This window comes from Coregonus lavaretus, assembly GCF_964263955.1.
Source record: "Coregonus lavaretus genome assembly, chromosome: 31".
In the NCBI taxonomy this organism is placed as follows: Eukaryota; Metazoa; Chordata; class Actinopteri; order Salmoniformes; family Salmonidae; genus Coregonus; species Coregonus lavaretus.
The window spans coordinates 1,545,337-1,611,905 of record NC_140018.1 but is presented as its reverse complement, the minus strand read 5'-3'; the positions used below and the strand labels follow the sequence as shown (position 1 = coordinate 1,611,905).

Genomic DNA, 66,569 nt, shown 5'->3' with positions numbered 1-66,569 from the left:
GAGAGAGAGAGAGAGAGGGAGAGAGAGAGAGAGAGAGAGAGAGAGAGAGAGGGAGAGAGAGAGAGAAGTAGAGAGAGAGAGAGAGAGAGAGAGAGAGAGAGAGAGAGAGAGGGAGGGAGAGAGAGAGAGAGAGAGAGAGAGAGAGAGAGAGAGAGAGAGAGAGAGAGAGAGAGAGAGAGAGAGAGAGAGGGAGAGAGAGAGAGAGAGAGAAGCGCGCGAGAGAGAGAGAGATGTAGAGAAGAGAGAGAGAGAAGATAGAGAGAGAGAGAGAGAGAGAGAGAGAGAGAGAGAGAGAGAGAGAGAGAGAGAGAGAGAGAGAGAGAGAGAGAGAGAGAGAGAGATATAGAGAAAGAGAAAGAGAGAGAAAGGAAGAGGTAGAGAGAGCGAGAGAGCAGAAGGATGGAGAGGCAGAGAGAGGAGAGAGAGAGAGGAGAGAGGAGAGAGAGAGAGAGAGAGAGAGCGGGAGCGCCTGGATGTAATTCTGAGTGCAGTGATGACGGAGAGGGGGAGAGCTGAGTTCGTCTACCTGCCACAACAACAAGCATCTCGATTTGGATCCCATCTCCATTTTCACAGTAAGCCCCATCCTCCTCATTTGACATCTCTTAACTCCCAGGAGTCAGGGCATGGACATGGAATTCTTTAGAAATCCAATAAAAAAAATATTAAAAAATCCTCTGTGTCTGTATTTTCTGACTCAATCACAAAATGATACAGTTTGCTTATTATATCAAATAGACACACACTGAGAAACATCTCCTCAGGCCACAGTTGGTAATGCCTCATATATACAGTTGAAGTCGGAAGTTTACATCAGGGTTCTTCAATTCCGGTCCTGGAGGGCCGAAACACCTCTGTTTTTCATCCTCTCCTTCTAATCAGGGGCTAATTCAGACCTGGGACACCAGGTGAGTGCAATTAACTACCAGGTAGAAATAAAAAACAGAAGTGTTTCGGCCCTCCAGGACCGTAATTGAAGAACCCTGGTTTACATACACTTAGGTTGGAGTCATTAAAACTCGTTTTTCAACCACTCCACAAAATTCTTGTTAACAAACTATAGTTTTGGCAAGTCGGTTAGGACATCTACTTTGTGTATGACACAAATAATTTTTCCAACAATTGTTTACAGACAAATTATTTAACTTATGATTCACTGTATCACAATTCAAGTGGGTCAGAAGTTTACATACACTAAGTTGACTGTGCCTTTAAACAGCTTGGAAAATTCCAGAAAATGATGTCATGGCTTTAGAAGTTTCTGATAGGCTAATTGACATCATTTGAGTCAATTGGAGGTGTACCTGTGGATGTATTTCAAGGCCTACCTTCAAACTCAGTGCCTCTTTGCTTGACATCATGGGAAAATCAAAAGAAATCAGCCAAGACCTCAGAAAAAGAATTGTAGACCTCCACAAGTCTGGTTCATCCTTGGGAGCAATTTCCAAACGCCTGAAGCTACCACGTTCATCTGTACAAACAATAGTACGCAAGTATAAACACCAAGGGACCACGCAGCCGTCATACCGCTCAGGAAGGAGACGCATTCTGTCTCCTAGAGATTAACGTACTTTGGTTCAAAAAGTGCAAATCAATCACAGAACAACAGCAAAGGACCTTGTGAAGATGCTGGAGGAAACAGGTACAAAAGTATCTATAGCCACAGTAAAACAAGTCCTATATCGACATAACCTGAAAGGCCGCTCAGCAATGAAGAAGCCACTAGTCCAAAACCGCCATAAAAAAGCCAGACTGCGGTTTGCAACTGCACATGGGGACAAATATCGTACTTTTTGGAGAAATGTCCTCTGGTCTGATGAAACAAAAATATAACTGTTTGGCCATAATGACCATCGTTATGTTTGGAGGAAAAAGGGGGTGCTTGCAAGCCGAAGAACACCATCCCAACCGTGAAGCACGGGGGTGGCAGCATCATGCTGTGGGGGTGCTTTGCTCAAACTGGTGTGCCTGGCACCTACTACCATACCCCGTTCAAAGGCACTTAAATATTTTGTCTTACCCATTCACCATCTGAATGGCACACATACACAATCCATGTCTCAATTGTCTCAAGGCTTAAAAATCCTTCTTTAACCCATCTCCTCCCCTTCATCTACACTGATTGAAGTGGATTTAACATATGACATCAATAAAGGATCATAGCTTTCACCTGGATTCACCTGGTACACTCAGTGTATGTGAGAATGCTGTTCATTTACTACAGTTCAGCATTCTACACTATTGTTCCCTTCAAGCTCGACTTCAAGGTCTCTCCCTTACCGTTGGGCAGATGGTATCGGAGCATGAGGTGTGACACCAACAGGCTCAGAGGCAGTTTCTATCTACAAGCCATCAGACTGCTGAACACTTGAACTGGACTGACCACCTGCGCTGATTCTCTGCACCTTAGCACACATGCACTCACTCACTCACACACCCACACAGACATACATTCATGCTACACACACATCACAACTGCTGCTACCAGACTCTTGTTCTACTGCTCAGTTTATACACTTGCCCCCCATCTCCCCTCCCCCAATACACGTGTAAATATTGGACTATAGATTGTGCCTTCCTGTATTATAATAATAATAATAATAATAATAATAAGCCATTTAGCAGACGCTTTTATCCAAAGCGACTTACAGTCATGTGTGCATACATTTTTACGTATGGGTGGTCCCGGGGATCGAACCCACTACCCTGGCGTTACAAGCGCCGTGCTCTACCAATTGAGCTACAGAGGACCACGCTAAACTGCTATACTGATGCTAAACTGCTATACTGATGCTAAACTGCTATACTGATGCTAAACTGCTATACTCATGCTAAACTGCTATACTGATGCTAAACTGCTATACTGATGCTAAACTGCTATACTGATGCTAAACTGCTATACTGATGCTAAACTGCTATACTGATGCTAAACTGCTATACTGATGCTAAACTGCTATACTGATGCTAAACTGCTATACTGACGCTAAACTGCTATACTGATGCTAAACTGCTATACTGATGCTAAACTGCTATACTGATGCTAAACTGCTATACTGATGCTAAACTGCTATACTGACGCTAAACTGCTATACTGATGCTAAACTGCTATACTGATGCTAAACTGCTATACTGATGCTAAAATGTCTATTCTATTCTACTGCCATTTACTTTATGTTCATATTCTCATCTTTTATTTCTTATTGTTGTTGCATTGTCAAGAAGGAACCTGCCAGTAAGCATTTCGTTGGAAGATGTATACCCTCCGTATCCCATACATACGACTAATACAACTTGAAACGTGAGAGAAGTCATAATCCTCAACATCTGGCCTGGATTATGACGTTGGCCATGGAACCAGTGATTAGAGAGGTCATAACAGGTCATAACAGTTCATAACAAGGTCGTAACAGGTCGTAACAGGTCGTAACAGGTCATATCAGGTCGTAACAGGTCATAACAGGTCGTAACAGGTCATACCAGGTCGTAACAGATCGTGACAGGTCGTGACAGGTCGTAACAGGTCGTAACAGGTCATGACAGGTCATAACAGGTCATAACAGGTCCTAACAGGCCATTACAGGTCATAACAGGTCATAATAGGCCATAACAGGCCATAACAGGCCATAACAGGTCATAGCAGGTCAATTACCCTAATTATCGCTCCCAGGTGAAGACCAGGGCCATATAGTGTTTCTATAGCTTTATCTATGGCTCTATAGAGGCAGGTCAGTAGCTTTATCTATGGCTCTATAGAGGCAGGTCAGTAGCTTTATCTACGGCTCTATAGAGGCAGGTCAGTAGCTTTATCTATGGCTCTATAGAGGCAGGTCAGTAGCTTTATCTATGTCTCTATAGAGGCAGGTCAGTAGCTTTATCTATGGCTCTATAGAGGCAGGTCAGTAGCTTTATCTATGGCTCTATAGAGGCAGGTCAGTAGCTTTATCTATGGCTCTATAGAGGCAGGTCAGTAGCTTTATCTATGGCTCTATAGAGGCATGTCAGTAGCTTTATCTATGGCTCTATAGAGGCAGGTCAGTAGCTTTATCTATGGCTCTATAGAGGCAGGTCAGTAGCTTTATCTATGGCTCTATAGAGGCAGGTCAGTAGCTTTATCTATGGCTCTATAGAGGCAGGTCAGTAGCTTTATCTATGGCTCTATAGAGGCAGGTCAGTAGCTTTATCTATGGCTCTATAGAGGCAGGTCAGTAGCTTTATCTATGTCTCTATAGAGGCAGGTCAGTAGCTTTATCTATGGCTCTATAGAGGCAGGTCAGTAGCTTTATCTATGGCTCTATAGAAGCAGGTTAGTAGCTTTATCTATGGCTCAGGTGGAAATGAGAGGTCAGTTTCATGTACAGAGCATTTTGCCAGCAGAATCAAATCAAATCAAATGTTAATTGTCACATGCTTGGTAAACAACCGGTTTAGACTAACAGTGAAAAGCTTATTTACGGGCCCTTCCCAACAACGCAGAATACAATAAAACAATTTAAAAGTAATAACAGAAAGAAATGTGTAACACGAGGAATAAATACACAATGAGCAATGATAGCTTGGCTTTATACACGGGGTACCAGTACTGAGCCGATGTGCAGGGGTACGAGGTAATTAAGGTAGATATGTACTGTACATATAGGTAAGGGTAAAGTGACTAGGTAACAGGTTAGGTAATAGACAGTAGCAGCAGCATATGTGATGAGTTTGGAAGTGTGTGTGTGCGACAGTGTGCCTGTGTGTACGTGTTATGTGTGAGTGTGTGTGTGTGTGTGTGTGTATGTGTGTGTGTATGTATGTTGGAGTGTCAGTCTAGGTATGTGTGAGTGTGTGGGTAGTCCAGTGTGTGTGCATAGAGTCAAAGAAGAGTTAGTGCAAAAAGGGTGAATGCAGATAATCCGGGTGGCTTTTTGGTTAACTATTTAGCAGTCTTATGGCTTGTGGGTAGAAGCTGTTCATGAGCCTTTTTTAAGGATCGGGGTCAATTCCAGTCAATTCAGGAAGTACACTGAAATTCCCACTTTCTTCAATTATGACAATTTTGGAATTGGAATTGGAATTTGGTTTACTTTCTGAATAGTCTGGAATTGAAATAGAATTGACCCCAATCCCGATATCTTGTGGTAATAGATTTGATCTCATTCAGTGAGACTAACCTAGATAAATAGAGGTTAAATAACATCAAACATGCGGTTAATGGCACTTCAGAAAACTGGCAGGGAGAGTGACATATTCAGAGGGGTTGTTTGACGTACCAAGCGGGAGTAGTGCACTGAATAGGGTATAGGGTGCCATTTGAGAAGCAACCTGAGTGGAGTGTTGTGTTCTCTCGAGGGGATCTGGAAGGGGAGGTTTCCTTGGAAACCGAATAAGGTCCATCAAACCTAAATGGGTAATCCCTGAGCTGCTGCTGACAAGAAAATAATAGCTTTGGGGATCTTCAGAATACCCCAGTAACTGTGAATGTGATATGGCCTGTTACATAATGCTGTTGAGGTTTAAACACTTACTGTACTGTCTGGTTAGGTCTCTATCTATCTATCTATCTATCTATCTATCTATCTATCTATCTATCTATCTATCTATCTATCTATCTATCTATCTATCTATCTATCTATCTATCTATCTATCTATCTAGTTACCACAGTCACAAAGTCATAAACCATTTATCTATTAACCCTAACCTTAAACACACTGCTAACCTTATGCATAACTCGATCCTTGAATTAAGAAAAAAAAAGCAAATGTTTTTCATGAATTTTTAGGCTGTAGCCAATTTTGACTTTGTGGCTGTGGTAACTAGTGGAAACCCCAATCCACCAGACCAAACGCCAGTAGAAGCCTGGCTGTGGTAACTAGTGGAAACCCCAATCCACCAGACCAAACGTCAGTAGAAGCCTGGCTGTGGTAACTAGTGGAAACCCCAATCCACCAGACCAAACGTCAGTAGAAGCCTGGCTGTGGTAACTAGTGGAAACCCCAATCCACCAGACCAAACGCCAGTAGAAGCCTGGCTGTGGTAACTAGTGGAAACCCCAATCCACCAGACCAAACGCCAGTAGAAGCCTGGCTGTGGTAACTAGTGGAAACCCCAATCCACCAGACCAAACGCCAGTAGAAGCCTGGCTGTGGTAACTAGTGGAAACCCCAATCCACCAGACCAAACGTCAGTAGAAGCCTGGCTGTGGTAACTAGTGGAAACCCCAATCCACCAGACCAAACGCCAGTAGAAGCCTGGCTGTGGTAACTAGTGGAAACCCCAATCCACCAGACCAAACGCCAGTAGAAGCCTGGCTGTGGTAACTAGACCTCCTTAACAGCTGCGGCGCTATGGAGACATCCGAGACGTAGAGCGAGTCCTTTAGCCAGTAGCGCATGTTTGTTTCGGCTAGTAGCCATGGCTCGGTTCGCTGCCCTACTGCTTTTACCGGTTCTCATTGAATCGGTATTGTCAATTTCTTTCTTTTTACCGGTAAATTCAAGGAAATGTTTACGGGAAGAGATCCACAAAGACGTGCTAGTCACGGGGGAGTATGAAATCAGCGAGCAGTCCAACATAAAAACCAACCTGAAGGTGAGTTTGATGCTGCTGGCGTTACGGTACTGGCGGGTAAGCTAACCTAACTAGCTGTTAACAGCGAATGCCCAAACGCAGTTTACGTGGAAATGCTAACGTAGCGAGTTATCCATATAAATTGCTATCCATAACAGCTAACTAGCTAAACGTCTTGTTGACAGCTGCCGTTAGCGTCCTAGTTGCCGTTAGCGTCCTAGTTGCCGTTAGCGTCCTAGTTGCCGTTAGCGTCCTAGCTAACGTTAGCGTAGTTGGGCCTGTGACAGATCCTTCCTGGTTCTTGCGCTTTTAAATGGTTTTGATAGAAATAGCAGAATTGTACATTTTCTCAAACGAAGTGTGTATAGTATTAAATACGTAAAGGTATTTAAACTTGCAGATCATGGCTAGTGTGTCGCTAGCTAACTATTTTGTTATTTCAATGTTTAGTTTCAGTTGAGTTGGTGAAAACTCATTCAGGATGTTACACGTCAGTCTTAACTCCCCCATTCACTCTGTGAAACGTGTAGCTACTAGTTAGCTCATGAGGATGATGTCAACAATGTGGATGCAAGGTTATAATAAGACTTGACAACTCATACAAATCATAATCATACAAGTCTATAATTTGCCTACATTGACAAAGTTAGCTGATTTTGTGTGAGAGAGAGTTTACATTACACGCCACTGGGTAAACATTGCCCATTGCAACTGTCTAACACCAGCTGTCAATACACGTGTTGTATTTTCTGCCTTTATTTACATTTACATAATTTACAGTGAGGGAAGAAAGTATTTGATCCCCTGCTGATTTTGTACGTTTGCCCACTGACAAAGACATGATCAGTCTATAATTTTAATGGTAGGTTTATTTGAACAGTGAGAGACAGAATAACAACAAGAAAATCCAGAAAAACGCATGTCAAAATTTTTATAAATTGATTTGCATTTTAATGAGGGAAATAAGTATTTGACCCCTCTGCTAAACATGACTTAGTACTTGGTGGCAAAACCCTTGTTGGCAATCACAGAGGTCAGACGTTTCTTGTAGTTGGCCACCAGGTTTGCACACATCTCAGGAGGGATTTTGTCCCACTCCTCTTTGCAGATCTTCTCCAAGTCATTAAGGTTTTGAGGCTGACGTTTGGCAACTCGAACCTTCAGCTCCCTCCACAGATTTTCTATGGGATTAAGGTCTGGAGACTGGCTAGGCCACTCCAGGACCTTAATGTGCTTCTTCTTGAGCCACTCCTTTGTTGCCTTGGCCGTGTGTTTTGGGTCATTGTCATGCTGGAATACCCATCCACGACTCATTTTCAATGCCCTGGCTGAGGGTAGGAGGTTCTCACCCAAGATTTGACGGTACATGGCCCCGTCCATCATCCCTTTGATGCGGTGAAGTTGTCCTGTCCCCTTAGCAGAAAAACACCCCCAAAGCATAATGTTTCCACCTCCATGTTTGACGGTGGGGATGGTGTTCTTGGGGTCATAGGCACCATTCCTCCTCCTCCAAACACGGCGAGTTGAGTTGATGCCAAAGAGCTCCATTTTGGTCTCATCTGACCACAACACTTTCACCCAGTTCTCCTCTGAATAATTCAGATGTTCATTGGCAAACTTCAGACGGGCCTGTATATGTGCTTTCTTGAGCAGGGGGACCTTGCGTGCGCTGCAGGATTTCAGTCCTTCACGGCGTAGTGTGTTACCAATTGTTTTCTTGGTGACTATGTTCCCAGCTGCCTTGAGATCATTGACAAGATCCTCCCGTGTAGTTCTGGGCTGATTCCTCACCGTTCTCATGATCATTGCAACTCCACGAGGTGAGATCTTGCATGGAGCCCCAGGCCGAGGGAGATTGACAGTTCTTTTGTGTTTCTTCCATTTGCGAATAATCGCACCAACTGTTGTCACCTTCTCACCAAGCTGCTTGGCGATGGTCTTGTAGCCCATTCCAGCCTTGTGTAGGTCTACATTCTTGTCCCTGACAGCCTTGGAGAACTCTTTGGTCTTGGCCATGGTGGAGAGTTTGGAATCTGATTGATTGCTTCTGTGGACAGGTGTCTTTTATACAGGTAACGAGCTGAGATTAGGAGCACACTCTTAAAGGGAGTGCTCCTAATCTCAGCTCGTTACCTGTATAAAAGACACCTGGGAGCCAGACACCTGGGAGCCAAATGCAAATCAATTTATAACATTTCTGACATGCGTTTATCTGGATGTTTTTGTTGTTATTCTGTTTCTCACTGTTCAAATAAACCTACCATTAAAATTATAGACTGATCATTTTTTTGTCAGTGGGCAAACTTACAAAATCAGCAGGGGATCAAATACTTTTTTCCCTCACTGTAGCAGAAGATCTTATCCAGAGCGACTTACAAATTGGTGCATTCAACTCATGATAGCCAGTGGGACAACCACCTTAAAAAAAAAAAAAAAACATTTTGTGGGGGAAGAAGGATTACTTTATACTATTCCAGGTATTCCTTAAAGAGGGAGGGTTTCAAATGTCTCTGGAAGGTGGTGAGTGACTCCGCTGTCCTGGCGTCGTGGGGGAGCTTGTTCCACCATTGGGGTGCCAGAGCAGCGAACAGTTTTGATTGGGCTGAGCGGGAATTGTGCTTCCGTAGAGGTAGGGGGGCTAGCAGGCCAGAGGTGGATGAAGGAGAGGCTCCGTGACACAGAGAAGAGCAGTCTCAGTTGAATGACCATTCTTGAATCCTGACTGGTTTGGATCAAGGTGGTCATTCTGAGAGAGCTAGCAGGAGAGTTGGCTAGAGACGGCACGCTCAAGAGTTTTGGAGAGAAAAGAAAGAAGGGATACTGGTCTGTAGTTGTTGACATCGGAGGGATCGAGTGTAGGTTTTTTGAGGAGGGGTGCAACTCTCGCTCTCTTGAAGACGGAAGGGACATGGCCAGCGGTCAAGGATGAGTTGATGAGCGAGGTGAGGTAAGGGAGAAGGTCTCCGGAAATGGTCTGGAGAAGAGAGGAGGGGATAGGGTCAAGCGGGCAGGTTGTTGTTGTTGTTGTTGTTGTTGTTTATGTTATTGTATTATCACCTGTGTTTAGATCACAGACTCGTCGGGACACACCCTCTACTCAAAGGAAGATGCAACGAAAGGGAAGTTTGCCTTCACAACAGAGGATTATGACATGTTTGAAGTGTGCTTTGAGAGCAAGTCACCCATGGGTAAGTCAAAGTGCATAGTATTTATTTTGTGGTACTTAATGATGGGAATCCTTAACCTAGATGTTTGGAAGGAGCAGGCATTGTTCAATGCAATTTATAGCCTAACTGCATTACTCAAGTAGTCATTTGTTGACAGATTAGCCTGGGTTTGAGTTAGCTTTCCACTGATAAGCATGACACAAAGTACAACAGGTTCTGGATTTCAGGCTATAGCTGGCCAGCACATGCAAGATTTGGGTCAGGGTTCTGAGAACACTCCTCTGTTTAAACACTTAATGGAGGCCAGTCAGTCTGCAACCAATAAGTGAACGAAGCAGCAGGGGATAAGTTGGGACGGTACAGGTTTATAGCAGGACCACATTCACTACCCAAGTGTTGTTAAACGTTGCAGATAGAAATGCTAACAGTGTTTGTTCTACATTAGCATATTTCTATCTGAATGAAACAAAACATTGTGACCTGCCAAATGCACTCCATGTGCCTGGAAGGAGTCCTTCCAACTTGTGTCATTGCTTGCTGTTATTGAATAAGCTGAGTAAAGCCATCCCATGCCTTGTAAATGTAGTAAATGATGTGTTTGTTCTGTCACCCAGGAACTGGGAGGATCCCTGACCAGCTGGTTAATCTGGACATGAAACACGGAGTGGAGGCCAAGAACTATGAAGAGGTGAGTCACCGGTACTGGCGGTACGGGTACAGCTGGTGCTGGTACTGCTGCTGGTACTAGTGGTACTGCTGCTGGTACAGGTACTGGTACTGCTGCTGGTACTAGTGGTACTGCTGCTGGTACTAGTGGTACTGCTGCTGCTGGTACTAGTGGTACTGCTGCTGGTACTAGTGGTACTGCTGCTGGTACAGGTACTGGTACTGCTGCTGGTACTAGTGGTACTGCTGCTGGTACTAGTGGTACTGCTGCTGGTACAGGTACTGGTACTGCTGCTGGTACTAGTGGTACTGCTGCTGGTACTAGTGGTACTGCTGCTGGTACTAGTGGTACTGCTGCTGGTACTAGTGGTACTGCTGCTGGTACTAGTGGTACTACTGCTGGTACTAGTGGTACTGCTGCTGGTACTAGTGGTACTGCTGCTGGTACTAGTGGTACTGCTGCTGGTACTAGTGGTACTACTGCTGGTACTAGTGGTGCTGCTGCTGGTACTAGTGGTACTACTGCTGGTACTAGTGGTGCTGCTGCTGGTACTAGTGGTACTACTGCTGGTACTAGTGGTACTGCTGCTGGTACTAGTGGTACTGCTGCTGGTACTAGTGGTACTGCTGCTGGTACTAGTGGTACTACTGCTGGTACTAGTGGTACTGCTGCTGGTACTAGTGGTACTGCTGCTGGTACTAGTGGTACTGGGAAAGCTTCAAAGTGAAACTGAAGTGCACGTACGCTCTTGCACCATTAAGGGATTGCTTATTTGCTTTGCAGGCACAGTGTGTATAGGAAATGTTGAATGCAATTGTTTAAAGAAGCCCCTGCACACTGGGCTGGAAAAGTATAACTTGTTTATTTGGTGCCAACATTTTGGTAGGAATTTATGAAGCATTTCATCAGATTTTGAGGGACAAAATGTTTAGTGTAAGGTGTCGTTGCCGCCACTCCCCACCACTGGGGGGGGTGTTGTTATGTGCACTACGTCATCACGCACAGCCTTTTATCCACAAAAAGGCTGTTTGATGGAAACATCTCTGGCGGGAAAATGCGCATATTGTTTTTAATGCATATTTTAGAATATTCACATGAAAATCTGTCTCCATTTGGATGGAAACCAAGCTAGTGTGATGTGAAACGACTAAAACCGGATGTAAAGTATGGAGATGTACAGTATAGTTTATAGATCATCTTTGAGCATTAACAACCACCAAAATAAAAAACTAGACAATCTCATATAAAATTCATGGCATGGGGCTCCCATAGCGAATGGGCGGCAGGTAGTTTAGTGGTTAAGAGCGTTGTGCCAGTAACCGAAAGGTCGCCGGTTCTAATCCCCGAGCCGACTAGATGAAAAATCTGTCGATGTGCCCTTGAGCAAGGCACTTAACCCTAATTGCTCATGTAAGTCGCTCTGGATAAGAGCGTCTGCTAAATGACTAAAATGTAAAAATGTAAATGATGACTGAACACGGTCTACAGAAAGTATACAAACCAATTGACTTATTCCACATTTTGTTGTTACAACCTGAATTCAAAATGTATTAAATATATATTTTTCTCATCCATCTACACAAAATACCCCGTAACGGCAAAGTGAAAACATGTTTACATTTTTTTTTTTTTTGCAAATGTATTGAACATAAAATACAAAAATACCTAAATTAACATCAGCATTCACACCCCTGAGTCAATGCATGTTAGAATCACCTTGGGCAGCGATTACAGCTGTGAGTCTTTCTGGGTAAGTCTCTAAGAGCTTTGCACACCTGGATTGTACAATATTTGCACATTATGCTTTGTAAAATTCTTCAAGCTCTGTCAAGTTGGTTGTTGATCATTGCTAGACAGCCATTTTCAAGTCTTGCCATATAGTTTCAAGTAGATTTAAGTCAAAACTGTAACTCGGCCACCAGGGCCTAAAATTAACACTGGCAACCTGCCAAATGCGGGTAGGTTTTGACATTGGCGGCCAAGTAAGATGTCAAATATTTTTTTCATACTGGCCCCCCGTGGGAATCGAACCCACAACCCTGGCGTTGCAAGCACCATGCTCTACCAACTCGGCTACACAGGCCCTGTGATATTTTGGTTAAAAGACTCAGGTCACAAAAAATGAAATTAAACCATATACCACATTACTTCTTACTAGTAATGCATTTTTTTTTAGAAACATTACAAAGCAAGCTCATCTGTTTTTTTGTGTTTTGATGGTGTAATGTTAGTGTGCAAAAAGTATTTTGGCTGGTACAAAATCTGAGTGGCTGGTAGAGTTTTTAAATCTACTTCCCACAGTGGCTGGTGGACAAAAAAGTTAATTTTATGCCCTGTCGGCCACTGAGGAACAGTCACTGTCTTCTTGGGGAGCAACTCCAGTGTAGATTTGGCCTTGTGTTTTAGGTCATTGTCCTGCTGAAAGTTGAATGTGTCTCCCAGTGTCTGTTGGAAAGCAGACTGAGCCAAGTTTTCCTCTAGGACTTTTCCTGTGCTTAGCTCTATTGCGTTTATTTTTATCCTAAAAAACTCCCTAGTCCTTGTCAATGACAAGCATACCCATAACATGATGCAGCCACAGTGATGTGTTGGATTTGCCCCAAACATAACGCTTTGTATTCAGGACATAAAGGTAATTTCTTTGCCACATTTTTTGCAGTATTACTTTAGTGCCTTATTGCAAACAGGATGCATGTTTTGGTATATTTTTATTCTGTACAGGCTTCCTTCTTTTCACTCTGTCATTTAGGTTAGTATTGTGGAGTAACTACAATGTTGTTGATCCATCCTCAGTTTTCTCCTATCACAGCCATTAAACTCTGTAACTGTTTTAAAGTGAGCGGTTTCCTTCCTCTCCGGAGACTGAATTAGGAAGGAAGCCTGTATCTTTGTAGTAACTGGGTGTATTGATACACCATCCAAAGTGTAATTAATAACTTCACCATGCTCAAAGGGATATTCAATGTCTGTTTTTTTTTTTTTTTTTCATCTTTGCGAGACATTGAAAAACCTCCCTGGTCGAAAAAAATCCACTGCTCGACTGAGTCCTTCAAAAAATCATGATAAAAACTATTATTACACATTCTTACTCCTGAACTTATTTAGGCTTGCCATAACAAAGGGGTTGAATACTTATTGACATCAAGAAATTTCATCTTTGTATTATTTATTTTTTTCATTTGTAAAAATGTCAAAAAAACATAACTACACTTTGACGTTATGGGGTATTGTGTGTAGACCAGTGACACAATCCATTTTAAATTCAGGCTGTAGAATAACTAAATGTGGAAAAGTCAAGGGGTGTGAATACTTTCTGAAGGCACTACGGTAAACACTGCACACACTGTTCTGCTGACTTGTATTGTGAATTGCTAACCCACTCTACCCACACACCCCACGCACACTGATTGAGCCCGAGGCTAGGCCAGCTACTGCTGTCTGTGTTCATGTGGGCAAGCCTGTGTGGGTGAATACTGTACAGTACATTCGTACTTAGCTACGGAACGTCACTGTGTGGTGTAGACTAGAACGTAGTTGGCAAGGAAACTAGGAAGTGCAAGTTGGCTAGAATCCCTGTCTTGTCTGTAGCCAACGCAATGTCTTGCTACTGTGACGTCTGGTCTGTCTGGTCATCTGGTCTGTCTGGTCTGGTCTGTCTGGTCTGGTCTGTCTGGTCATCTGGTCTGTCTGGTCTGTCTGTTCATCTGGTCTGTCTGGTCTGGTCTGTCTGGTCTGGTCTGTCTGGTCATCTGGTCTGTCTGGTCATCTGGTCTGTCTGGTCTGTCTGGTCATCTGGTCTGTCTGGTCTGTCTGGTCATCTGGTCTGTCTGGTCATCTGGTCTGTCTGGTCTGTCTGGTCATCTGGTCTGTCTGTTCATCTGGTCTGTCTGGTCTGTCTGGTCATCTGGTCTGTCTGGTCTGGTCTGTCTGGTCTGGTCTGTCTGGTCATCTGGTCATCTGGTCTGTCTGGTCTGTCTGGTCATCTGGTCTGTCTGGTCATCTGGTCTGTCTGGTCATCTGGTCTGTCTGGTCATCTGGTCTGTCTGGTCTGTCTGGTCATCTGGTCTGTCTGGTCATCTGGTCATCTGGTCATCTGGTCTGTCTGGTCATCTGGTCTGTCTGGTCTGTCTGGTCATCTGGTCTGTCTGGTCATCTGGTCTGTCTGGTCTGTCTGGTCATCTGGTCTGTCTGGTCATCTGGTCATCTGGTCTGTCTGGTCTGTCTGGTCATCTGGTCTGTCTGGTCATCTGGTCTGTCTGGTCATCTGGTCTGTCTGGTCATCTGGTCTGTCTGGTCATCTGGTCTGTCTGGTCATCTGGTCTGTCTGGTCATCTGGTCATCTGGTCATCTGGTCTGTCTGGTCATCTGGTCATCTGGTCATCTGGTCATCTGGTCATCTGGTCTGTCTGGTCATCTGGTCATCTGGTCATCTGGTCATCTGGTCTGTCTGGTCATCTGGTCATCTGGTCATCTGGTCATCTGGTCTATCTGGTCATCTGGTCTGTCTGGTCATCTGGTCTGTCTGGTCATCTGGTCATCTGGTCATCTGGTCTGTCTGGTCATCTGGTCATCTGGTCATCTGGTCTGTCTGGTCATCTGGTCATCTGGTCATCTGGTCTGTCTGGTCATCTGGTCTGTCTGGTCATCTTGATTTCACTTGTTCTCTTCGTTCTTATGCCTTGATCAGACCGACAGTGTCATTGCGTTTTGGTACACCAGAAGTACATTCATTTCCAATGGAACACTACGTTTGCCTTGCAGCATTGCGTTGCAGAGGCAGTTGCAACGTATGCATCAAACTGTATGCATCAAACTGTATGCTTAGATTTGATAAATAGTAGCAAAAGGTGAATATTGAACTTTTGTTGCACACATATCCACAAAATATGTTGGATTACATAATGAAAAGAGTTTGACTGCATAATTTGTTACGCAGCATTGATGCAATTACGCTGTCGGTCTGATCAAGGCATTACATATTTATTTCAGATACAAAGTTATTAATTTGATTTACTTGGTTGAGAAATGTGATTTTTCCAGTTGTTCTGACATTATCCGCCATTCGTATATATTTGAAACGGCCCTATCCCCTAGTCAAAATCCTGATGATTTTTCAATACAGTCCTGATTCAATCCCTTTTTAGATGTGGTTTAGCTGTAGCTTGGGGAAGAGACATTCTGAGAGAGGGGAGCGGTAAAGCGTTGCGCTACCAGACAGATTGCACTGTGTGTTCCTGTTGGAACTATTGGACAATAACTGCCACTGCTACAGCTCAAGAGTGACACCTACTGGACAAACTGGGACACAGCACAACAGTCCAAGCTTCTATCTAGAATGACCTTTATTTATAAATGTTCATCCCTTTCCTGCTGCACTATCCAACAAACAACTTGAGGATCCTAAATCCACTCCAATAAACACCAACCAGCAAGGGATGAATTGTGGGGGTCGCGTTGTTTTTTGATTGGCAGCTCTCTCGTCCACTCAGATCGCCAAGGTGGAGAAGCTGAAGCCCCTGGAGGTGGAGCTAAGGCGACTGGAGGACCTATCAGAGTCCATCGTCAATGACTTTGCCTACATGAAGAAGAGGGAGGAGGAGATGAGAGACACCAACGGTAAGAAGAACACAGTACTGATAGTAGCATTGCCATTCACTAGTCTGAGATGGACCTGTGTGTGTGTGTTGATAATAATAATATGCCATTTAGCAGACGCTTTTATCCAAAGCGACTTACAGTCATGTGTGCATAAATTTTTACGTATGGGTGGTCCCGGGGATCGAACCCACTACCCTGGCGTTGCAAGCGCCATGCTCTACCAATTGAGCTACAGAGGACCACAATTTGATTAATATGGTTGATTAAAATATTTACATTTACGTCATTTAGCAGACGCTCTTATCCAGAGCGACTTACAAATTGGTGCATTCACCTTATAACCAGTGGGATAACCACTTTACAATATGTTTCTTTTTAAATATATATATATTTTTTAATCTTCTTCTTTCTGTCGCACCCAAACCTCCTACCTCACTCCCATCACCCCAAACCAAAGGAAAATAATTTGACATATTCATGTGAGCTGGTCCTTTCTAGAGACTAGTGATTTTCAATCACATTGATGATTAGCTTTAGATCCTAGGCTAATCTTGCTAGCTTGACATGGCATTGAGAACTCTACTGTGATTATAGAAGGCAAATTCACAAAATTCCATCAGACCTAAATGCTCAGAACAATCAGATAATGGTCAACTGGCAGTGTGTGTGTGTGTGTGTGTGTGAACTTCTCAATCCGTCTATTTGAGAAATCTTCCATTGACATCAATACATGTTTTATGCAGGATTTCAAGGTATACATGTGATTGTTCCTAATGCATAGTCTTAGCTCATCGTCAACACGTATTTTTACATAACATTACTCATTCTCATCAATATTCTATATTTCTAACTCCGTTCTCCTTCTTCCAGAGTCCACCAACACACGCGTCCTGTACTTCAGCATTTTCTCTATGTGCTGTCTGATTGGCCTGGCCACCTGGCAGGTCTTCTACCTACGACGCTTCTTCAAGGCAAAGAAGCTCATCGAGTAGAGAGGCACCACCACTCCGCCCAGGGGGGGAGCAGCCAATGCTACCCGACCAACCTCCACCCTCCTCGGACTGGCTTCAGCAAAACGGCACCCTGTTCCCTGTATAGCGACCCTGCTTTTGACCAGAGCCCCATAGGCTGAAGTTTTGCTGAAGCCCCATAGACTCTGGTCAAAAGCAGTTCACTATACAAGGAGTAAATAGGGCACTGTTTGGGACCCATCCAATAATGACAATCAAAGGGTTGAGCAGAACAACTCTACTAGTTTCGTGGGTGTGGTGGTGAGAGAGCGCCAAGGGTAGCCTATTCTCTGAAAGACATATATACCTGGGGCTCATTCAGCAGAGTGAAAAAAACAAAACAAAAAAAGAGTAGAATATACAGATTTTTATTCAGAGCGAGAATGTTCTATGTGTTACAATTCTATCTGCATCCTGCTGAATAAGCGCCTGATGCTTTGAGGATCGATTGTCATTTAATGTGTACAGTTTGATTTGGAGTTATGTTTTATTTTGTTGGGATGAATGGATGCCCCCTTGAGAGAATGTCTATTGCCCTTTTTATATTGTTGTACAAAGTCTTGGCCATGCCAAGCGAGCTATAGGATATAGTGTGCTGTTCATCCCAAATGGCACCCTATTCCCTATATAGTTCACTACTTTTAACCAGGTCCCATAGGGCTCTGGTCAAAGTATTGCACTAGGTAAGCAATAGGGTGACATTTGGGACGTACCTTATATTCTTGATGCCCTTTTTAAGTGAAGCCTTCTATGAACAGCAGGCGGAATGTGGAATAACTCGGGAGAGAGAAACTATGGCAACCACTGAACTTCTGTGTTTGGTCAGTTTTAATTAATTTGAATACATGTTTGGTAACTAAATTTTGACAGGGTCTTTTAGTTTGTTTTGATATTGTAAATGCTATGTAGTTGCTATCGCAGGGCAGGTATTTTTTGGGGGGAGAGGGTTTCATAAATTATCAGGGAATTAATGGTTGGTTTTCTTTTAAATGGCACCCTGTTCCAGATAAAGTGCACGGGGCCCTGGTCAAAAGTAGTGCGCTATTTAGGGAATAGGGTGCCATTTGGGATGCAGTAAATATCATCTTGAAAACTAGGTCATTTCTAGGAGAACACTTGTTGCAAGTTCTTCCGTTTTAATTGTATTTTAAGATGCACAAAAGATAACAGCCACACATCTACGTTGCCATCTGAACGTGTTTTAAGCCAAGTGGTAGTTCCCTGTATGAATTACTCCTCTCTTCCTCTTTTGAGAACCCTTGAATCTGGCTATTAGAACTTGACCCACACATACATGTCAATCCTTATTACTAGAAAAATGGCAGACGACAACATCAGAACGAGTGCTGAAAAGGAGGATAGTAGGATTGTACTGCCATTGTACATGCCAGCTTTGCATCGGTGGTGATTTTGTAGTAACATGGAAAATATCCTAACGTCCTTGGATGTGTTCCATTTTGAGTAGGCTAGTGTATTTTTTTTTACTGCAATTTCAGGGGAAATTATTTGCTTCTTTAGCCTGGTCCCAGATCTGTTTGTTTGACGACAGTGACCATGGGAGTTGGCAAAGCAAGACAACACAAACAGATTTGGGACCAGGCTATTGCTTCTTGGTTTTGGGGATCGATTCCAAATTACAACACTTACATCCAAGATCCTAGCCTGGCCAACATTCTTTTGGAGATAATTATGGGGTTTTGGTTACATGAGGGTTTGGAGTTAGTTAAAAGATATTCCAACTATTTTTTGTCATTGTTATTAACATACAGTGCATACAGTTTTAACAGTGAACATTTGCTATGTTTTCAATCAATGATTTCTGTGTTGATTGATATCAATTTTGTAAAGGTTTGTGTTGGGCTTTTATTCAATAAAAATATTGGATGGATTTACAAAACATGCTGCTTGGGATTTTGTGATGTGAGGACCAAGGGACATTCACGCAGCATTATCACAGAACAATGAGCCGGATGTATACATGTGAAGCATCCAGTTGGCGTTTCCGCTCACTACCAAATCTGGCGATGAGAGCGAAGCCCAGTGGCAGGCAGTGGGAGAAGATGGAGCGAGATGGGTTTTCGCCGACATTCTGCAAATTTTCTTATCGATAAAACATTTGAATTCCATATAGCTTTCTGTTTACAAAACTAAAATCTGGACCGCGTTTTTTAGACTTTGGCAACGTTTCTACAAATTGCGCTGTTTAGAAGGAGTGCATGGGCGAATTGATTTATTGCACAAGCGCTTCACAGAGTAGGCGTCCCTAAGGGAAATCTCACTAGCTCGTGCTTGGCTCTAAAAATCTTTGTCATTATGGCATCTTCATAAGTGATTCATATATATATATATATATATATATATATATATATATATATATATATATATATATATATATATTATTTTATAAAGATTCTATTAGTACTGTCTACCTAATATTATAAAATATGATTAAATTATTATGAAATCTATGAAAATATTGCAAGATGTGTGTGTTTCTAATCATTTGGTCCAATCAGCGTTGGAAAAACTCCTGACTATTTGTGTGATTTTTGTTGTTGTATTCTTTCTTAAAACTGCATTGTTGGTTAAGGGCTTGTAAGTAAGCGTTTCACTGTAAGGTCTACACCTGTTGTATTCGGCGCATGTGACAAATAACATTTGATTTGATTTGACTAGTATAATGAACCGGACGCACCCTCCTTCACGCGCAATGTAGTTCCGGTTCAATTTCCCCTCTAAGTAAAGGTGTGACAACACCAAATTGTTTTAATACAGCATCTAGCAAGTGAATTCAGAAAACAATATGCCTGGGGCAGACAAGGAAACAGATCTTACGGAGCGAATTGAGGCTTTTCTGGCCGATTTGAAGCGGGGAGGCAGTGGGACAGGACCCCTCCGAGGGTCCGGGGAAATGGCCAGAGAAACCACATATTTGCTTCGGAGAATAACAGCCCAAACAAGATGGAGCAGCGCAGGTATACGTTATAACAGCAGAACTCTAGCTAGTTTTGTTCGATGGCTAGATTAATGGTTTTGTAGTTTTCAAGCTAGATGTAAGTGTTTTTTGTAAATTAAATTTGACATTTGTGACCAACTTTTTATCCACTATCCGACGCATTGTGATAGTAACGTTAGCAAGCTGTCAAAATCTGAACTGCCACGAGAAGCTGATGTCATTTCATTTGTAATTTGTCTGAACACAATAGCACAGATAGAACAATTAGCCAGATATTTCACCGGATTTATAAATGTGAAGCATCCGGTTGGCTTGTCCACTCACTACCAAATATGGTGATGGGAGAAGATGGAGCGAAATGGATCTTGGCCGACATTCTGCTAATTTTCTCACCAAGCTAAACATTTGAACTCCATTCAGTTTTCTGTTTCCAAAACTAGAATCTGTAACAAACAGAGTGGACTGCGTTTTGTAGACTTTAACCTTTGCCAAAGTTTCTAAAAAAATTGCGTTGTTTAGGAGTGCAAGGGCGAATTGGAGTTATTGCACACTTCACATAGTAGGCGTTACCTAACGGAAATATGCAAATAAATGCTAGAACGCGCCAATAGGAGCTCACTAGCTCCTGCTTGGCTCTGCCCACCTCCTTGCTGGTTCTGACCACTATGATTAATTTGTTCCCATTGGAAACGACAGGCTGTGGTCTATCTTGGGATATTTCTAAAAGTCTTTGATAATAGAGCTCGCCAGCGTGTAGTCCTAAAACCCGGAAATAAGGTACCTCTGGCTGTTCAGTCATCCCAATAACCCGGAAATAAGTTACCTCTGGCTGTCCAGTCATCCCAATGGGAAAAATGAATGGGGAATGAATAGGGATTTGTAATAAACGCCGAAAAAAAGACCTTATACATTTTGTTCTATGCGATAATACCAGTCAGTTAACATTACCTTTATGAATTATGAAGCCTTTATGTGCTTTAGGTGTGTTTTATCATTACATAAATTCTTCAAAATTCACAAAAAGTGACGTTAGCTGATGAAGATTTTTTTTATTTTATTTTTTATTTCACCTTTATTTAACCAGGTAAGCCAGTTGAGAACAGGTTCTCATTTACAACTGCGACCTGGCCAAGATAAAGCAAAGTAGTGCAATAAAAACAACAGAGTTACATATGGGGTAAAAAAAAACATAAAGTCAGAAATACAACAGAAAATATATATACAGTGTGTGCAAATGTAGCAAGTTATGGAGGTAAGGCAATAAATAGGCTATAGTGCAGAATAATTACAATAGTATTAACACTGGAATGCTAGATGTGCAAGAGATTATGTGCAAATAGAGATACTGGGGTGCAAAAGAGCAAAATAAATAACAATATAGGGATGAGGTAGTTGGGTGGGCTAATTTCGGATGGGCTGTGTACAGGTGCAGTGATCGGTAAGGTGCTCTGACAACTGATGCTTAAAGTTATTGAGGGAGATAAGAGTCTCCAGCTTCAGAGATTTTTGCAATTCGTTCCAGTCATTGGCAGCAGAGAACTGGAAGGAATGGCGGCCAAAGGAGGTGTTGGCTTTGGGAATGACCAGTGAGATATACCTGCTGGAGCGCAGACTACGGGTGGGTGCTGCTATGGTGACCAATGAGCTAAGATAAGGCGGGGATTTACCTAGCAGTGATTTATAGATGGCCTGGAGCCAGTGGGTTTGACGACGAACATGTAGTGAGGACCAGCCAACAAGAGCGTACAGGTCACAGTGGTGGGTAGTGTATGGGGCTTTGGAGACAAAACGGATGGCACTGTGATAGACTACATCCAATTTGCTGAGTAGAGTGTTGGAGGCTATTTTGTAAATTACATCGCCGAAGTCAAGGATCGGTAGGATAGTCAGTTTTACGAGGGCATGTTTGGCAGCATGAGTGAAGGAGGCTTTATTGCGAAATAGGAAGCCGATTCTAGATTTCACTTTGGATTGGAGATTCTTTATGTGAGTCTGGAAGTTGAGTTTACAGTCTAACCAGACACCTAGGTATTTGTAGTTGTCCACATACTCTAGGTCAGACCCGTCGAGAGTGGTGATTCTAGTCGGGTGGGCGGGTGCCAGCAGCGTTCGATTGAAAAGCATGCATTTAGTTTTACTAGTGTTTAAGAGCAGTTGGAGGCTACTGAAGGATTGTTGTATGGCATTGAAGCTCGTTTGGAGGTTTGTTAACACAGTGTCCAATGAAGGGCCAGATGTATACAAAATGGTGTCGTCTGCGTAGAGGTGGATCTGAGAGTCACCAGCAGCAAGAGCGACATCATTGATATACACGGAGAAAAGTGTCGGCCCAAGAATTGAACCCTGTGGCACCCCCATAGAGACTGCCATAGGTCCAGACAACAGGCCCTCCGATTTGACACACTGAACTCTATCTGAGAAGTAGTTGGTGAACCAGGCGAGGCAGTCATTTGAGAAACCAAGGCTATTTAGTCTGCCAATAAGAATGCGGTGGTTGACAGAGTCGAAAGCCTTGGCCAGGTCGATGAAGACGGCTGCACAGTACTGTCTATTATCAATCGCGGTTATGTCATATAACAAAACATATAAGATCTCCTAAGCCTGTGTTTACCACAGGCCTTGTTTTTAGCGTTTATCCAACCCCCCTAAAAAAACGCTATTCATTTACCCCATAGGCGTTGTCCAACAAACCATGACGGAGTTGGTTCCTACAAAAAGACGCCATTACTATTTCTCTATTCACTACTAGGAATGATGCACGACTCCAACACCATCATTAAGTTTGCCGACGACACAACAGTGGTAGGCCTGATCACCGACAACGATGAGACAGCCTATAGGGAGGAGGTCAGAGACCTGGCCGTGTGGTGCTAGAACAACAACCTCTCCCTCAACGTGACCAAGACAAAGGAGATGATTGTGGACTACAGGAAAAAAAAGAGGACTGAGCACGCCCCCATTCTCATCGACGGGGCTGTAGTGGAACAGGTTGAGAGCTTCAAGTTCCTTGGTGTCCACATCACCAACGAACTATCATGGTCCAAACACACCAAGACAGTCGTGAAGAGGGCACGACAAAGCCTATTCCCCCTCAGGAGACTGAAAAGATTTGGCATGGGTCCTCAGATCCTCAAAAAATTCTACAGCTGCACCATCGAGAGCATCCTGACTGGTTGCATCACCGCCTGGTATGGCAACTGCTTGGCCTCCGACCGCAAGGCACTACAGAGAGTAGTGCGTACGGCCCAGTACATCACTGGGGCTAAGCTTCCTGCCATCCAGGACCTCTATACCAGGCGGTGTCAGAGGAAGGCCCTCAAAATTGTCAAAGACTCCAGCCACCCTAGTCATAGACTGTTCTCTCTGCTACCACACGGCAAGCGGTACCGGAGTGCCAAGTCTAGGTCCAAAAGACTTCTCAACAGCTTCTACCCCCAAGCCATAAGACTCCTGAACAGCTAATCATGGCTACCCGGACTATTTGCACTGCCCCCCCACCCCATCCTTTTTACGCTGCTGCTACTCTGTTAACTATTTATGCATAGTCACTTTAACTCTACCCACATGTACATATTACCTCAACTACCTCAACTAGCCGGTGCCCCCGCACATTGACTCTGCACCGGTACCCCCCTGTATATATAGCCTCCCTACTGTTGTTTTATTTTACTTCTGCTCTTTTTTTTTCTCAACACTTTTTTTGTTGTTGTTTTATTTTTACTTTTTTTGTTAAAAATAAATGCACTGTTGGTTAAGGGCTGTAAGTAAGCATTTCACTGTAATGTCTGCACCTGTTGTATTCGGCGCATGTGACCAATAAAATTTGATTTGAGTTGATGTATGACAAAGAAATCCTCTTGTATGTTATAACAGGCGACCTGATGGAGATCATTCGCAATGAGGGAAGGAGAATGACTGCCGCCCAACCGTCCGAGACCACCGTGGGCAACATGGTACGGCGCGTGCTCAAGATCATCAGGGAGGAGTATGCCAGGTGAGAGAGATGGGGATTCTGGGGAATATTCCTTCAAAGAACTGGCTGACGGTTTGTAATAAACATTGTGTTAATCTGGTGTCAACTCTGAGTCTGATACACTTGTTATGGCTGTCCATATCACGGGCTAGTCTGGGTACCAATCTGTTTAGCTATCGTTCCACTCCTTACCACTCCTGTCTTGCTAAACATCTTTGGCATATGCCATGGAGTACAGGGAGTGGAACATTTAGCTAAACAGAATGGTACCAGGTTAATCATGGGCTAGTGTAAAGATGCCATTTGGCAAATTATTTAATAGATGGAAATGTTGAAGATCTCCTCTCTGTTGCAACTCTACTCCACGTTAAAGCTACCGTCTGTAAGATGTCTTGTTGTTCTATGGTCATTTCAGTGAAATATACACCAGCTTGTCACTCTATTCTCCTGTGAACTGTGTTTTGTTTCTTCAGGTCCCGTGGCAGCAGTGAGGAGACAGAGCAGCAGGAGTCCCTTCACAAGTTGCTGACCTCAGGGGGGCTGAGCGAGGAGAACTTCAGACAGCACTTTGCTCCTCTCAAAGCCAACGTCATAGAGGCCATCAATGAACTCCTCACAGAGTTAGGTAAGATACTCACTGAGAGCACACACGTTAACACCAACCGTTATCACATACTTTCCAGCAGCTTTTTAAGCTGATCATGTCGCTTAACTGAAGCATAAGGAACATAAAATATCTTACTGTATCTTTGCTTTCTATCTTCTGGAGGCTGTAGTTGGCATTAGCTGAAGTGAAAATGATTTGAACAAAGTCCCCTTTCAACCTCCTGTTCTCTGTTCTCTAGTTAATCTGTACACTGGTTATTCCTAAAGATCCTATGAGAATATGAACCTTGGTCAAGCAGCACTGAGCTAACTGTTATATTCTCCTCCTTGTCGCCGTCCTCTCTCCCAGAGGGCACCACAGACAACATCGCCATGCAGGCCCTGGAGCACATCCACTCCAACGAGGTCATCATGACTGTCGGCCGCTCGCGCACCGTCGAGGCCTTCCTCAAAGACGCAGCGAGGAAACGCAAGTTCCACGTCATCGTGGCCGAGTGTGCTCCCTTCTGCCAGGTATCCACCGTCCGCTCCGATCATCCCACCTTCCAACTACACCTCCCCCCCTCTATAGCACTAGTGTATATGTAATGAGATAAAGGAGGCGTCTATTTCATTCATATACTCTCTCCATAATATTACTTCATTATTTAATATGCTACAGTAATGACATTTTGTCTCTCTCCCAAGGGTCATGAAATGGCTACTGGTCTCTCCAAAGCAGGCATCGAGACCACTGTAATAGCAGATGCTGCCATATTTGCAGTGATGTCCCGAGTTAATAAGGTGAGTTTTACTATTATTATTATTTATTTTTTACTGTGATGTTGCTTATTTTTGAATAGGCTCTTTTCTAAACTATTGATAGCTTGACTACATTTAATGGACCGGATGTGGTGATGTCCAATGTTTTCCAGGTCATCATCGGTACACAGACAGTTCTGGCCAATGGCGGTCTCCGGGCGGTCAATGGAACCCACACCGTAGCTCTGGCAGCCAAGCACCACTCTACTCCGCTCATCGTCTGCGCTCCCATGTTCAAGCTCTCCCCTCAGGTATTCACAACAATATTCGGTATGAACAAGAAGACTTTTCGGGGTAGAGATCGATGTCAGTTCAGTGAGCCCTTTCTTCACTAAAAAGCGTCTTTCTTATTTGAATGACTGAAATAGTTGTTTTCCTGTTCTCAGTTCCCCAATGAAGAGGACACGTTCCATATGTTTGTCTCCCCACACGAGGTGCTTCCATTCACAGAAGGTAGTACTTTATTGACGTAACATATTTAATGTTTTGTATTAAATAGTGATATATTGTAAGAGACTCACACCATAAAGTAATCAACGCTTCTCTGTGTAAAAGCTACAAAATGACTGCTTATTTGTAAGTAAGCATTTCACTGTAAGGTCTACACCTGTTGGCACATGTGGCAAATACAATTTGATTTGATTATTTATTCTCATCTGACTCAATCTGTTTGTTTTGTCTCTGTAGGAGAGATTCTATCCGAGGTGAACGTGCACTGCCCCGTGTTCGACTATGTTCCTCCTGAACTCATCACTCTGTTTATCTCTAACATCGGAGGCAACGCTCCCTCTTACATCTACCGGCTGATGAGTGAACTCTACCATCCTGAGGACCACAAACTGTAATCAGTGTACAGAAAATGCAAATAATAAAAAAAGGTTTATGCAATGGATTGCATTTGGTTTGTTTTAGTCTTCCACAATGATTTGCTGCAAGTTTCAGAACTTTTTGTTTCAGACTTCATTCTAATTTAATTTAATTTACAGAAAATGTTATTTCAAAACAGAAAAATAATGACATTCTTTACAATGATATTGTTTCCAGTATGAAACCAGAACAGCGCCCACTTCTGGAGCTCTCGATGAAATATTCAGAAATATAATTATAGTTACGCCGGATCACCAGCAGGCGGCGGTCAAGTGATTTCTTTTTTCTTACTGTCTTTCACATCGTTTCACAGAGAAACGGGCGAGAATGAAGCAAATAAATTAACGTTATCGTTACAAATTGTTCCCACTGGACACACACTGGTTGAATCAATGTTGTATCCATTTAATTTCAATGAAATTACGTTGACCCAACGTGGAATAGACGTTGCATTGAGATCTGTGCCCTGATGGTTTCTTTATGATACATAAAGTGCACATTTCAGTTACAAATGCAAAACAACAGATTCATAAAGGTAGTAAAAGGTTTTATAAACGTGATTTGGAAAACAGCTCAAAAAGACTGGGTCCCGCTGTATTGCTCAGGCTGCACAACAGCGTCTATTCACAGGCGCGATCCCACTACTGAGCGGCACGGGGGCTTTGGCCTGCTCCGTTTCCGACCTGGGCCGGTGCACCCCTCCTTAGACGACCTGGTGGTCCCGGGCTCCCCCAGGAGCACCATATCGATACCGAACTTAGTGCGGACACCCGATCGGCATAGTCCACTGCAGCTCAGAACTCCTGAACTCAAACGATCCGCCAGCCTAAGCCTCCCAGCAACTTGGATTACAGGCGCACGCCACTGCACCCGGCTAGAAACGAGAGGGTTTTAAGGGTATTTGAAGTAAAATTCGTGACGTCACACAACGCGTCACACGCCTCCTAGTGTGGTCAACAGCGACCTATTGTGTTGGCATACGAAATTGCAGCGGTGTTCAAATTTAGCTTGCCTTCCATGCTGAAAGCCTGCCCAGTTGTTGTGGGTGACCCTTCAGTAAGGTACATCTACTTATGTAAAAAAAAGAACTAACACTCGCACTTGTCATTTCCTATAAGCACTGACTTTACTAATAATTACTTTATTGTAGTTACAGGCATCACTGCCTGGTATGGCAACTGCTCAGCCTCCGACCGCAAGGCACTACAGAGGATAGTGCGTACGGCCCAGTACATCACTGGGGTCAAGCTTCCTACCATCCAGGACCTCTATACCAGGCGGTGTCAGAGGAAGGCCCTAAAAATTGTCAAAGACTCCAGCCACCCTAGTCATAGACTGTTCTCTCTGCTACCACACTGGAAGCGGTACCGGAGCGCCAAGTCTAGGTCCAAAAGGCTTCTTTACAGCTTCTACCCCCAAGCCATTAGACTCCTGAACAGCTAACCATGGCTACCCGGACTATTTGCATTGTCTCAGTAAACTCTGGAGCTAAGCTAAGCCATGTGTCTTGTAACAGTGAATTCATTTTATTGAGTGAAGAACAATGATAAATGATGTACCTTTTACAATGATACATTATGATTCCTCCTCCACCAAACTTTACAGTTGGCACTATGCATTGGGGCAGGTAGCTTTCTCCTGGCATCCGACAAACCCAGATTCGTCCTTTTGACTGCCAGATGGTGAAGTGTGATTCATCACTCCAGAGTCCACTGCGCCAGAGTCCAATGGCGGCGAGCTTTACACCACTCCAGCCGACGCTTGGCATTGCACATGGTGATCTTAGGCTTGTGTGTGGCTGCTCGGCCATGGAAACCCATTTCATGAAGCTCCCGACGAACAGTTATTGTGCGGACGCTGCTTCCAGAGGCAGTTTGGAACTCAGTAGTGAGTGTTGCAACCGAGGACAGACAACTTTGACGTGCTACTCGCATCAGCACGCTTCGGTCCCGTTCTGTGAGCTTGTGTGGCCTACCACTTCGCGGCTGAGCCGTTGTTGCTCCTATACGTTTCCACGTTCACTTCACAATAACAGCACTTACAGTGGACCGGGGGCAGCTCTAGCAGGACAGAAATTTGACAAACTGACTTGTTGGAAAGGTGGCATCCTCTGACGATCCCACGTTGAAAGTCACTGAGCTCTTCAGGAAGGCCATTCTACTGCCAACGTTTGTCTGAGATTGCATGGCTGTGTGCTCAGTTTTATACACCTGTCAGCAACGGGTGTGGCTGAAATAACCGAATCCACTAATTTGAAGGGGTGTCCACATACTTTTGTATATATATACACTGAACAAAAATGTAAATGCAACATGCAACAATTTCAAAGATTTTACTGAGTTAACAGTTCATAGAAGGAAATCAGTCAATTTAAATAATTCATTAGGCCCTAATCTATGGATTTCACATGACTGGGCAGGGGCGCAACCATGGCCCACCCACTTGGGAGCCAGGTCCACCCACTGGGGAGCCAGGCCCAGCCAATCAGAATGAGTTTACTCCCATAAAAGGGCTCTATTTCAGACATAAATACTCCTCAGCACCCCCCCTCCACCTCCTCAGATGATCTTACAGCTGAAGAAGCCGGATGTGGAGGTCCTGGGCTGGCGTGGTTACACATGGTCTGCGGTTGTGAGGCCGGTTGTATGTACTGCCAAATGCTCTAAAATGATGTCGGCTTATGGTAGAGAAATGAAAATGTAATTCTCTGGCAACAGCTCTGTTGGACATTCCTGCAGTCAGCATGCCAATTGCAGGCTAGCCTCAACTTGAGACATCTGTGGCATTGTTGTGTGTGACAAAACTGCCCATTTTAGAGTGTCCTTTTATCGTCCCAAGCACAAGGTGCACCTGTGTAATGATCCTGCTGTTTAATCAGCTTCTTGATATGCCACACCTGTCAGGTGGATGGATTATCTTGGCAACGGAGAAATGCTCACTAACAGGGATGTAAACAAATGTGTGCACAAAATTGAAGAGAAATAAGCTTTTCGTGCGTATGGAACATTTCTGGGACCTTTTATTATAGCTCATGAAAAACGGGACCAACACTTCACATGTTGCGTTTATATTTTTGTTCAGTGTAATATATATATAAGCTCAATTTCTCTACCCCGTACAGCCAGAAGAGGACTGTCCACCCCTCAGATCCTGGTTCCTCTCTAGGTTCCTGCCATCTAGGGAGTTTTTTCCTAGCCACTGTGCTTCTACATCTGCATTGCTTGGTGTTTGAGGTTTTAGGCTGGGTTTCTGTATAAGCATTTTGTGACAACTGCTAATGTAAAAAGGGCTTTATAAAATACATTTGATTGATGTTCAGTGTGGAAACAGATATAAAAAGGCACCCAGTCAGTCCAGCAGCCTAATGAGGTTATGAAAATACACAGACCAGCAACATGACATGTGGAGTATTTTAATATACTTTCAGCATTATCAAAAAAAAATGCAGTACAACAACTTTACAAAACCCTGTAAGTTTTGTCTGGTTAAAAAAAATGTCAGTTTCGCAAATAAAAATGAAATAAATGCAAATAAAGGACTGACCAGATAATCGTTGATAATTAAACCGTAAGAGAATAAAACATTAACTGAACAGCATCACCACATCTTCTATAGCAGGGATCATCAACTAGATTCAGCCACGGGACAATTTTTTCTAACGGATGTTCAGGGGGCCAGATCATAAAAAAATAAACATAAAAATGTGTAGACTGTAAATTGACGGCAAGAAGCCCAAACAGATATATTTGACTAAAACATAATTACTTCAAACCTTGCTTACATTTGTATACAATCACATATCTCTCCATTACGCGTGGGAATAGTTTGGAACAGATTACCAAAGTTAAAATCATTTGAAGCTGATATGCTGGTGTTTGTACAGTTGTATGTCCAAAAAAAAGAAAAAAAAAAAACTCTAAAACTTGAGGGGCCAAATAAAAATCACCTGCGGGCCAAATTCAGGCCACGCGCCGCAAGTTGGGGAACCCTGTTCTATCGCTCCACATCTGGACTGTCAGTCAGTCTCAGGTCTCAGGCCCCCATGTTGTCTAGCTAGAAAAACACAAGGAAATATAAAGAAGTGCATTAGGATCCAAATAGGACACAGTTTGGAGATTGACAAAGACTGAAATGACGTCTCGTGAAAAAGTTACTTGGACTCGAACAAAGGACCGGTAAAAAAAGATGTTGCCCTGCGAATGATGGATGGCAAAACATGTTTTCTAACTTCTAAGGCACACCATGAGAGTTAATGGCTGTTAAGTACGGAGAGTTCATGGGTAGGTAATACTAGGTATGTGTAACGCCGGGTTACCTGTTCTGGGTAGGTAATACTAGGTATGTGTAACGCCGGGTTACCTGTTCTGGGTAGGTAATACTAGGTATGTGTAACGCCGGGTTACCTGTTCATGGGTAGGTAATACTAGGTATGTGTAACGCCGGGTTACCTGTTCTGGGTAGGTAATACTAGGTATGTGTAACGCCGGGTTACCTGTTCTGGGTAGGTAATACTAGGTATGTGTAACGCCGGGTTACCTGTTCTGGGTAGGTTATACTAGGTATGTGTAACGCCGGGTTACCTGTTCTGGGCCTTAGTCCACTTGAGGGCGTGTCTGGGAGGGACTGAAGCAGTGGGGTGGTAGAAGGTGCAGCCAACACGTTTACACTGGCCTCCAAACCGACAAGGCTGACAGAGACAGAAAACAGTCTTCATCTTAAAAAAAGTTACACAGCAACATTTTTGATCAGCACTCAACCATTCATTATTTCCTTAATAGTGTCTCGTGAAAGATTTTTATACAACAAAAACAGCCCCGACGGCTCTATTTGAGGACAAACTCCTCTCGACCTCACGGCCTCTGACCTTGGGGTGGTGGAAAGCGCAGTCCATCTTCTTACACTCTGGGAAGAAACGACACACACTGCTGGACTGAGGTGAAGGAGCTGTAATCAAACAGACAGACGTTTACATTTTAGTCATTTAGCAGACGCTCTTATCCAGAGCGACATACAGGAGCAATTAGGGTCAAGTGCCTTGCTCAAGGGCACGTCGACAGATTTTTCACCTAGTCGGCTTCGGGGATTAGAACCAGCGACCTTTCGGTTACTGGCACAACGCTCTTAACCACTAAGCTACCTGCCGCCCCGGACCAACTTAGAAGACATGAAATAAAAGGTAAAATCTCAACCGGTAATATTTACACATTTAACAAACCAACGTACACAAACATCCTAATCTAATGCTGCGTTCGTAAACATCTCGTTAAATATGTTTTTCTAACACTATAATTTAATTACGAGTATGATAGCTGTACTTCTAGTTTATGGTTGACCCAGCTTGTTTGCCATTAGCCAATTGGCGTTCAAAATCGGCAAAAAAATAGGTTCAAAGCACGTGAATGCACGCCAGTCGTTGCTCCCCGTTTACAAGTAGTATTTTCAGAGAGTTTTCCCACTTGAATGCAGCGTAAGGTTGTAATCTACTGGGGGAGGGGCTTAAAGGGGTGTGTCTGTACCTGGTCTGACTGGGGGGGTGTAGGGGGCGGGTCCTCTGCGGCTGACGTGAGTGAAGGGACAGTCTGGTTTGGAACACTTGCCGTCAAACTTACAGTTAGGATGGACAAACAGGCATTTGTCCCCAAACTTACAGCTGGGAAAGGTTCTAGACACAGAGAGGGGGGGGGACAGAGGAGGGAACAACATATTAGTCAAGTCAATAAAAACATCAATGAATCTATGTAGCTTTAGGGTTTTAAAAAAAAACTACACAATTCCACAAAACCAACTAAAAAATGTAGACGTCATTTTGATTTTCAATTCGTCGAGGGCCTAACGGTCTTTATTCAACATCCTAGAGACTAAAGTACGTCAGGGTTGTTCCTACTTGCACTGTGTAGTAGGGTGAAGGTAGACACAGTCGTCTCCACTCTTACAGACAGGCCAGAACTTGCACCGCTCCAGAACCTTCCGTCTCTTCACAGGACCCGCCTCCTCCGTCTCCATCCCTGCTTCTGAAACCCGAAGATGGACAATGAAAGAGGGATGACAGAGTTTAGATGAAGGCTTGCTGTCCAGATCAGAAACGACTGTAGTGAGGTATCCAACCCAGCTCTCCGCGTCTCCGGGGTGTTTCTTACAAAAAGCATTCCAAACGAAAACGTTGACTGGTACCCTTTCCAGCACACAGTGTCAAAGCTGGCTGGCGAGAACATCCTAAAGTCTCTTTACCTCGCCTAGAACCTCTTTTCAATTGAGAAAATACAGATTTCTTGTAGTTTGTTTCGCTGCCACTGACAGTAGTGACTGGTGAACATCCACAGTCGGCTCACAGACTAGACCAGAAAACGGGTCCAGCGGAGCTGCATTGTTGTTGACAGAAAGTGTGTTATGGTGGCTGACTGGTGTGGTATCCTAATCTGTTATACAGAGACAGCCAATCAGAACATCTCAACAACATCTGGTGTGGACCATTATGATTATTCACTAGTAATAAAAGGATGCATCAAGTGCTGACAGGTGCAAGTGCTTAACCATTGAAAAAGCCTTCGCAATCGTAATACCCGAGTATCGAAGCTTACACCCTAATGCTAATAATAGAAGCGAAATATTGCATTTTATTTATAACCGTTTTACCAATAAATCAGTGAATAAATAAATCCCTTACCGTCAGGGTATTGTGGTTCCCCCTGCAGTCTGTGGTGGATGCTGAGTTTGGGTTTTGTTCTGAGGTGGATGGAGGGGTCAGGCATGGGGGTCTTGGCTGGTTTAGGATAACTGTCATCTGCCTCCATGTCACAGTCTCCTAGGTTACCCAGGGGGCTAGGAACCCCATCCAGGGTCACAATGAACTTAGGACTGGCTGACCCCACGGCTTCAGCCTTCTCACTGCTAGGAGGGAGAAGGGGGAGGAAGGAGGGAGAAGGGAGAGGGGGGAGGAAGGAGGAAGAAGGGAGAGGGGGGAGGGAGGGAGGAGGAAGAAGAAGGGAGAGGGGTGAGGGAGGAGGGAGGGAGACATATAGACACACAAACGCATTATGACAGTTTTGTTCACTTCCAGCCTAGTTTAGGTGTGTGGTTATTATGGGGCCATCTTAGCTTGTTTCCAGAGAGCCATGCTGGATCCCTGCTGCTGCAACAACGGTCAGTATGACTCATAAAGAGGGTAGTCAGTAAGAGTCATGAAGAGGGTAGTCAGTATGAGTCATAAAGAGGGTAGTCAGTATGAGTCATGAAGAGGGTAGTCAGTATGAGTCATAAAGAGGGTAGTCAGTATGAGTCATGAAGAGGGTAGTCAGTATGATATACCTGGCTGGCTGCACCATGCGTGGAGTAGCTGGCTGGATCTCCTCCTTGACCATGGCTCCCAGCCTGCTCCTCATAGGCACTATAGTCTCCTCCTGTCTACTCCTCATAGGAGGTTCCACTTCCTCCAGTCCCAGTCTACTCCTCATAGGAGGTGCCACCTCCTCCAGTCCACTCCTCATAGGAGGTGCAACCTCCTCTAACCCCAGCCTACTCGTCATAGGCACCTAACAGGACCACAATGGAAATAAGATATTACATTGGATTGTGTTATACTCAATGACTTTAAATGCGGTTGTTACTCTCTGAGTTCACAATAGAGTGGTTACGTGTATCTGCATGCGTCTCAATCCATCTGCCGATGTCGGCCTTCCATCTGCGGTGGAAAGCAGCAGAGCTACAGCACTTTGTCAGACCAGGAGACAACACGAAAATCGGTCTTCTCACCAAAACGGTTTGACCAACAAAACTAATATGACCCCTCTACGGAAAGATGACTCACGAACACGAAGGACTCGTCTGAAGGTAACCTGGTACCGGTTTAAAGAAATGAAATTGAAGATGTTTTGAGATCCCTCAAACACAACTCTGGACATCGAAGTCAGGTCCACTGCGGTTTACATTTTCCCCCTCTAATCAGGGACTGATTTAGACCTGGGACACCAGGTGTCTGCAATTAATTATCAGGTAGAACAGAAAACCAGCAGGCTTCGGGCCTCGTAGGGTCAGAGTTGAATACCCTTGTCCTAGATATAGAACAGACACTTCAAAACCTTGATGATTTATTGTTTGACGGTCTGTTTTGTTATTCAATGCACTTCTCTGGGCTATAGTTGGAAAGGCCAAATTCTATAATTTATCAAATAATAAAAACAATTTATACCTAAAGGGGTCCTAAAATTCTAAATCAAATAGCTACACGATCCATGGTATGACCATCTTAAAACAATTCCCTATGTCAGCGTATAGAACCCCCCCCCCCCCCCCCCCCCCCCCCCCCCCCCCCCCCCAACAGCTTAGACTTTTAGGAGTCAACTTCAGTCTACATGTATTTTCATGCAAACATTTTTTTTCTCCAAAATGGATCCAATAGTTATCTTAACCACCATCACCTTGTCCAGTTGTCCCAGTCTGCTCCTGACAGGAAGCACCTCCTCCCCCAGCTCAGGCCTCCTCGTGATGAAGGAGCGGGTGTCAAAAGGCCTCAGAACACTCCCCTCGGCCACCTCTAGAGCTACACAGGGTGATGTGAGAAACTTCTTAGTTAATCCTGATGTTATACAAATCAGTCCTGAGTTAGAGTCAAACTAAGCAGTCCTACTCTCCAGTGTTAGTAGTATTTGTTATGGATCCCCATTAGTTCCTGCCAAGGCAGCAGCTACTCTTCCTGGGGTCCAGCAAAACTAAGGCAGTTATACATTTAAAAAAAACATTACAATACTACATTCATAACCGATATCAACATATTAAGTGTGTGCCCTCAGGCCTCTACCCTACTACCACAAATATATAACCCAAAATCCATGTCTACACGTGTGTATAGTGTGTATGTTATCATGTGTGTGTCTGTATGTGTCTATGTTGCTTCACAGTCCCATCTGTTCCATAAGGTGTATTTTTATCTGTTTTTTTTAAATCTAATTTTACTGCTTGCATGAGTTACCTGATGTGGAATAGAGTTCCATGTAGTCATGGCTCTATGTAGTACTGTGCGCCTCACATAGTCTGTTCTGGACTTGGGGACTGTGAAGAGACCCCCTGTAGCTCAGTTGGTAGAGCATGGCGCTTGCAATGCCAGGGTTGTGGGTTCGATTCCCACGGGGGGCCAGTATGGAAAATGTATGCACTCACTAACTGTAAGTCACTCTGGATAAGAGCGTCTGCTAAATGACTAAAATGTGGCATGTCTTGTGGGGTATGCATGGGTGTCCGAGCTGTGCGCCAGTAGTTTAAAACAGACAGCTCAGTGCATTCAACATGTCAATACCTCCCATAAATATAAGTAGTGATGAAGTCAATCTCTCCTCCACTTTGAGCCAGGAGAGATTGACATGCATATTATTAATGTTAACTCTCTGTGCACATCCAAGGGCCAGCTGTGCTGCCCTGTTCTGAGCCAATTGTAATTTTCCCAAGTCCCTCTTTGTGGCACCTGACCACACGACTGAACAGTAGTCCAGGTGCGACAAAACTAGGGCCTGTAGGACCTGCCTTGTTGATAGTGTTGTTAAGAAGGTAGAGCAGCGCTTTATTATGGACAGACTTCTCCCCATCTTAGCTACTGTTGTATCAATATGTTTTGACCATGACAGTTTACAATTCAGGGTTACTCCAAGCAATTTAGTCTCCTCAAATTCAAAATCAAAAAAGTGTTAAACAAATCAAAATATATTTTATATTTGAGATTCTTCAAATAGCCACCCTTTGCCTTGATGACAGCTTTGCACACTCTTGGCATTCTCAACCAGCTTCATGAGGTAGTCACCTGGAATGCATTTCAATTAATAGGTGTGCTTTCTTAAAAGTTAATTTCCTTCTTAATGCGTTTGCGCCAATCAGTTGTGTTGTGACAAGGTAGAGGGGGTATACAGAAGATAGCCCTATTTGGTAAAAGACCAAGTCCATATTATGTCAAGAACAGCCCAAATAAGCAAAGAGAAACGACAGTCCATCATTACTTTTAAGACATGAAGGTCAGTCAATAGTTTCTCCAAGTGCAGTCGCAAAAACCATCAAGCGCTATGATGAAACTGGCTCTCATGAGGACTGCCACAGGAATGGAAGACCCAGAGTTACCTCTGCTGCAAAGGATAAGTTCATTAGAGTTACCAGCCTCAGAAATTGCAGCCCAAATAAATGCTTCACAGAGTTCAAGTCACAGACATATCTCAACATCAACTGTTCAGAGGGGACTGTGTGAATCAGGCCTTCATGGTCGAATTGGTGCAAAGAAACCTCTACTAAAGGACACCAATAAGAAGAAGAGACCTGCTTGGGCCAAGAAACACGAGCAATGGACATTAGACTGGTGGAAATCTGTCCTTTGGTCTGCAGTCCAAAATGTAGATTTTTGGTTCCAACCGCTGTCTTTGTGAGACGCGGTGTGGGGGAACGGATGATCTCCGCATGTGTAGTTTCCACCGTAAAGCATGGAGGAGGTGGTGTTATGGTGTGGCGGTGCTTTGTTGGTGACACTGTCTGTGATTTAATTAGAATTCAACCAGCATGGCTACCACAGCATTCTGCAGCGATACGCCATCCCATCTGGTTTGGGCTTAGTGGGACTATCCTTTGTTTTTCAACAGGACAATGACGGCAGAGCGAAGGAAAAGCAGCCAACAAGTGCTCAGCATATGTGGGAAAAGCATTCTAGGTGAAGCTGGTTGAGAGAATGCCATGAGTGTGCAAAGCTGTCATCAAGGCAAATTATGGCTATTTGAAGAATCTCAAATACAAAATATTTTGATTTGTTTAACACTTTTTTGGTTACTACATGATTCCATGTGTTATTTCATAGTGTTGATGTCTTCACTATTATTCTACAATGTAGAAAATAGTAAAAATTAAGAAAAACCCTGGAATGAGTAGGTGTCCAAACTTTTGACTGGTACTGCCTTCTGAAAGTATTCAGACCCCTTGACTTTTTTCCACATTTTGTTACGTTACAGCCTTATTCTATAATGGATTAAATATTTGTTTTAATCTACACACAATACCCCATAATGACAAAGTGAAAACAGGATAGATTTTTTTCCAAATGTATTAAAAAACAAAAAAACCTTACATAAGTATTCAGACCCTTTGTTATGAGACTCTAAATTGAGCTCAGGTGCATCCGGTTTCCATTGATCATCCTTGAGATGTTTTTACAACTTGATTGGAGTCCACCTGTGGTAAAATCAATTGATTGGACATGATTTGGAAAGGCACACAGCTGTCTATATAAGGTCCCTCAGTTGACAGTGCATGTGAGAGCAAAAATCAAGCCATGAGGTCGAAGGGGCGGCAGGTAGCTTAGTGGGTAAGAGCGTTGTGCCAGTAACCGAAACGTCGCTGGTTCTAATCCCCGAGCCGACTAGGTGAAAAATCTGTCGATGTGCCCTTAAGCAAGGCACTTAACCCTAATTGCTCCTGGAAGTCGCTCTGGATAAGAGCGTCTGCTAAATGACGTAAATGTAAATGTAAATGTAAATGAAGGAATTGTCCGTAGAGCTCCGAGACAGGATTGTGTCGAGGCACAGATCTGGGGAAGGGTACCAAAATATTTCTGCAGCATTGAAGGTCCCCAAGAACACAGGGGCCTCCATCATTCTTAAAATGGCCCACTTGGAGTTTGCCAAAAGGCACCTAAAGGACTCTGACCATGAGAAACAAGATTCTCTGGTCTGATGAAACCAAGATTGAACTCTTAGTCTTGAATGCCAAGCGTCACGTCTGGAGGAAACCTGGCACCATCCCTACGGTGAAGCATGGTGGTGGCAGCATCATGCTGTGGGGATATTTTTCAGCGGCAGGGACTGGGAGACTAGTCAGGATCGAGGGAAAGTTGAACGGAGCAAAGTACAGAGAGATCCTTGATGAAAACCTGCTCCAGAGCGCTCAGGACCTCAGACTGGGGCGAAGGTTCACCTTCCAACAGGACAACGACCGTAACCACACAGCCAAGACAATGCATGAGTGGCTTCGGGACAAGTCTCTGAATGTCCTTGAGTGGCCCAGCCAGATCCCGGACTTGAACCCGATCGAACATCTCTGGAGAGACCTGAAAATAGCTGTGCAGTGACGCTCCACATCCAACCTGACAGAGCTTGAGAGGATCTGCAGAGCAGAATGGGAGAAACTCCCCAAATACAGGTTTGCCAAGCTTGTAGCGTCATACCTAAGAAGACTCAAGGCTGTAATCGCTGCCAAAGGTGCTTAAACAAGTATAAAGGGTCTGAATACCCTGTAAATGTGTCATTATGGGGTATTGTGTGTAGATTGATGATGGGGGAGAAACAATTTTATACATTTTAGGATAAGGCTGTAATGTAACAAAATGTGGAAAAAGTGAAGGGGTCTGAATACTTTCCGAATGCTGGGGACAATCAAAGGCCACTCTAAAAGTTGAGGGAGTGCGCAATTGGCATGCTGACTGCAGGAATATCCACCAGAGCGGTTGACAGAGAATTTAATGTTGATTTCTCAACCATAAGCAAAACTGAACATTTTAGAGTGGCCTTTTATTGTCCCCAGCACAAGGTGCACCCGCGTAATGATCATGCTGTTTAATCAGCTTCTTGATATGCCGCACCTGGTCAGGTGGATGGATTATCTTGGCAAAGGAGAAATGCTCACTAACAGGGACGTAAACAAGTTTGTGCACAACATTTGAGAGAAATAAGCTTTTCATTCGTATGAACATTTCTGGGATCTTTATTTCAGCTCATGAAACATGCGACCAACACTTTACATGTTGCATTTATATTTTTGTTCAGTACATTCCAGACTCACTACATTTTTGGGGGGATTTGTGTGCATTGTTTTGTTGGGTATTACTACTGATGGAGCTATAGAGAAACATCAGCATTTCACTGCACCTGCGATTACATCTGCAAAATACGTGCACGCGACCCAATAACATTTTATTTGATCATATCAGAGCCGACCCAGACGCGTGACATTATTTCACATTTTGGATCCGAACCCGCTGGAGTCTCGGTGGATCCATAAAGACTTCTAGTTAGGATATGACAGACTCACCTAAATAGTCACTGTGCTGTGCTCTCATGTTATCTTCTGGCAAGGCTAACTGCAGCCGTGAGGCCAGGGACCGGGACTGATCTACAGGGAGAAACCGGTAGTCAGAGTCAGGACCTACAACGGTAATGAGACCAGTGCAGCAGGAGTCAGGACATACAACGGTAATGAGACCAGTGCAGTCAGAGTCAGGACATACAACGGTAATGAGACCAGCACAGTCAGGACATACAACGGTAATGAGACCGGTACAGTCAGGACATACAACGGTAATGAGACCAGTACAGTCAGGACATACAACGGTAATGAGACCGGTACAGTCAGGACATACAACGGTAATGAGACCGGTACAGTCAGGACATACAACGGTAATGAGACCAGTACAGTCAGGACATACAACGGTAATGAGACCAGCACAGTCAGGACATACAACGGTAATGAGACCAGTGCAGCAGGAGTCAGGACATACAACGGTAATGAGACCAGCACAGTCAGAGTCAGGACATACAACGGTAATGAGACCAGTCCAGTCAGAGTCAGGACAAACAGGACAATGCAGTAATATTGATTTCTACATTGTTGGATTTGGAGCTTGCAAGAAAGGCATTTCACTGTACTAGTGCAAGAGACATTGAATCAACAACCATGCTCCTTCTGTAATGAGATGGGAAGCCATGGGCCCAATTCCAATTCGTCCCTACGCCCTAGACGGAGAGCTGAGTGGATCAACAACCATGCTCCTTCTGTAATGAGATGGGAAGCCATGGGCCCAATTCCAATTCGTCCCTACGCCCTAGACAGAGAGCTGAGTGGATCAACAACCATGCTCCTTCTGTAATGAGATGGGAAGCCATGGGCCCAATTCCAATTCGTCTCTACGCCCTAGACGGAGAGCTGAGTGGATCAACAACCATGCTCCTTCTGTAATGAGATGGGAAGCCATGGGCCCAATTCCAATTCGTCCCTACGCCCTAGACGGAGAGCTGAGTGGATCAACAACCATGCTCCTTCTGTAATGAGATGGGAAGCCATGGGCCCAATTCCAATTCGTCCCTACGCCCTAGACGGAGAGCTGAGTGGATCAACAACCATGCTCCTTCTGTAATGAGATGGGAAGCCATGGGCCCAATTCCAATTCGTCCCTACGCCCTAGACGGAGAGCTGAGTGGATCAACAACCATGCTCCTTCTGTAATGAGATGGGAAGCCATGGGCCCAATTCCAATTCGTCCCTACGCCCTAGACGGAGAGCTGAGTGGATCAACAACCATGCTCCTTCTGTAATGAGATGGGAAGCCATGGGCCCAATTCCAATTCGTCCCTACGCCCTAGACGGAGAGCTGAGTGGATCAACAACCATGCTCCTTCTGTAATGAGATGGGAAGCCATGGGCCCAATTCCAATTCGTCCCTACGCCCTAGACGGAGAGCTGAGTGGATCAACAACCATGCTCCTTCTGTAATGAGATGGGAAGCCATGGGCCCAATTCCAATTCGTCCCTACGCCCTAGACGGAGAGCTGAGTGGATCAACAACCATGCTCCTTCTGTAATGAGATGGGAAGCCATGGGCCCAATTCCAATTCGTCCCTACGCCCTAGACGGAGAGCTGAGTGGATCAACAACCATGCTCCTTCTGTAATGAGATGGGAAGCCATGGGCCCAACTCCAATTCGTCCCTACGCCCTAGACGGAGAGCTGAGTGGATCAACAACCATGCTCCTTCTGTAATGAGATGGGAAGCCATGGGCCCAACTCCAATTCGTCCCTACGCCCTAGACGGAGAGCTGAGTGGATCAACAACCATGCTCCTTCTGTAATGAGATGGGAAGCCATGGGCCCAATTCCAATTCGTCCCTACGCCCTAGACGGAGAGCTGAGTGGATCAACAACCATGCTCCTTCTGTAATGAGATGGGAAGCCATGGGCCCAATTCCAATTCGTCCCTACGCCCTAGACGGAGAGCTGAGTGGATCAACAACCATGCTCCTTCTGTAATGAGATGGGAAGCCATGGGCCCAATTCCAATTCGTCCCTACGCCCTAGACGGAGAGCTGAGTGGATCAACAACCATGCTCCTTCTGTAATGAGATGGGAAGCCATGGGCCCAATTCCAATTCGTCCCTACGCCCTAGACGGAGAGCTGAGTGGATCAACAACCATGCTCCTTCTGTAATGAGATGGGAAGCCATGGGCCCAATTCCAATTCGTCCCTACGCCCTAGACGGAGAGCTGAGTGGATCAACAACCATGCTCCTTCTGTAATGAGATGGGAAGCCATGGGCCCAATTCCAATTCGTCCCTACGCCCTAGACGGAGAGCTGAGTGGATCAACAACCATGCTCCTTCTGTAATGAGATGGGAAGCCATGGGCCCAATTCCAATTCGTCCCTACGCCCTAGACGGAGAGCTGAGTGGATCAACAACCATGCTCCTTCTGTAATGAGATGGGAAGCCATGGGCCCAATTCCAATTCGTCTCTACGCCCTAGACGGAGAGCTGAGTGGATCAACAACCATGCTCCTTCTGTAATGAGATGGGAAGCCATGGGCCCAATTCCAATTCGTCCCTACGCCCTAGACGGAGAGCTGAGTGGATCAACAACCATGCTCCTTCTGTAATGAGATGGGAAGCCATGGGCCCAATTCCAATTCGTCCCTACGCCCTAGACGGAGAGCTGAGTGGATCAACAACCATGCTCCTTCTGTAATGAGATGGGAAGCCATGGGCCCAATTCCAATTCGTCCCTACGCCCTAGACGGAGAGCTGAGTGGATCAACAACCATGCTCCTTCTGTAATGAGATGGGAAGCCATGGGCCCAATTCCAATTCGTCCCTACGCCCTAGACGGAGAGCTGAGTGGATCAACAACCATGCTCCTTCTGTAATGAGATGGGAAGCCATGGGCCCAATTCCAATTCGTCCCTACGCCCTAGACGGAGAGCTGAGTGGATCAACAACCATGCTCCTTCTGTAATGAGATGGGAAGCCATGGGCCCAATTCCAATTCGTCCCTACGCCCTAGACGGAGAGCTGAGTGGATCAACAACCATGCTCCTTCTGTAATGAGATGGGAAGCCATGGGCCCAATTCCAATTCGTCCCTACGCCCTAGACGGAGAGCTGAGTGGATCAACAACCATGCTCCTTCTGTAATGAGATGGGAAGCCATGGGCCCAATTCCAATTCGTCCCTACGCCCTAGACGGAGAGCTGAGTGGATCAACAACCATGCTCCTTCTGTAATGAGATGGGAAGCCATGGGCCCAATTCCAATTCGTCCCTACGCCCTAGACGGAGAGCTGAGTGGATCAACAACCATGCTCCTTCTGTAATGAGATGGGAAGCCATGGGCCCAATTCCAATTCGTCCCTACGCCCTAGACGGAGAGCTGAGTGGATCAACAACCATGCTCCTTCTGTAATGAGATGGGAAGCCATGGGCCCAATTCCAATTCGTCCCTACGCCCTAGACGGAGAGCTGAGTGGATCAACAACCATGCTCCTTCTGTAATGAGATGGGAAGCCATGGGCCCAACTCCAATTCGTCCCTACGCCCTAGACGGAGAGCTGAGTGGATCAACAACCATGCTCCTTCTGTAATGAGATGGGAAGCCATGGGCCCAATTCCAATTCGTCCCTACGCCCTAGACGGAGAGCTGAGTGGATCAACAACCATGCTCCTTCTGTAATGAGATGGGAAGCCATGGGCCCAATTCCAATTCGTCCCTACGCCCTAGACGGAGAGCTGAGTGGATCAACAACCATGCTCCTTCTGTAATGAGATGGGAAGCCATGGGCCCAATTCCAATTTGTCCCTACGCCCTAGACGGAGAGCTGAGTGGATCAACAACCATGCTCCTTCTGTAATGAGATGGGAAGCCATGGGCCCAATTCCAATTCGTCCCTACGCCCTAGACGGAGAGCTGAGTGGATCAACAACCATGCTCCTTCTGTAATGAGATGGGAAGCCATGGGCCCAATTCCAATTCGTCCCTACGCCCTAGACGGAGAGCTGAGTGGATTTGACAGGTGTAACTCAATATGCTAATAGCTCCGGAGACCTCGCCCTCTGATAGGCTAGGTGGAAGTTTCACAATATTGCTTCTACCAATCAAATCCTCTCTGATCTCCACAAGTACATAGGGATTGGTTTGGGATTGGGCCTTGGAGTGTGATGTACCTAGCTGCCTGGGACTCCTACCTAGCTGCCTGGGGCTCCTACCTAGCTGCCTGGGGCTCCTACCTAGCTGCCTGGGGCTCCTACCTAGCTGCCTGGGGCTCCTACCTAGCTGCCTGGGGCTCCTACCTAGCTGCCTGGGGATCCTACCTAGCTGCCTGGGGTGCTGGGGCTCTTACCTACACTATATATACACAAAGGTTTGTGGACACCCCTGCAGTGGATTCGGCTATTTCAGAGAGATTGAGGCTCTTACCTAGCTGCCTGGAGGTGGGGGGCTCTGAGGGGGTGTAAGTCTGCCCCCTGGGGACCAGGCCGTGGAGGTGCTCCTGAACCAGCTGGATGGCTGCGTTCATCTCATCACTGGCTGAACGGGTCCTGGGTGCCACCGGAACCGTCTGTCTCTGTGGTACTGGGGGAACACAGGCAACAGGGTCGTATTCATAAGTGCAGACCGTAGCAAAAACATTTTGCAATGAAAACAGGCATTTCTTAGTGGACAAGTTCAGCTAGTCCCTTCCTCTGACAGTATGTTTTCTTCCGTTTAGTCAATATGGGTGTCATGATAAACAGAACAACAAATTACAGGTAGTCATTTTTTAACAAATCAGATTCAGGCAGATTGACAAACAGTGGAGAGAGTGTGAACCGTACTAGGTGGGTAGGCTGCAGTCTTGTTGATGGAGATCTGGGCCTCAGACATAGCCCTCATCAGCAGGTTCTTGTTGGCCTGTTTGGCCGGGGGCAGGGTGGGTCTACAAACACACCGAGACATGGGTCAACACACAGACAACACCCTGGGGGCACCAACAGCGTGTACAATTTCTGTGAAAGAAGGGATGTTCATGACAGTTCTGCTACCGTCCTAAGGTGTTCACTGTAACTACCTGGAATTAACAGCTGATACCCAACAGAACAAGAAGCAAAACATACAGAGTAGATGAACATGTGGAAAGGAGAGCGTAACAGAGGTAGAGGGATAGTGTGTGTGGGGTGGGGGCACTGTGTGGGGTGGGGGGGAGGCACTGTGTGTGTGTGGGGGGGGGGGGGGCACTGTGTGTGTGTGTGGGGTGGGGCACTGTGTGTGTGTGTGTGTGTAGGGGGGGGGGCACTGTGTGTGTGTGTGTGTGTGGGGTGGGGCACTGTGTGTGTGTGTGTGTGGGGTGGGGCACTGTGTGTGTGTGTGTGTAGGGGGGTGGGGCACTGTGTGTGTGTGTGTAGGGGGGTGGGGCACTGTGTGTGTGTGTGTGTGTGTGTGTAGGGGGGGGGGGGGCACTGTGTGTGTGTGTGTGTGAAGGGGGGGGGGGGGGCACTGTGTGTGTGTGTGTGTAGGGGGGGGCACTGTGTGTGTGTGTGTGTGTGGGGGGGGGGGGGGGCACTGTGTGTGTGTGTGTGTGTGTGGGGGGGCACTGTGTGTGTACATTCCCTTACTTGCGTTCTGGTTTAGAAGGCAGGGACACTCTGCTGGACAGGTTCTTGACCCCATATCCTTCATCCTCCTCGTCATCCTCCTCCTCATCACTGTCTCGACCCCCGTCTGCTGACTGGTTAACCCGCACCACAGAGCTCACCACCGGGGCCTTGCGCTTCCTCGAAGCCTCCTCCTGATGCTAGAGACAACACGACCAGAGATGGTTTGTGACAGACACAGGAAAGCAGCACTGACTGGCTAAATTGTTTTTATCCTTTTCAAATGATTAAGAAATCCATCCTTCTTTCCATTAAGTTATCAGAGATCTCATTGGTTGGAATAGTGAAAGTAATACGGTGGTGACTTTGCTTTCACCAATCTAAAATCACTTCTAGATATCTGATTATGTCAAGAAAATGAGGAAGGATGCATCTCTGAAATATTGGAGCAAGGCCCTTGACTTAAGGTAATACGTAAACAATCTGTACCCTGCTTCCCCCTCCATCTCTGTATGTCCTGCTGTCTCTGCTGCTCCTACTGTCCAGGTGATAGCTTCCGTGCTGCTGCCTGCTGTGAGACCCAGAGGACCCCTCTGAGGGCCTATAGGCGTCCGTCGACCTGCCTGTCCCCGAGGAGGACCTGCCCTGGGGCGGCCGGTAGATCTGAGCAGATGCCCGCCCTCCTCCGGAGGTGGATCCACGCAGGCGACCCGGGAGGACGCCCATGTCCACGGGGTCCTCGCCCATAAGGTCATCGTCTAGCTCGGGCTTGATGTCAATGACGGCCTCAGAGGAGGGAGGGTCCATCAGGGGCTTGACCATGGAGGTGAGGCGGGACGAGGAGGTCTTGTCTGAGGAGACCCTTCTGGACAGAATGACAGTGACGTTAGTGTGTGAGTCAGATCTGGGCTGTTTCACCCTATTTGGTTCTGATAAAATGCTTAAGCCTCACGTCAATTAATTGATCAACATGTAGGACTTAAGAGGTCTCGTCTGAGGAGCATCTTCCGAATAAAATCATGGGTTAGTATTAGGGGTCTTTCACATGATCCAAGCCAACCTGAACCATGATGATTTCAGTGAACGGCATTAAAAGGGTCCTCCTTCTTTCTTTTCAATACATAGCAAAATCAATGTTTCAAAATCAACACTTACCTGTGCTCATGGGCGGAGCTTGACACGCGGGCCTCTGTCCTATCAGAGCGTGAGCTGGACACTGCAAGGCCCTTTGACTCCTCCCCCTTCCATTCGCTCTTCCCTGCCGAGGTGCCAGTGTCGGAGTACAGCTGAGGCCTCAGGGACGCCGGTTCTTGATACACACAGAGAGATTGTCAATTTAGCTATACAAGGGGTAGAGATATATATAATACTGTCAAAGCTAGCTCTACAACATACTACTTTATGCTATGCTATTGTAACGTTCCTAGCCTTGATAATAAATAATAATAATAATATGCCATTTAGCAGACGCTTTTATCCAAAGCGACTTACAGTCATGCGTGCACACATTTTTGTGTATGGGTGGTCCCGGGGATCGAACCCACTACCTTGGCGTTACAAGCGCCGTGCTCTACCAGCTGAGCTACAGAGGACCACAGCCTTGATAAGGCTGTTACAATCCTCTCTTAGGGGTTGTTTGTTTTGGCATCGAACGACTCAAGGTCTTTGAATTCCCACCAGGGTGATACTAGTCACTGTTCAATACAGTATCGTTTGACTTTTTCAGCTAGGGAGCTGGTACTCCTTTGTCGTTACTGGAACTTAGCTACTGACCTCAGCTTCTCCGGGACTCCATGTAACCCGAACTTACCTACTGCCACAGACCTCAGTTTCTCCAGGACTCCATGTAACCTGAACTTACCTACTGCCACAGACCTCAGTTTCTCCAGGACTCCATGTAACCTGAACTTACCTACTGCCACAGACCTCAGTTTCTCCAGGACTCCATGTAACCTGAACTTACCTACTGCCACAGACCTCAGTTTCTCCAGGACTCCATGTAACCTGTAACAACAACACACCATACGTAGAACTGTTTAACATTTATTGAAATAGAAAATACAAAGTTACACCCAAACCATCCTCTCAAGTCAAGACACTTGCTGTAGCTTGGTCCCAGATCTGCGCAGTCTTGCCAAACAGCGAGACAATGACTTTAGAAGTTCTGGGACCAGGCCTAGTTGGTTGCATACGCACCAGACAGTAAACTTGATGGTATTGTTGCCGAGGAAGAGGGACAGGTCATCAGACATCTGCTGGGAAGTCTTCTTGTTGGCCACCATCACCATGATATAGTCTGGTAACTCTTCATCTGGGGGAGAGAGAACAGTTAGAACAATGTATTCTAGAAACCCTTGGTAGAAGGTCGACATCCATAGAAATAGAATCATTGTATTTATATATTTCTATTGTCAACAACAGTCAGATTAATTACAGCAGATCAGAAGCTGATGTCAATATTCACACTTACCGACATAGGCACCGAGTTCTTGAAGCTTTCCCTTGATAGCAGCCTGCAAGAAAATAATAATACATTGTCAATTGCTAGCCTTGGGCAAGAAAACAACCTAGCTACTAGGTACCAGTTTGCGATGGCTCTCGCCTTCACTTTTCTGGCTAGACAACTTTGTTAGCTACATCTACCGGGCAAAAGTTAAAGCAGCAATCAGCAGTAAAAACAATAACAAAGTGTATTCCCCACCCGTTTGGGTAATAAACTGAAATATTGGGCTGGAGAAATGTAACCACTCAAATTCAGACACAGCTGAACCCCTATCTGTGCGTTTGAAACCTATCTTACGGCCAGAAAGCTCCGATTCAAACTCCCATTCTCCAGACTCCCGATGTTGTGTCCCAAAGCTACAGTTCTGCAAGCGTTATTGTCCAAATTAGTTCGTTGATCACCAAATGTGGAGTTTTGCAGAGCAACTAGCTATCTTAATTTACGGCCGGTATGTAGTTAGCTATTTTAAAAAAATAAGGTCTAAATAAATAATGTACAAGCAACCGAAAAAAATGCCTCTTCGGCACCTCAGCTGTTGTAGACTTCCAACCTGTGAGTTGCAGTAATGGGTGCCTAATAGGATTTTTTTTTCGGTTACTTGTAAATTTGTACAAATTCTCTCATGGGTTAGTTAGCTAGCTAACGTTACTTGAGCTAATGGCAAGGTGGTACCGCTAACTAGCTAACGTTAGCTACCTAGCTAGATAGTTACCAAGACAAATAGCTAGCTAGCTAGCTAGCTAGCATCGAAATGACCTCACCCGTATTTTCTTGCTTATCTCTGTGCCGATCTCCATGTTTGCGTGTACTGTACCTAATAAACTACGATTCGTTATTAATTTAAAAAAAAAGTAGGTAATTCACTAAACCAACATGTCCTGCCTACAAAAACACTAGCGCCGCTGAATGTTAAACGCTAATGCTCGCAAACACATTCGCAATGCAGTATGGGATAGTGGAGTCTGGTGTTGCAAGGGGCGGGGCACGGCACGGCACAGACCCTTCATGTCCGGAATTCATTTAGCTATTCATTGTAGTCATTGCGATCTATAAAGTTGCTATTTCTCGAGTTTTCTCGTGTCCATTAACTGGTGACATTCCTGGATTACTCATATTAATGAAGTCCGATTTAATTAACAAATATGGTAGTCAGTTGAAATTGAAAACAGGTTAAGGGTAGTGTACATAGCTGGCTGTGTTGGCAAAATCACTACATATCTCATCGAGCCAAGCGGGGGAGGCTGCCCGTTGTCACAGTCACAATACCAGTCAGAAACTTCCAGCTACGTCAATAGAGCTCCAGAGTGGAGGTGTCATAATACCCATAAAACCTAGCGGCCAAATGGTTCCAATCGTTTTTCTACCATTCATTTTTTTCCCTTAGGGGATTTTAGAAACACTTAAAATAAGGTCTGTGTTTCGTGTAGTCTTACCCTGGCATAACGTTTTGATAACCGTGTAAATCTCTCTCAGACAAGGTGACTTTTATCAATATATTCGGCTCTATTTACTCTCATATTCAAGAATGCTAATTAGCGTCAAAGTAGACATCAAGCAAGACTACAAATCCCTGCACATCATCTCTAGCTGACACATTACATTACATACATTTACATTTACGTCATTTAGCAGACGCTCTTATCCAGAGCGACTTACAAATAGGTGCATTCACCTTAAAGCCAGTGGGATCACCACTTTACAATGTTTTTTTTTGTTTGTTTTGTTTTTGGGTTGGGTTTTGGGTTGGGGTAAGGGGGGGGGGATAGAAGGATTACTTTATCCTATTCCAGGTATTCCTTAAAGAGGTGGGGTTTCAAATGTCTCCGGAAGGTGGTGAGTGACTCCGCTGTCCTGGCGTCATGAGGGAGCTTGTTCCACCATTGGGGTGCCAGAGCAGCGAACAGTTTTGACTGGGCTGAGCGGGAACTATGCTTTCCTAACAGGCATTGTGTCAATTTAAATCTTGCACAACACCGTTCACAGAATTGTCAATTTAAAGACCTACAGTATAGCCAATTTATTAATGACTACATTTAGCTAACATTAGATAGTTAATCCAATCCTTTGCCTCGATTTGGCAGTCTCGTCCAGATCATCATGGCATTTGTAGTTCTTTATGATGGCCACATTAGCAGCTAATTAGCGTTTCATTTTTGGGGGATAAATAGAGCCGAATATATTGAGAAAAGTCACCTTGTCATGCCAGGGTATTTTTTGGTTTATTACTTTTATTATTATTTGTATTTTGCCCCCTTTTTCGATCTTGTCTCATCCCTGCAACTCCCCAAACAGGCTCGGGAGAGTCATGCGATGCGTCTTCCGAAACATGACCCGCCAAACCGCGCTTCTTAACACCCGCCCGCTTAACCCGGAAGCCAGCCGCACCAACGTGTCAGAGGAAACACAGTTCAAATGACGACCGAAGTCAGCCTGCAGGCGCCCGGCCCGCCACAAGGAGCGCGATGAGCCAAGTAAAGACCCCCCGGTTAAACCCTCCTCTAACCCGGACGACGCAGGGCCAATTGTGCGCCGCCCTATGGGACTCCCGGACACGGCCGGTTGTGAGACAGCCTGGGATCGAACCCGGGTCTGTAGTGCCTTAGACCGCTGCGCCACTCGGAAGGACCCTGTAAGTTAGTGCACATAAAAATATCTCATCACGCACAGCCTTTTATCCGCAAAAAGTCAGTTTGATGGAAACATCTCTGGTGGGAAAATATGCATAATGTTCTATGCAGATTTTAGAATATTAGCATGAAAATCTATCACAAATTGGATGGAAACCTAGCGATATCCTTCGCCACCATCATCTTATGAACGATATTTACATTTTTAGTCATTTAACAGACGCTCTTATCCAGAGCAATTAGGGTTAAGTGCCTTGCTCAAGGGCACATTGACAGATTTTTCACCTAGTTGGCTCTGGGATTAGAACCAGCGACCTTTCGGTTACTGGCACAACGCTCTTACCCACTAAGCTACCTGCCGCCCTATCTTGAACCAGTCATGACTATTCAACAAAACAATAAAACAATACATAATTAGTTACATGATTGTATAACTAGCAGAGGAGTTTTGAAGTTGAGGGAGCAGTATTTATTAAGTTTGGCAATGAGAACGAAAACTAGCATAGTTCAGCTAGCCAGCTAGTTTAGGTTTGTGACTAGTTACCACAGTCACAAAGTCAACATTAACTATATTGTAGAAATCCATGAAAACAAAAAGTTAGCTTTTTGGTCTTAATTTAAGGTTGGGCATAAGCTTAGCAGTGTGTTTAGGGTTTAACATCAGATGTTAAGAAGATACATTGTAGAGATAAATAGGTGGAGTAGCGATAATTATGACTTTGTGGCTGTGGGAACTAGTGACGAACCTAGTTTAGCCAGGGAAAAGCAGGGGAAATGAGCTCGGGCCTAGTGTGCATGTACGGCAGCTAGGCTAATTCAGGAGAGGATTGTAGTTTTTAGGCCCTGATATCAGGGGTTTGCGGCGAAAAGATTGATTCAACAATTTAGAGACGAACCAGGTTTCCATCCAAACTTTTTATGCGAGTAAAGTATGGTAGAAAATGTAATGAAAGGCTTGATGGAAACAGAACATTTCCCGGTAAACTTTCCAAATGTCCACAAAACAAAATAAGTTAGAAGACGTGGGATGTTTTAGTGTCGGTAAAATGAATTATGACAGAAATGTTGGTGGAAACGCTTTTATGCGCAAATATTGATATAATAACCATCATATCGAAGTGAACCTGGAGTCACGCGATGATATGGTGTGTGGTCCTCCCACTACGACTCGGGAAACCTTGCAGTTTATTAGGCTACAGATTAAATACATTATGAACTTCACAGGGTGGTGAAAGTGCAAGGTGATGAGCTTGATGCTCCTTTCCAATAAATATCGAGGGTCTTATCCTGGTGACATGATAATCGATGCTTGGCTGCCGTTTCACAATAATAAATGTCCATAATAGTAATGTCATCATATAGGCTATACGTGTGCTTTAGCTGATAGCGCTGTTGGCTAGAGCGCACGTGTCAATACCAGCGTGGACACACTCGCTATATAACGCAACATCTTTTGTGAGAAAACCATCAGTAGAGTTGAAAATGCAATGGAAACCCATTTTACTTGTGTTTTTTTATCCGGTACATGGCAATTTAACCGCAAAACCTTGAATACAGGAAATGAATGGAGAAGTCGCTTCTGGACATGGTAGACTCCTTCTTCTTCTTCTTCTTCTGTGGGTTTTATGGCGGACTACATCCAAAAGTTGTATTGCCGCCACCAACTGGACGGTTTGAAACCAAAACTAAACTAAATAAATCCATACTTAATAGTGATTCTAACAATCCACCCTAATAAAAATAGTACATTGCCAAAACAAACAAAACTCCCACTTCTTCCTTATTTTAGTTCTCCATATCTCCCTTCTCAGGCTCGAGGCTTTTGCTAATATAATAATATAATAATAATATGCCATTTAGCAGACGCTTTTATCCAAAGCGACTTACAGTCATGCGTGCATACATTTTTTTTTGTGTATGGGTGGTCCCGGGGATCGAACCCACTACCTTGGCGTTACAAGCGCCGTGCTCTACCAGCTGAGCTACAGAGGACCACAAATATTCCATGTAACTCTTTTGCTGTGAAATCTTTCAGCCCCAGGAACCGCTCCGCCGCAATCACAATGATTTCAATCTTCCTAGATCTTTTCTCCACCTTGGCAGTGGCATTTATCACCATTGCGATATAGCTCACAAAGTCCACCTTTTTAACCTTTAAAATGTCAGGATCCTCTTGGTGTAAGACAACCCCTGCTACCTTTCAGTGAAGGCCTACACACACCACCATGGACTCTTCTGGTGCAACATTCAAACCCTCAACCCTTTTCACAGCATGAAATGTTCTGAAGAAACCCTGACTTTGGCCACATCATTCTCTTTAACCCTCATGGGGCATTCAGAAGACGTGGCTTCATGATTCCCACTGCATTTACAACAAGTCACATTTTTTTTCTTCACTTTTATAAAACATAATATTATATTTTTTCTACATATTGTACATCTCGGCTTCTCCCTTCTGCAAACACTTTCTACACGACCAAAAGCTGTACGAAGTTCACGCTGCGTTGTTCTTTGGATAAATGCTCCAACTCTGTACATTTACATTTTAGTCATTTAGCAGACGCTCTTATCCAGAGCGACTTACAGTTAGTGAATGCATACATGCTTTTTTTTCATACTGGCCCCCCGTGGGAAACGAACCCACATCCCTGCAGGTCAAACCCTCCCCTACCTTGGACGATGCTGGACCAATTGTGCGCCGCCCATGGGTTTCCCGGTCGCGGCCAGCTGCGACAGAGCCTGGACTCGAACCAGGATCTCTAGTGGCACAGCTAGCACTGTGATGCAGAGCCTTAGTGGCACACGTCTCCCGAGTGCTGTGCCACTCGGGAGACGTAGTTATTATACCCTAACCACACTTCATTAGGGAAAGACTCCATTTCAAAAAACAAAAGAACAGATAAACTTTTCACTTTTTCCCCATTCACCACTAGATTCATCCGCCGTGCTTCAATCACTCCAGGAATATTTTGTTATCTCTTCCAAATCAACTTCCCACAAAACGCCAGATATAACCCCCTTAAGGGGTGCCCTGTTCCGAAGCGACACACACACACACAACACTTCTAATTTATCAAATCGATTAAGACACAACACACGTTCCTTCTGATCCGCAGAATCACAAAAAATCAAAACAAACCCGCCTCTCATGATCCTCACAGCCTTCACTTTACCCAGCACTCTCTCCACCAGTTTGGATAACTCAAATGGTTTCTTCCAGATTGGTACTCTGCTCAGCTGCTCCTTATTAGCAAACCGTACTCCTACTAGATACGAAGGGACGTTCTCATCACTGTACCCTACTGTGCTCAGTTTTTTCCATTCTTTGGAACAATACTCAAATTCTGCTTGATTCTACCGCCATTGTATTCAGATTTCACTTCATCATCCGCTTCCGCCATCTTCCGCCATGTTCCGTGAAGCTGTTTCGTCTTTTCCTCATCGCCTCTATGGTAGACTCTTCCTCCACTCTTCCTCCACTCTTCCTCCTCACCACTCTATTCAACAGCATGTTGTGTCTTTGTCTATGGTCTCAAATAAAATTGTATTTGTCTCATGCTTGGTAAACAACAGGTGTAGACTAACTGTGAAATGCTTTCTTACGGGCCCTTCCCAACAATGCAGAAAACATAGAAAAATAATAACACTTAATAATGAAAGTAATAACAAATACACAATGAGTAACGGTAACTTGGCTATATACACTGGGTACCAGTACCGAGTCGATTTGTAGGCCTAAGAAATACTTGAGGTAGATATGTTCATATAGGTAGGGGTAAAGTGACTAGGCAACAGGATAGATAACAGACAGTAACAGCAGCGTATGTGATGAGTCAAAAGAGTTAGTTCAAAAAGAGGTCAATGCAGATAGTCCGGGTAGCTATTGCTTAACTATTTAACTAACTATTTAGCAGTCTTATGGCTTGGGGGTAGAAGCTGTTCAGGGTCCTGTTGGTTCCAGACTTGGTGCATCGGTACCGCTTGCCGTGAGGTAGCAGAGAGAACTATGACTTGGGTGGCTGGAATCTTTGACAATTATTATTATCTTCCTCTGACACCGCCTGGTATAGATGTCCTGGATGGCAGGAAGCTCGGCCCCAGTGATATACTGGGCCATACGGTCGGATGCCAAGCAGTTGCCATACCAGGCGGTGATGCAGCTAGTCAAGATGCTCTCAATGGTGCAGCTGTATAACTTTTAGAGGTTCTGAGGGCCCATGCCAAATAGTGTCTGGAATGGAGTCAATGGAATGGTATCAAACACGTGGTTTCCATGTGTTTGATACCATTCCATTGACTCCATTCCAGACATTATTATGAGCCGTCCTCCCCTCAGCAGCCTCCACTGATATAGTTATACAGTAATCTCAAATAGAAAATATATTTTGATTTAACACTTTTTTTGGTTACTACATGATTCCATATGTGTTATTTCATTGTTTTGATGTCTTCACTATTATTCTACAATGTAGAAAATGGCAAAAATAAAGAAAAACCCTTGAATGAGTAGGTGTGTCCAAACTTTGTATGTAAATAAGCTATAATTTATTTATTTGCAAAAAAAATTATCAACCTGTTTTCGCTTCGTCATTATGGGGTACTGTGTGTAGATTGCTTAGGAAAATGTTTTATTTAATCCATTTGAGAATAAGGCTGTGATGTAACAATATGTGGAAAAAGTCAAGGGGTCTGAATACTTTCCGAATGCACCGTATATCTGTCTTTGGTTAACTCTCAAGAATGGGCAAGTCTTTGGTGTTTCATCCTCCTGGGCCTACTGATAACAGGCTTCTGATGCTTAGTCTGGTCTGAAGTGTTTTCTTCACCACAAATATATCAATCAATCAAATGTTTTTATAAAGCCTTTATTACATCAGCAGATGTCACAAAGTGCTTATTCATAAACCCAGCCTAAAACCCCAAAGTGCAAGCAATGGAGATGTAGAAGCACAGTGGCTAGGAAAAACTCACTAGATAGGCAGGAACCTAGGAAGAAACCTAGAGAGGAACCAGGCTCTGAGGGGTGGCCAGTCTCCTTCTGGCTGTAATGGGTAGAGAGGAACCAGGCTCTGAGGGGTGGCCAGTTCTCTTCTGGCGGTGCCCGGTGGAGATTATTAGTGTACATGGCAATTAAGGCCAGATTGTTCTTCAAGATGTTCAAACGTTCCTAGATTACCAACAAGGTCGAATAATAATCACAGTGGATATAGAGGGTGCAATAGGTCAGCACCTCAGGAGTAAATATCCATTGGCTTTCATAGCCCAGCATTCAGAGGTCGAGACAGCAGGTGCGGTGGAGAGGGAGAGAGAGGGTTGAAAACAGCAGGTCCGGGACAAGGTAGCACGTCCGGTGAACAGGTCAGGGTTCCATAGCCGCAGGCAGAACAGTGGAAACTGGAGCTGCAGAACGACCAGGTGGACTGGGGACAGCAAGGAGTCATCAGGCCAGGTAGTCTGAGGTTCTAGGGCTCAGGTCCTCTTGGAGGGGAGGGATGGCAGAATTAGAGGGAGCGTACATAAGATCACACAGGACACCAGATAAGACAGACTGACCCTAGCCCCCCGGCACATGGACTATTGCAGCATAGATACTGGAGGCTGAGACAGGGGTGGGTCGGGGGACTCTGTGGCCCCGTCCGACGATACCCCCGGACAGGGCCAACCAGGCAGGATATAACCCCACCCACTTTGCCAAAGCACAGCCCCCACACCACCAGAGGGATATCAACAGACCACCAACCTACTACCCTAAGACAAGGCTGAGTATAGCCCACAAAGATCTCCTCCACTGTACCAGCCCGAAGGGGGCGCAAAACCGGACAGGAAGATCACGTCAGTGACTCAACCCAGTCAAGTCGAGTATAGCGAAAAAAGCCTGGCAAGACGTGATGCACCCCTCCTAGGGACGGCATGGGAGAGCACTAGCAAGCCATTGACTCAGCCCCCCGTAATAGGTCACAGGCAGTGCCTTGCCGTTCACCGTCACACCCGTGGGACAGACTACACTCAATCATAGGACCTACTGAAGAGATGAGTCTTCAGTAAAGACATAAAGGTTGAGACTAAGTCTGTCTCTCTCACATTGATCAGCCGACCATTTCATAAAAATTAAGCTCTATAGGAGGAAGCCCTGCCTCCCCAGCTGTTTGCTTAGAAATTCTAGGGAGAATAAGGAGGCCTGCGTCTTGTGACCGTAGCGTACGTGTAGGTATGTACGGCAGGACCAACTCCGAGAGATAAGTAGGAGCAAGTCCATGTAATGCTTTGTAGCTTAACAGTAAAACCTTGAAAATCAGCCCTAACCTTAAACAGGAAGCCAGAGGCTAGCACTGAAAAAATATGCTTTTTTTTTTGGGTGGTTCTAGTCAAACACGAGTGACAGGTGTTGCACAATGTGCTGAGTACCTTTTTAGGATAATGAGGAATTATTATAATGCTGTAATATGACAACTCTGTCCGAAGTGTTATTGTGAGCACCAGTGCAGCCAACTGCTTCTCTTCAGGGGTTTATTGTACGGCTGTTGTCTGTTTTTCCTCAGGGATAGCTTCCTGTTTCGCAGACTTCTCAATGCCACCGAACAACAACGGGAAGGATCTTGCTCTCTCCGTCTAGACGAGCGTCGGTCTAACACTCTCTCTCTCACTCGGGGGGCCCCCTGTCTAGTGAGTCCATTCATGTGTCATATTGTTTTTTAACACCTCCAGCGCCAAAGTCTACGATACACACCCTGTCCTTGCTCTGTGGCTGACACACAGGGAAAGTTAGTGGTGGTCATCTAATGTTTTAAGACATCTAACCAGTAGAGGGAGCACTGAGACAATGTGAAATCTCAATTCATTTACAGTATTTTTTTTATCTTCTAAACCCATGCTGGGTGATTGCGAAATCTTATCTCAGTCGGTTTGATTACAGTAACAATACAGTTGTATGAAACCAGTGAATTTGAAACAATGTTCATCAGGACAATGTGCTTCTCTGTTGTTTTATTGTGGTTAGGTTAGGAACGGCAGAGTCTTTTAGCTACAGATTGTACGCCAGATGATGTTATATAACCATTAGATTTTACTGGACGTTACAGGATACAGCCCCGTACAAACCGCCGCCATAGACTTTTCAACTGACCTGTTCTTACCGATACTTTCTTCCGTTTTAGATTCGGTGGAAAAAGGTATCTTTAGAAATGTCTGTTTCTAGTTGCAGGTGGTTCTACAAAAAACCGTAGAAAACTCAGAGAGATATCAAATCCATGTTTTGGAGTAAGATATGCCTCTTGCATGTGTGTAGATCTTTTTTTTCCCAAAAGTAGTGCACTGGCCTTTTACTAGTCCTGTATTAGCAGACCGTCTGTAGCGCGGGCAAACATCCATTTTCTCAGCCCCCACCCACATACATGCCCTGAATCCACCCCCCCCCCCCAAACTACTTGCCACGGCTATGCCCTGAATCCCCTCCACCCACAAACTACTTCCCATGGCTATGCCCTGAATCCCCCCCACCCCCCCCACCCACAAACTACTTCCCATGGCTAGGCCCTGAATCCCCCCCCCCCCCCCAAACTACTTCCCATGGCTATGCCCTGAATCCCCCCCCCCCCCCCAAACTACTTCCCACGGCTATGCCCTGAATCCCCTCCACCCACAAACTACTTCCCACGGCTATGCCCTATAGGGAGAGCCCCCCCCCCCCCCCGCAGGGGTTATGATTCAACCCGCTCATCACTAGTGTACTACTTTTGACCAGAGCGTTATTAGCCCTAAACTAAAGTAGCCCGTGGGCTCTCCCTATAGAGTAGTAATCTAATCTGAATATGAACTCAATAATACCACATGGTATCCTACAGCTTCCCCTGGCCAATGATTCATTGTCTTCTGAGGTCTTTATATATTTAAAGTCTCCTCAGCGCTACTCGAATGACCCCTCTCTGATTTTAGAGAACTCTTATTTCAGCAGCATCTGGCTTGGACTGTGCCTCCATCTGCAAAAACATTGTGTGTGTGTGTGTGTGTGTGTGTGTGCAGTGTGTGTGTGTGTGCAGTGTGTGTGTGTGTGTGTGTGCATCTGCAGCTGATCGTCATCAAGCCGTGTGTGGTGTCACAGGTCCTTAAAGTAAATCTTTCACCAACATCACAGTCACACCGTCATCAACCCCTCAGGAGGGTCTGCAGTGTTTTCACTGCCCTTTCCTTAGAAGTATGTCACACACACATTGACACACACTCCGATAGCCTCTGTCAGCTGAAACCGAGCCTCAGCTGAGGATGTTTCCGACAATTCAATCATCACACATGGAGACATGACAATAGATCTCCCCCCCCACCCTTGTTGTGCTTGACCCAATGACACCTGTCTTTTCTGGACCATGTACACTGTCAATGAAAGTAATACTCTGCAGTGTGTGTGTGTGTGTGTGTGTGCGCGTCTCGATCTGGCAGGGTCATGTTTCACTGGTGTGGAACTCCTTGATCCCCCCTGGAGGATGAGAGGATAAGAACAGAAGATAAAAGAGAGAGGGTGGAAAGAGAGAGGGTGGAAAGAGAGAGGGTGCAAAGAGAGAGGGTGGAAAGAGAGAGGGTGCGGAAAGAGAGAGGGTGGAAAGAAAGCGGGTGGAAAGAGAGGACAAAGGGAACACACTAAGAAGTTGTGATTCCTCCCGAGTGGCGCAGCGGTCTAAGGCACTGCATCGCAATCGCAGTGCTTGAGGGTACCCTATTCCCTTTATAGTGCCCTAGTTTAGACCAGAGAATGGTACCCTGTTCCCTTTATAGTGCCCTAGTTTAGACCAGGGCCCATAGGGTCTATACACCTGCAACCACATCCCAAACTATCATAATCACCAGAAGCACCACAACTTCTGTCCAGTGAGGCTTGACTAGAATAGAATTTTTGGATTTTGCAGATAGCGGTTATTTTGAAGAAGGCTCTACTTGTAACTGTAAAATGATTATTTTATTTTAAGTGCTTTTCAACACACCCAAATTCACTTTACATAACCAGAAACACAACCTTAGTTGAATGTGCTGACTGCATGTTTTTGAAAACAGGAAATACTGTACCTCAGCAAAAAAAAGCTGAAATTCAGTACTTTCATTAATCTGCTTGCTCTGACCTCATATATATACCCTCGCAGTGACGCGTTTTACCGTTTTATTTTCAGGACAACCGGGGCTACAAATAAAACACAAAACAATTTGACATTGAACAGTCGCATTCCTGAGTTTTATTGACAAATGGCAGCAAAGAAATATGGTTTGCCGAGCAAAAAAACCCCCAGATCAAAATGGATTCATAAGAATTCTGTAAGTACAGAAACTGTTTGCTCAGTGGGAAATGAATATCCAACCAGTCAGTCACAACTGTGTGGAGTTTGGAGTTTGTGACAGCAGCTTATGTGAGATTATTACAGTATTTTAGACACTATGTCCTTGGATTTCCTATGATTTTGAAGAACCGTTTTTATGTGATCCGCCCTTGTCTCACAAACAACGCTCTAGCTCAGCCCCCCGTCAATCACACAGGCTAATGGTTGCTATTGGCGGAGCTCAGCCCCCCGTCAATCACACAGGCTAATGGTTGCTATTGGCGGAGCTCAGCCCCCCGTCAATCACACAGGCTAATGGTTGCTATTGGCGGATGCAGAAGAAGTAGATGAATCTAATATAATGTCTGTAGATGAAACACACAATGGTTAAGAGGGGTTAGAAGCACTAACCGGTGTGATGGTGGGATGGTGAAAACAAAATATTAATGCAAAAAATGGTGTACAATGGTCAGATGTTGTTTAATTAATAAGGAAAATGTTAACTAAATGTTTAGAATGGGGTATTACATAGGCCAGAAGTATTTGTGTGAACTCAGAAAATCCAAGGGGCATGGAAAGAGCTTTCTACATTTGAAGAAACACTGCCTTAGAATATGAATGAGGTGATTTTGACTTGGAAGGTCGACTGAGGACGGCACTGTTTGGACCTGTTTGGACCTGTTTGGACCTGTTTGGACCTGTTTGGACCTGTTTGGACCTGTAGCCCTTGAAGGGTTAAAACCAGCCGACTATTAAATGGTTGCGTTCGTTCAGTGAGGCTCTGTTCCTACATCCTGGTTATTAAAACGGACACTCAGTCTGGTCTATCCACACGATCTTCTCATTAACCTGGCAGAGAGACGACAGACCTCTGATTTACAACCGACCCTCCGGCTGCTGTTGGGTCACCGTACGCCTCCAACCCTCCAGTCAGGAGGAATCAGTAGATGATGGATGGTTCATGGCCTTGGTGCACTGAATGTACTGATCTGAAGTGAAATAAATCCCAATATCAATTGTTACAACATGTCCCCGGAAGTCTCTTTTTTATAGAAGTGAATGTTTAAAAAAAAAATGATTGCTTTTGTTGAGGAGACCTTTTATACTCTCTGTGTTGTGTTTGTCGTAGTCGTGGTTACAGACATGAAGCCGATGACAGGAAACAGTATGCAGAGGTCATGTCCCGTGAACAGGAGAACTTTGTGGTCCAACGACAGTGGCCTTTAGCTGAATGCCACTGGCTATACACCGGGTGCCATACCTGATGGGTTCCCCTCATTGTGACTGCTGTGGTGCAGGAGTCTGTGAGAGCAAAGGGAAGGACGTATACCATATTCACTTAAAGGGGAAATCGGCAGTTGTAACCATAACAAATAGTTCTTCACCCCACTGTTTCAGTAAAAAGCTGAGGGATCGGGGGGCTGGAGAAATGTAACCACTCTCAAATTCATAGACCCGGCTAAGGATGCAAGGACTGACCATCCATGATATAAAAATTATAGTTTTTAATCTATACCGTGTTTCTTTACATTGACTTTGTTTACATACGATGGACTAAAACAAGCTTATATTTGGGGTTCTGGTGGGGTACGACAGTTGAACTAAGCTCATGAGCCATTTATAAGTTGTAGTATATTCTTCAAAAATCAATGGGTATTTCATGAATTTATCATTTCAGAAATGGATGTAGCAACTGCAGACTTTTTAAGAGAATAGCTTAAGTCAGTCAATCAACCAACCAATCAATCAATCAATCAATCAATCAATCAATCAATTGTTCAGTTAATCAACCAACCAACTAACCAATCAACTGTTCAATCAATAAAAAAAACAATCAATCAACTGTTCAATCAAACAATAATTCAATCGATAGATCAATACAGTTCAATCATTGTTGGTTCAATCAATCATTGTAATGTACAGTGTCTATTTTGTATAGCGCAGTACTGTGTGTCTAAGATGATTTCTCCCTCTGGGACATTAATGTTCATCCTAACTACTAGTCTAATACTACTAGTCTAATACTACTAGTCTACCAAGGTAGTGTACCGTACTTAAAGGGGAAATCGGCAGTTTGAAACTATAACAAATAGTTATTCACCCCACTGCGATTTGTTTGGAATAAAAATAATATTTTTATTGAACGAATAGTTGCAGACACCTCTTTCTGGAGAGTCGCATTTTTATTTTTTATTTTTTTAAAGCAATGGATTCTGACAAAACTGTTGAACAGGAACAATGGTCAATCCGTAGAGCCCGGTATGCCATGCTGACACATGGAACCTATCTACTCCAAAGGGACAATGGAGTCCGAGAGATTAGTGACCCCAATCTTATCTATCAGGGCAACTGATTCTCCAGGTTTCTTGGTAAGGTACTCAACAGGGAGTGCATGGTTCTGTAGCACCTGGTCTTTCCTCCTCACCAAACCCAATCAGCCGTTCAACATGTTTCTAAAACTGGCTAAGGCAGACAACTGTTTCTTGCCTCTTGTTAATGCAGGGAGCTTTACAGTGGCACAGTAGAACCTTACATCCCCTGGCTCGAGATTGTCAAGTAAGCCGCTCTGTTCTGCCAGCTGTTTGTCACCTACTCTGCAACCCCATCATACAGAAATAAATGACAATGCAACCTTGCGGAGTAAAATACCCTTATTAGAAATGTTGCAGTGTTTTGGTGCTTGTAGTTAGACCGTGTTTGTTGTCTGGCCAGCAGGTCAGATGGTTTCTCTGTAAAGACTTGACATTGTAGCCCTCTGTGTATTGCGTTTCGGCTTCTCTCAAATGAGGAAACTCAGTCAGCAGTACATGAAAGAGACCAACGTCCTACCGATTTGTCGTAACCGAAACCCCAAATGATTTGATTTGGAATCTAAAGTCGAGGTCTTGCAGAGGGAGGTTTAGTCGAAGTCTTTATCAGAGATACGATGAACTGTTGACATTTTTTCCCAGCACTGACCTATGCGTCTGAGATACATGCACCTCATAAAATGTGAACACCTGCATCAAAACTAGGACATTTGGGAGGCCAGCATAGGACTTTGTTTTGTCAACATTTTGCTGGAAAGATTCCTGATTTAAAATTCAGATTTTTTTTTTTTTCGGGGTGGGGGATCTCCTCCAACTCAGAGCGTAAAGTGAGCAGTTCTTCCACCATTTCACTAATGGCAGTGCTGGTCAGGTTGGTCTGGCATGCGATGCTGACACATGTACCTGTGGACAACAATATCACAAACACAATTGTCTTAATATAACCTTCCAATAACTGTCACGGTTATTACATTAGGCCTAATAGGTAGTAGACCTCGGACTACACATCTATCACGCTGGTGACCAGCTAATCTATTGGGCAATTTAAATAACAGCCTAGTCAGAGAACCATATTAAAACTTAAATGCAAAAAAATCAAAGATGATGTACATCTGATCCACCACTCCCCTCTCATCAGTTATTATTACAACACATTAGTTGATGCAGAGACCAAAAAATCGTAAGCAAGTAAGCAGGACTAACATCAAGCTAGCTAGCTAGCTAGCTAGCTACCTTTCATGAAGTGGTCACTGCACACACAAGTGTTGGGAGACACGGCGCCCTTGGAGCTGAGGGAGAGATTTGATAGCCATTTCTCACGCCTACGAGAAGTTTGATCCCTGACTATTGCCACCCCCTGTTGCTCACTACACCGGGGAATCCAGTTAGAGCGGTTCGAACAACCGAACAACGTCTTGGTCATTTTCTATGCTCTTCGACGGTCCGTGTCAACTGCAGGCAGATCGAACGCTCTGCACCGTATTGTGACGTTTTGTTGATGACGACCTATAGAGAACAGCCCTCTCTGAAAGGTGTTATGGTATGTAGAGAACAGCGCTCTCTGAAAGGTGTTATGGTATGTAGAGAACAGTCGGTTAGGACATCTACTTTGTGCATGACACAAGTAATTTTTCCAACAATTGTTAACAGACAGATTATTTAGCTTATAATTCACTGTATCACAATTCCAGTGGGTCAGAAGTTTACATACACTAAGTTGACTGTGTCTTTAAACAGCTTGGAAAATTCCAGAAAATTATGTCATGGCTTTAAAGCTTCTGATAGGCTAATTGACATCATTTGAGTCACTTGGAGGTGTACCTGTGGATGTATTTCAAGGCCTACCTTCAAACTCAGTGCCTCTTTGCTTGACATCATGGGAAAATCTAAAAATGGAAGACCTCCACAAGTCTGGTTCATCCTTGGGAGCAATTAAAAAAACGCCTGAAGGTACCACATTCTTCTGTACAAACAATAGTACGCAAGTATAAACACCATGGGACCACGCAGCCGTCATACCGCTCAGGAAGGAGACGCATTCTGTCTCCTAGAGATGAACGTACTTTGGTGCGAGAAGTGCAAATCAATCCCAGAACAACAGCAAAGGACCTTGTGAAAATGCTGGAGGAAACAAGTACAAAAGTATCTATATCCACAGTAAAACAAGTCCTATATCGACATAACCTGAAAGGCCGCTCAGCAAGTAAGAAGCCACTGCTCCAAAGCCGCCATAAAAAAGCCAGACTACGGTTTGCAACTGCACATGGGGACAAAGATTGTAGTTTTTGGAGAAATGTCCTCTGGTCTGATGAAACAAAAATAGAACTTTTTGGCCATAATGACCATCGTTATGTTTGGAGGAAAAAGGGGGTCGCTTGCAAGCCGAAGAACACCATCCCAACCGTGAAGCACGGGGGTGGCAGCATCATGCTGTGGGGGTGCTTTGCTGCAGGAGGGACTGGTGCACTTCACAAAATAGATGGGATCATGAGGAAGGAAAATTATGTGGATTGAAGCAACATCTCAAGACATCAGTAAGGAAATGAAAGCTTGGTCGCAAATGGCTCTTCCAAATGGACAATGACCCCAAGCATACTTCCAAAGTTGTGGCAAAATGGCTTAAGGACAACAAAGTCAAGGTATTGGAGTGGTCATCACAAAGCCCTGACCTCAATCCTATAGAACATTTGTGGGCAGAACTGAAAAAGCGTGTGCGAGCAAGGAGGCCTACAAACCTGACTCGTTTACACCAGCTCTGTCAGGAGGAATGGGCCAAAATTCACCCAACCTATTGTGGTAAGCTTATGGAAGGCTACCCGAAACGTTTGAAGGCAATGCTACCAAATACTAATTGAGTGTATGTAAACTTCTGACCCACTGGGAATGTGATGAAAGAAATAAAAGCTTAAATAAATCATTCTCTCTACTATTATTCTGACATTTCACATTCTTAAAATAAATTGGTGATCCTAACTGACCTAAGACAGGGAATTTTTACTAGGATTAAATGTCAGCAATTGTGAAAAACTGAGTTTAAATGTATTTGGCTAAGGTGTATGTAAACTTCCGACTTCAACTATAATAAAGAACAGTCTGCCCTCTCTGAAAGGTGCTATGGTATATAGAGAGATCAGTCTGCCCTCTCTGAAAGGTGCTATGGCATATAGAGAGATCAGTCTGCCCTCTCTGAAAGGTGCTATGGTAAATAGAGAGATCAGTCTGCCCTCTCTAAAAGGTGCTATGGTATATAGAGAGATCAGTCTGCCCTCTCTGAAAGGTGCTATGGTATATAGAGAGATCAGTCTGCCCTCTCTGAAAGGTATTTGAAGATTCCAAGGGCCAGCTGCTTCCTTCTGACAGGGTTGATGTGAACCACACTGGTATCTTATCACTGGCATAGATCTGACATTCAGAAAGATAGATAACATGTAGATAACATGTAGATAACATGTAGATAACATGTAGATAACATGTGCCCCAAAATAGCACCCTGTTCCATTTTATAGTACACTACTTTTGACCTGGAAAAGTAGCACACTATGTAGGGTTGATGTTGCCATTCGGGAGACATGTATCCAGTCACTGCTGAATGCTCCTACAGTTTTATTAAGTGCACCGTTTTTTTTTTGACCCAAAGGGCTGACGATTTAAAGCTTTGCTTTCTGCACCCTACACCTGCAAGTAACTGGATATCCCTCCCTACCGTATGGATACATTACTCCTGAAGAATCTGACCTTGCTATTCTGCAAGAAAGCAGTGTCATCATTGCAGCTGTCTACTGTGACCCCCCCGTGACCCCCCCGTGACCCCCCCGTGACCCCTTCTAAACATAGGCTGCGTGCCAAATGGAACCCTATTCCCTCTTTTAGTGTTCGGGTGAAAGTTAGTACACTATATAGCAGGCCTGCCAGGGACCTCACGATACGATCTTATCACCGTACTTAGGTGCCGATACGATATGTATTGCAATTCTCACGATTCTACATGTGTATTGCGATTCGATGCTGTGATTTTTTTTATTGAGAATCGACGCTCCATGCATATCGCTCACCGTATGTCTGCTGCGGAGAGACGAGAGAGAGCCATGAGAAAACAACACGTTTTTTTAATTCTGTCATGTAAATTTACATAAAAGTTCTGAAAACATGTTGGCTCACTATTTTTAAAAAGAAGATGGAGAACAAGCTATGAAGGAAAGAGACTGGAGTTTTGGGTGCAGGGACAGCCAACTAGCCCAAAATAATATTGCGATATTGTCAATACGATACGGTAAATCATCAAAAATAATATCCTGATATGTTAGTATGTCATTTTTCTTTTTTTATCACTACTATCAAGGGAATAGGGTGCCATTTGGGTATCAAGGGAATAGGGTGCCATTTGGGTATCAAGGGAATAGGGTGCCATTTGGGTATCAAGGGAATAGGGTGCCATTTGGGTATCAAGGGAATAGGGTGCCATTTGGGTATCAAGGGAATAGGGTGCCATTTGGGTATCAAGGGAATAGGGTGCCATTTGGGACAACAAACCCAAAAACTCCACTATCTGTAATGCTCAATAGTGCATCATAATTTTACAGTGATATAGATCATATTCTGGTCAGTGCCAACTTCTGGATAACACCTTGGTTAATGTTTATAGTAAATGATGACATTTCTCTGACTGTGTCCCAAATGGCACCCTATTCCCTATATAGTGCCACATGGCTCTGGTCAAAGGTAGTGCACTATATAGGGAAAAGGGGTGTGATTTGGGACGTAACCTGAATTCTGATCCTGAAATGTCTTTGTGTGCCTCTTACTCTTTATTTATCAACCAGTTGGAACCAGTTCTGTGGTGGTGAACTGATCAGTATCAACCTGGAACCAGTTCTGTGGTGGTGAACTGATCAGTATCAACCTGGAACCAAGTTCTGTGGTGGTGAACTGATCAGTATCAACCTGGAACCAGTTATGTGGTGGTGAACTGATCAGTATCAACCTGGAACCAGTTCTGTGGTGGTGAACTGATCAG

General features: G+C 44.6%; 3 protein-coding genes across 9 annotated transcripts; 2 read left to right on the top strand and 1 right to left on the bottom strand.

The window, feature by feature from the left end:
- The first annotated feature begins 6,307 nt into the window (after positions 1 to 6,307).
- Positions 6,308 to 18,466, top strand: LOC311106934 (transmembrane emp24 domain-containing protein 10-like). Of its 2 annotated transcripts, XR_014610368.1 has the most exons (6): positions 6,308 to 6,568; positions 9,615 to 9,735; positions 10,329 to 10,402; positions 15,871 to 15,997; positions 16,850 to 17,581; positions 18,046 to 18,466. XR_014610368.1 is itself a non-coding variant. In XM_084149332.1 (5 exons), exons 1-5 carry the CDS (start codon positions 6,392 to 6,394, stop codon positions 16,969 to 16,971), a joined length of 621 nt encoding a protein of 206 aa, XP_084005458.1. In that variant the 5' UTR covers positions 6,354 to 6,391; the 3' UTR covers positions 16,972 to 18,466. The 2 variants fall into 2 exon arrangements, 1 of the variants encoding a protein (XP_084005458.1); XM_084149332.1 differs by having other exon boundaries at positions 6,354 to 6,568; positions 16,850 to 18,466.
- Positions 18,467 to 19,692: 1,226 nt separating this feature from the next.
- Positions 19,693 to 26,217, top strand: LOC311106448 (translation initiation factor eIF2B subunit beta-like). Its single transcript, XM_084148786.1, has 8 exons — positions 19,693 to 19,964; positions 23,819 to 23,939; positions 24,392 to 24,543; positions 24,874 to 25,037; positions 25,212 to 25,307; positions 25,439 to 25,576; positions 25,712 to 25,778; positions 26,013 to 26,217. The coding sequence occupies exons 1-8, from the start codon at positions 19,793 to 19,795 to the stop codon at positions 26,168 to 26,170; spliced, it is 1,068 nt and encodes a 355-aa protein (XP_084004912.1). The 5' UTR covers positions 19,693 to 19,792; the 3' UTR covers positions 26,171 to 26,217.
- A 3,371-nt stretch (positions 26,218 to 29,588) lies between these two features.
- LOC311107112 (zinc finger CCCH domain-containing protein 14-like) lies at positions 29,589 to 48,269 on the bottom strand. 6 transcript variants are annotated; one of them, XM_084149591.1, is made up of 18 exons: positions 48,082 to 48,269; positions 47,288 to 47,330; positions 47,014 to 47,128; positions 46,628 to 46,668; positions 45,973 to 46,126; positions 45,307 to 45,682; positions 44,839 to 45,017; positions 44,062 to 44,162; positions 43,664 to 43,819; positions 39,237 to 39,317; positions 34,607 to 34,728; positions 33,498 to 33,721; positions 32,857 to 33,080; positions 32,077 to 32,203; positions 31,709 to 31,854; positions 31,057 to 31,136; positions 30,773 to 30,879; positions 29,589 to 30,245 (listed from the first exon to the last, which is right to left on the bottom strand). In XM_084149591.1, the coding sequence occupies exons 1-18, from the start codon at positions 48,115 to 48,117 to the stop codon at positions 30,242 to 30,244; spliced, it is 2,316 nt and encodes a 771-aa protein (XP_084005717.1). In that variant the 5' UTR covers positions 48,118 to 48,269; the 3' UTR covers positions 29,589 to 30,241. The 6 variants fall into 6 exon arrangements, with proteins under 6 accessions (XP_084005717.1, XP_084005719.1, XP_084005718.1 ...); XM_084149593.1 differs by having other exon boundaries at positions 45,307 to 45,679; positions 48,082 to 48,245; XM_084149592.1 differs by lacking the exon at positions 46,628 to 46,668 and adding an exon at positions 46,781 to 46,821 and having other exon boundaries at positions 48,082 to 48,216.
- Positions 48,270 to 66,569: the final 18,300 nt, after the last annotated feature.

What these genes read in the sequence shown, in the direction of transcription:
- LOC311106934 (XM_084149332.1), top strand. Translation starts at nt 6,392, where the DNA reads ATGGCTCGGTTCGCTGCCCTACTGCTTTTACCGGTTCTCATTGAATCG. An exon ending in AGGCCAAGAACTATGAAGAG is followed by an intron (nt 10,403 to 15,870) that starts GTGAGTCACCGG and finishes TCGTCCACTCAG; the next exon opens with ATCGCCAAGGTGGAGAAGCT. An exon ending in GGAGATGAGAGACACCAACG is followed by an intron (nt 15,998 to 16,849) that starts GTAAGAAGAACA and finishes TCCTTCTTCCAG; the next exon opens with AGTCCACCAACACACGCGTC.
- LOC311107112 (XM_084149591.1), bottom strand. Translation starts at nt 48,117, where the DNA reads ATGGAGATCGGCACAGAGATAAGCAAGAAAATACGG. An exon ending in ACTGAGGTCTGTGGCAGTAG is followed by an intron (nt 46,127 to 46,627) that starts GTAAGTTCGGGT and finishes GTGTGTATCAAG; the next exon opens with AACCGGCGTCCCTGAGGCCT. An exon ending in GACTGGGACAACTGGACAAG is followed by an intron (nt 33,722 to 34,606) that starts GTGATGGTGGTT and finishes TGGTCCTGTTAG; the next exon opens with GTGCCTATGACGAGTAGGCT.
- LOC311106448 (XM_084148786.1), top strand. Translation starts at nt 19,793, where the DNA reads ATGCCTGGGGCAGACAAGGAAACAGATCTTACGGAGCGAATTGAGGCT. An exon ending in ATCAGGGAGGAGTATGCCAG is followed by an intron (nt 23,940 to 24,391) that starts GTGAGAGAGATG and finishes TTGTTTCTTCAG; the next exon opens with GTCCCGTGGCAGCAGTGAGG. An exon ending in TGAACTCCTCACAGAGTTAG is followed by an intron (nt 24,544 to 24,873) that starts GTAAGATACTCA and finishes CCTCTCTCCCAG; the next exon opens with AGGGCACCACAGACAACATC.